Source organism: Diospyros lotus, chromosome 12 (assembly GCF_014633365.1).
Source record: "Diospyros lotus cultivar Yz01 chromosome 12, ASM1463336v1, whole genome shotgun sequence".
NCBI lineage: Eukaryota > Viridiplantae > Streptophyta > Magnoliopsida > Ericales > Ebenaceae > Diospyros > Diospyros lotus.
In genome coordinates, this window is record NC_068349.1 from 11,904,543 (window position 1) to 11,976,631 (window position 72,089).

Below are 72,089 nucleotides of genomic sequence, written 5' to 3' on the forward strand. Positions count from 1 at the left end.
TAAGTATATTACATATATTATGTATAATAATATTTAATATAAATTATCACTTAGATGTTAGTAATTTATTAATCAAATATATTGTTTTATTTTAATAGTAAAATTTTATTAAAAAGAGTTAATTTTATCATTTAATAATCAAATTCATTGAATAAAATATTATAAAATATTTTTTCTCAAAATTCTAAAGTAAAGGAGTTTTCTAATTTTTTGTTTTAAGAAATAATTTTTAAAATGATAAAAAGAACACGTTTTTAATTTTCTAAAAATAGATTATTAAAATAAAAAATTTAAAATAAATTTAAAACTCAAAACTAAAAATTAAAAATACGTAAAGAGAACACAAGCTTGTATATTAGAGGAAATAACTATTCTAGCCTGCTAGAAAAGCATCAGTGACCTTACTTTCGGCATCTCCATTTGGTTTGTTGTGAAAGACTCCAATCACTCCCAAAACTTTTAGGTAGTCGAAGTTCCAACAGTGCCATTATAGTTTACATTTGCCCATCATTAAAAAGCATATCACTTGAATCAATCATGAACTATGAGTTGTTATCTTGTTACCGTTGTCCTAAATTAGGGAGGTATTCTACCCATAAAATTGGAATAAGTTTTATCAACTACAAGATACTAGTGGCCTTTCTTTTATATCTATGATTAAAAATAATCGAAATGGATCAAAATGGTTCATTTTTCTTTTTTGTTATTAAACAATGGTTATAATACTAATTTATAACCTTAGCAGTGTGGAATCAAAATTTGGAATGTACTGACACATAACATGATTTATGCTTAGATGCATGGTGCAATTTCATTTAGAATTTGTCATCCCGGGGCATGTTTCCTGATTGGTTGCAGCATGAGGCCACAAGCTCATATTATGCTCTTAAGGTGCCACCTCTTGGAGTCGGAAATAAGCATTTTATTCGATAGATTTTTTATGTGTCCACAAGATTAAAGACCCGAACCATCATTTTTGATACATTGACTTCAAATTCCACAACAAAACCAAAGTCGACGTTCATATTTGTTAAGTAAGGTGATTCAAAATGTATTAAAATAATTTTTATCATTTATGTTTTTCCATGTGCATTATGTTAGCAATTTTCTTATATGGAGTTGGGTTTTCATTTTATTTACATTTAAATGTAATTTATTGTGTATATATAATTTGATGATGATAATTGTGCTGATTAATATTGTGGACCAAGATCCATTCTTAATGTGGGCCGAGATCTATTATCGAGCCAAGCCCGAGTGTGGCTATGCGTGTTTTTTTATGGCTCAACTCGATTTCTCACTTCTATATAAGGGCTCTGTGATGCCCTAATCAATAGATTGGCTCATTTTCTCTCTCTGAAAACCCTACTTTTGGCACATGAAAAGAGATACACTCTCGTGAATCTCTTTATTCGATCGATTGACTTCTTGTTGGTAAGATCTACTTATATTGTGTAATCTCTATTGTAAATACACCTGAGGCGTGATGGATTGTGGTGAAGATACTGTTTCTACAGGTAGTTCTTGGTGTTTGAATATTTTGTACTTGCTTCTAGTTCTTCGATTTTCTTTGCAATACTGTATTTCTTGAGTTCTTGTTATAAGTTGATGTAATCTATTATAATCGACAAAGTCTTTAGTGGATTGACTAGAGGCGGAGCCTCTGCCGTGAGTAGGATCCTCTTTATAGATCCGAACACGTAAATCTTATGTTCTTATATTCTTTATGTTTCTAATTTATCTTTTGCAATTTTATTCTTGTTCTTGTGGTTTGGTCGCAGATTCAGATTCTGTAAGAAACCAACAATATTTATTGCCACTATTTAGTTGCCCAGGCTAAGACTGGCACATTAGTTGGAGATCAAACCATTTTCGATTATTATTCTTTTATGTGGAGGAGTTGGACTTGGAAGAAGGTGATGAAATAAAAATTTCTTGTAATTATGAAAACGTGGTTTTGAAGAAACGGAGAATTCATATTAGTTATTACATACTCGATGATTATTATTAGTAGCAAGTCCCTCTCTAACACAAGATTAAAGATTGATTAAATCAAGAAATTGATGGAATCTGTTGTTTGTAGCAGTATAACCATTTAGTCATGTTTTTTAATTTTTTCCCCCCATTTTTTAGTTGTTGGCATGTAATAAAATACATAAAAAACGATTTAAATAGCGTAAGAAGGAAAATGCTATTTGTATATTATGGACTATATAATGTAGCTAAAATGTTTAAAATACCCCTCACCTAAGGCAATGAAGTGAGACGGTGAGGCATGTGACTAAAATATCCCTTATCTAAGATGATGAGCCGCGAAGGGTATTTTTATCATTTGTGATGCATTGTATAGCTCAAGGTGTAATCCAAGGGGTACCAATAGCATGGTCTGCGTAGAAAAGGGTGAAGCACTGAGAAAAAGATGGAGGAGATGTACAGCGAAGGCGGCGTCGAGTTAGTGGTGAGTCCACAGGTCTCTGGCACGTTTGTGTGGCCCCGGCGAGGTCTCGGTCCCGTAGCCATCCGCTTCTTAGCCTAACCACGGGGACTCTTCAAGTAGTAACAACAGCAGTAGCAACGGTGGCAGTGATATTTAATTTCACTAATACCTTATCAACTCAAGGTTATGAGTCTAAATTTTAATTTTACTAATATTTAGATGGTTTTAAGTCATAAAATTTATAAGTTTAGCTAATTACTATAAATTTTAAGTAAGAGATAAAAATACTTACAAAATATTTTTTAAAAAATAATTTTCTTTAACTTGACATGAGTTATTTCATTTGATCCAATAACTTAGCCTACTAAAACCAAGGTCGGCGTGACCCACAACCTAACTTGGCATAAGAAACCTAACTTGGCCTAAGTTACTTCAAAAATGGGTTAAATTCTGTTCAACTCACTAGAAATGAACGCTAAGCAACAGACAACCCACTCATTTGACACACACTTTGTAGAGTAAAGTAGTGAAAAAAGTTTGGTGTATTGTTTTTATTGACGATAGATATTTTAAAATTTAAATTTGTTAAAAAATTTTGTTGTACTTCTATGAAGCTTCAAAACGCTGCGTTTGGCGGAGGGGCTGGAGGGTCTTTTCGACAACCCTCAAAGCCACCCAAAACGACAACATTTTTGGGGCCTCTGAGTGGATGGTTGAAACAGTAACCAGCTGTGCCGTTTTGCTTGGCGTACTTCCTTATCGTATTACCTGCTGCTTGCCCGATCGTTGATGTGCTGCTGTGCCTTTATTCATCCCGATCGCCACCGTTGGAGCCTCCTTTATATCCTCTACAGCCTCGAGATCAGCAGCACGTACAGCCTCCGATTACCTTCCTCTTGCTTGGTTTGATCTGATTATTCTCTGTAATTCCTTTCTCTCTCTGTATAGTTTATGTATGTTTTCTCTCTAGGGTTTGACCTCTGACCTTTAGTTATGTGGTTATGGGGTCGATTTAAAGGTGAGAATCATTTTGTACAGTGAGGGTTGAGAGTGAATCTGTGTATACTGAGGTTGTAATCGTCTTTGTTCAGATAGTGGAGTGAGCTCTCTTTATCGGAGCTCAACGTGGATATAGCCCTCATTAATGGGTGAACCACGGTAAATTTTTTGGTGTTTTGTGTTTGATTTATTTTTGATTATTGCATGCTTACAGTATTGAATATTCTGTATTTGCTACTTTGAGTGTTTGGTCGAGGCTTATCTTTGCATAACAGTGGTATCAGAGCCATTTCTCTGGTATTCGTCGTTAGGGTTTTCGGAGCCTGTGCTATTTCATCTGCCGAGTCATATTTTTCTTTTACTTGTGTTGGTCTAAGGCTCTAGGGTTTGCTGTGAGTCTCTGTTAGTCAAGGGTTTGCTGTGTGAGTCTCTGTCGGCGTCTAGGGTTTTAGGGTTCCTTTGTGCAAAGTGAAGATGACATCAACTCGATATGATATTGGTACATTTGACGGGAAAAATGACTTCGATAGTTGGAAAAAGAAGATGAGAGTCCTGTTCTCTCATCACAAAGTGCTTATTGTACTTGAGCCTGACGACAAAAAGTGGTCAGCAGATCAGTTGACTAGAACTGATGAGGTAAGAGAAGAAGCTTTTAATCTTATTTTCTTACACCTTGGTGATAGTGTTATTCTTAAAGTTGATAGCATAAATTCTCCTATTGAACTGTGGAACAAATTGGAATTATTATATTCTGTGTTATCTGCTCCTAATTTAGTTTATTTAAAAGGAATGTTATTCAACTTTAAAATGAATGTTTTTAAATCTATGGATGAAAACATAGATGAATTCACCAAACTTGCTTTATTATTAAGAGGAACAGATCAAGCCCTGGGTGATACCAGTGAGGCTATGATTCTTTTAAACTCATTGCCAGAAGAATATAATGTAGTCAAGCATGCTCTTCAATATACTGGAATTGTACCTAGTTTAGATTTAGTCATATTTGGAATTAAAGCTAGAGAACTTGAATTGAATACATCCAAGAAGCCTGCTAATAACTTGTTTGTGAAAGGAAAATTGGAAAAGAAAAACAACTCGGGTAATGGAGATCAATCTGGGGGTTTTGGGAATAGGGGTAAAAACAAAGAAAAGAAGGGCAAACAAAAACCTAAATGGAAATGCTATCATTGTGGGAAAGAGGGACATATTAAAAAATATTGTTATAACCTTTTACGAAAACAGAAACAAGGAGGTAATGCAACCATAGCTGCAAGTAATTCAAACACTTTAGCTGAAGTTCTGACTGTGTTTGATGAAACTGTAACTAATGAATGGATTATGGACTTTGGGTGTTCTTTCGACATGTGTCCTAATATTGCATGGTTTCAAAACTTTAGTGACAAAGAATCTGACACTGTTTATATGGGCAATGATCAATCATGCAGTATAAAAGGAATAGGAGACATAACCCTTAAAATGCATGATAACAAAGTCAGAATGCTCACTAAGGTTAGATATGTGCCTGGTTTAAAACGAAATTTAATTTCTCTTGGTACTTTTATATTGCTGAAAATGGTTCCATGCATGTGTTTAAAAATAATAACCTAATCCTAACTGGTACCAAAAGGCATGGCTTATATGTGTTAGATGGTTGTTCTTTTTACCCTATTTCTTCTGCATGTACTATTAAAATTAATAAGACAGATCTCTGGCATTTGAGACTTGGTCACATGAGCCAGAAAGGTCTGCAGGTACTGTCTTCTCAAGGTTATCTTGATTCAGTGTTTGCAGAGTCCCTAAACTTTTGTGAGCCTTGTACTCTTGGCAAGTAACACAGACTGAGTTTCCATAGAGGAACTCATCTGGCGAAGGTATGCCTAGAGTACTTGCATGCAGACCTATGGGATCCTTCTCAAACACTAACTCTTGGTGGCAACATGTATTTCTTATCCATTGTTGATGACTTTACTAGAAAAGTGTGGGTATTCCCTCTTAGGACTAAAAACCAAACATTAGAAAAATTTAAGGTATGGAAGGCCTTAGCCGAAAATCAGACAGATAAGAAGGTTAAATTTTTAAGAATAGACAATGGGTTAAAATTCTGTAATAGAGATTTTGGTGAATTATGTAATTCACAAGGTATCACTAGACATAAGACTGTTAGGAACACACCCCAACAAAATGGGGTAGCTGAAAGGATGAATAAGACTCTCATAGAAAAGGTTAGGTGTCTAATGTTTACAGCTAGCATACCTAAAACCCTTTGGGGAGAAGCCCTGTCCACTGCTGCCTACCTGATTAACAAGAGCCTTTCAACTGTTTTAAATTTCATATGCCCTGAAGAAAAATGGCTAGGTAGAAAATTGAATTTGAATCATTTAAAGGTCTTTGGGTGTCAAGCCTATGTTCATCAATCAATAGGAAAGCTAGACCCTTGGTTCTCAAAGTGTGTCTTTGTAGGATATCAAGAAGGAACTAAAGGCTATAGGTTATAGGACAAGAGTTCTGGAGGAGTTAAAATAATCATAAGCAGGGATGTTATATTTAATGAAAATGTTTTCCCTTGCAAACTAGAGAATATAGAAACAGAACCTAACCTAGCATCACAGAAGACTTTGTGATAGGATCTAATACCCATTTCAGGTGGAGCAGCCATCAGGAATGCCTGATGTGCTAGCTGCCTCAACCCCTGTTATTCCCAACCCTAGTAGTGACTCATCCTTTGATCATAAAAGTGATCAGGAGGAACCAACTGAAGTCCCTGAGGTTGAGGTGGAGCATCATAACTCCCCTCAGCAAAACTTGAGAGACTATCAGTTGACTCGAGATAGGAGTAGGAGGTCTGTCAGACCTCTTGCTAGGTATGCCTATTCATACCTTGTTTATTGTGCCTTGGTGGTAGGCATGGAATTGAGAGGCAGTGAGCCTACCTCTTATGAGGAGGCTGTCAGCTCTCAAGATAGCTCTAAGTGGCAGTGTGCTATGGATGAAGAAATGACATTCTTGATAACCAACAACACTTGGGAATTGGTCCCAAGACCTTAGAAACAAAAGCTGGTGAAGTGTAAATGGCTGTTCAAAATCAAAGAAGGTATGTTACCCTCTAATCCTCTTAGATTTAAAGCTAGATTAGTTGCTAAAGGTTTTACACAGAGGGAATGCATTAATTATATTGAAATATTTTCACCTGTTGTTAAGTTTAAAACCATTCGTTTGATGCTTGCAATAGTAGTTCAATATGACCTAGAATTAGAACAGCTTGATGTTAAAACTACTTTCTTACATGGAGACTTATAAGAGATCATCTATATGGAACAACCAATTGGTTATGTTAACAAAAAATATCCAGATTTTGTTTGTTTGTTGAAAAAAGTCTCTGTATGGTCTAAAACAATCCCCACGTCAATAGTATAAGAAATTCGATAATTTTGTAATTGGGATTGGTTTTGTGAGGAATGAATATGATAATTGTCTTTACTACATTCTCTCTGATATCCCTGTATATTTGCCGCTGTATGTTGATGACATTTTATTGATTAGCAAATCTAAGTCTAAGATTAATGAACTAAAATCAATGTTGAACACAAACTTTGATATGAAAGATTTAGGATCTGCTAGGAAAGTTTTAGGGAAGGTAATTGAGAGAAACAAAAGTAAAAATTGTCTAAAGATTCACCAACATGATTATTTATTAAAGGCTATACAGAAATTTGGAATGTCAATTTGCAAACCAGTAAATACACCTTTAGGAGGTCACTTTATTTTGTCTAAAGCCCAATGTCCAACATCAGATTCTGAAAGGTTAAAAATGAAATCCATTCCTTATGCCAATGTAATTGGAACCATCATGTATTCCATGATCAGTACCAGGCTAGACCTTGCCTTTTCAATCTCTTTACTTAGTAGATATATGTCTAACCCTAGGAAGCATCATTGGGAAGCCCTAAAGTTTTCACTGAGGTATATTAATGGCTGTTTAAATGTTGGTTTGAATTACATGAAAAGAACTGATACTCTTGATTTGGTAGGGTTTGTAGACTCTGATTTTGCAGGTGATCGAGACTCAAGGAAGTCCACTACAGCTTATTACTGTTAGAAAACATGATCTGATCATATGTAGCGGAAAATAAAATCTGATTTTATTGGTATCACGTTTTTCAAATTTTACGGTTAAATCGAAGACACAAAAGCGAAAAGTTACCTCGAAACGAAATCTGATTTTGTAGCTGATAACCCGCCTGATATCTCCCATGTGTGAGATGCCGAGTTGGTTCACCCGAAACCGTCAAGATTTTAATAGACTTGAGAGAAAAAAGGGACACGTAAATTTTCTCTGAAATTTTCATTTTTGATCCAACAGATTGATTAAATTGGATTTTGGGTTTAATGTTATATTTATAGACAATAAACTCTAAAACTCTAAATGCTATTGGGCCGGGCTTTAGGTGCTAGCAAAAAGCCCAATCTAAATTAATAATTAAATAAATAATCATATTACTTATTTAATTATTCTTATTTCTTAAATAATTGTATTTATAATTTAGTAATTCCATAATTACTAAATTTGTCCATTTTTCTTTTAAAATAATTTCTATTGGGTGGGACTTTCTGGGTTCACAATTAAATTAGCAACGAGAATTAATCAATTATTAATTCTCGTAAAACATGAGTGACATCTAGTAATATGTCACGATTACCCAATTTAATGTGAAGCGGGAATGTGAACCTTACACTACGGTGCTCTGCAATACAGTCCCTCTATCATACTATATCCTGACGAGATATGAGATCACGGTTAGTAGGTCAAATCTCTCGATCTCGTCGTATGACCAAATCCAATAATCACACTTGACTAATATGACACAACCTCTACGGAATCCAAATTCCGTCGTCATATTACCTTGGCCAAGGATTTATAGTCAAATGACTACTGGATAGCATAGGATATCCTCCTCGTATATCTCGAGGTGATAGATTCCATGTCTGATGCACATATATCTCGTGTGTCACTAAACTAGGCATATAGATACGTACGACTATCCCTGATTAGGACAGCCATATAATATCGCTGATATCCTAATCCACTAACACACAGATATCCATGTCATCTCAAGTCTAAGGACTAATGCAAATCTGTAGTTAATATTGAATCATTGACCCGTGAGATAAAACCCATGTGATTCAATATTAATAGTCTCGTTTAGTGAACTCGTTTCTATAACGAGCACCCACTCGTCTTCCTTCTGTATCTTATACAGAGTGGTATGAGACCCACCAATTTTGTCTTTCGGTATCTTATACCGAACAAGGAGGAAGACGATGTGCCGGCCTTTGCGAGTTACTAATTATCCAAGTTAGGAACTCTATGGCCAGGAACATATTTATAGTATAACGTATTGTGGATTATCCGTCTCAATTATTCTTAACAATTAAGAATGGTATCCATTCCTTATTATACTAAAGGATATTTATATGTTCAATTCAAATCATATTGCAAATTAAATTAAACATAAAATTTGTCATTAAATAAGGTTTAAAGAATTACAAGATTAAGCCCTATTGTGTCACTAGAACTGGTCTTAAGGGCTTATATCTAACAATTACTTTACCCTAAGTGGTAATTGTATAAGTTGGAAGTCTCAATTACAGCCCCTGGTGGCTCTGTCCTCTACTGAGGCTGAGTATGTTGTCGTAACTGACGCTTTCAAGGAAGCCATCCGGCTTCAAGGTATCCTTACAGAAATCCAGATGTTATAAGGTAAGGTGATAGTCTTTTTTGATAGCCAAAGTGCTATACATTTATGTAAGAATCCCGTTTACCATGAAAGGACAAAACATGTAGATATAAAATACCATTATGTAAAGGACCAAGTGACCAAGAGAAAGGTAATTATCCAAAAGGTCCCTACAGAAAATAACCCAGTTGATATGGGTACAAAAATTGTGACTGCAGCTAAGTTTAGACACTGTCAGAGCTTGCTGCACGTCACGGTTGGTTGAAGGAACAACTAACAAGAGCTATGAAGGCAAAGGTTGTAGCATGCTCCATTCTTGTGGACTTTTCCCTAAAATGTTGAAGCTTTAAGGTGGAGATTGTTGTACTTCTATGAAGCTTCAAAACGCTGCGTTTGGCGGAGGGGCTGGAGGGTCTTTTCAGCAACCCTCAGAGCCACCCAAAACGACAGTGTTTTTGGGGCCTCTGAGTGGATGGCCGAAACGACAACCAGCTGTGACGTTTTGCTTGGCGTACTTCCTTATTGTCTTGCCTGCTGCTTGCCCGATCGTTGATGTGCTGCTGTGCCTTTATTCATCCTGATCGCCACCGTTGGAGCCTCTTTTATATCCTCTACAGTGGCCTCGAGATCAGTAGTGTGCACAGCCTTTGATTACCTTCCTCTTGCTTGGTTTGATCTGATTATTCTTTGTAATTCCTTTCTCTCTCTGTATAGTTTATGTATATTTTCTCTCTAGGGTTTGACCTCTGACCTTTAGTTATGTGGTTATGAGGTTGATTTAAAGGTGAGAATCGTTTTGTACAGTGAGGGTTGAGAGTGAATCTGTGTATACTGAGATTGTAATCGTCTTTGTTCCGATAGTGGAGTGAGCTCTCTTTATCGGAGCTCAATATGGATGTAGCCCTCATTAACGGGTGAATTACGGTAAATCTTTTGGTGTTTTGTGTTTGATTTATTTTTAATTATTACATGCTTATAGTATTAAATATTCTGTATTTGCTGCTTTGAGTGTTTGGTCGATGCTTATCTTTGCATAACAATTTTAATACATAATAACTTATATTATTAAATTACAATATCACGACTGAAATCATGGCTGAATTGAATTGAAGTTTCGTTCTCCACGGTTGAAATGAAATGGACCGCTATCTTTTTTTTCTTTTTCTTTTTTTAATTTTTCAAAATCTTTAATCACTTCACTGTCAAATGGTCAAAACTCCACACGGCGAAGATGTTCATTTCACTTTTATCAAATAAAAATGGCCGAGGAAGTCCCTTCCCTCACGGCGTTCAAAGCCTCTGGGCCTTCGCAATGGATGACTGATTAGGTTTTGCTCAACCCCGATAGGCATCGACGGCTCTCCTCTCTCCTTCCCTCCTCCGTACCGGCGAAGTTGGCCGGCGGCATCATTACATATTTTTATTTATACATATTTTTAGTTCATATATAAATATAATTTCTGTATACATAATTTTTTAATTTAAGTTTTTATTTAAAATATAAAGGGAGAAGGCAGTGAGAAATAAAAAATATTTTAAAATTTTGATTATCTCAATATAAAAATATAAATTAAGGGGATTTTTGTTATCTTTAATAAAATTTTATATTATTTTTGTTTTCGCATTAATATATGAACATATATATTTTTTAGACAGTTTAATTATGTAGTGTCTTGTGCATCAAGTCACTGGGTACACTTTGAAAAAATATTTAATTAAATTGAGTGTATGGATGAATTCATACATATAATCGTTAATCGATTTGATTTTGTTATTTCAAATTTTTTAATTTAGTTAGACAATTTATTAAATAAAAAAAATCTGAAATGATGTTATATTTTTTCACAAATAAAAAAGAATTATTATTTTTTTCCTCTATACATAGACGATCAAGTCTTCAAATAAATATAAATTTATTTAAGTAATATGTATTGGTTTTAATTAATGATATTATTTAAAATCCTCCTACCCAAATTATTCCTATAAATTTTGTAATTTGAAATAAAAATATTTTTTTTGAAAAAATTGTATGAATATTATTTTATGATACTAAATTATATCATATGAGCTTGGCCGTCATACAAACTATAATTAAAAGTTAATAATTACTGCAATGATCAATTCAAAATATTGACTTAATAGAAGAAGAAGACAAAATTTAGAAATTGAACTTGTCTTTTTAAGGTCAAAGTCAAGGTCTTTCAAGGTCAAAGTCAAAGTCAATCACTTGGTCTTTGTCTCTGTTAAGGAATGCAATTATGGTCCAAAAGGAGTGAAATTGCTCACCCTGAGCGCCCCCACATTCGACCCAACAGAACGTGGGAGGAGATTAATCATGGTGACCCAGCCTGACGCAGTGGCTAGACCCGATCTCACGGCACACAAGGAGCCCCTTCTCACTTTGGAGAGAGGTACCCCACACTGCCGCTTGTGAGACTCGATCCTTAGTCTTGGTTCAAGATTCACCACAAAAGATATTTTGTGCCTCTCTTCTTGACCAACTGGACTGCCCATGTGGGCAAGAAATGCAATTATATACATATGCCATGCAGCACTCGGCACAGGTAAGAAGGAATATCTTTTCTCAAGGTCAATTTTTTTGTTTTTTTTAAAAAAAAAAAAATTTTTGAAGCCAAGGTCAATCGAGCGTTCTCTAATGGGAAATGTAAATCAATCGGGTGCCACTGCCATGGAGCGCTCACGTCCTTTCTTTCATTTAATTTTTTTTTTTTGACCGTTCACTTATTGAATAAAAAATGAGAAGGACGAAGAACACCAACAAAATTAGATTCTAAAAGACTCAAATAAAAAAACAACTTAAACTACCTTAAATCATACTAAAAACAAGCACCAATAGCTTTTACAGGCATAGCCTAGCAATAAAGCACTAGGAGAATAACAGGAGTATCAAAGATTTGAATCCTTATGAAAGTAGGGTCATGGTGCGCTCTGTTGTCTCTCTGATGGTCCCATTTGCATGACATAAAGGGAGATTTAGGGAGGACAGTCATTTCTTGAAAGTTCAGTCTGAATGTGTATAAATTGTAAGTACATTTAAATTAATAATTAAATACAAAAAAATTAACAAATACACACATACATAAAATTAATAATTAAATACACAAATCAATAATTAACTATACAAATTAATAACTAAACACACAATATCAATCATTTAATACAAAAATAATTAGATATATAATTTTACATAATTAATAATCAAATACATAAAATAATTAAATGAACACATATACAAAATTAATAATTAAATACATAAATTAATAGCAAAATATACACAATATCAATCACACAAAGTATCAATCACACGAAGAAGACGACGATGATGCTGAAGGTCTTCGTTACTGCTGTGCGCCAAATCTAGTTTTGGGGAAGAGAGCGAGCTGGTGGGTTGGGTGGGGGAGAGAGAAAGAGAAAGGGTTGGGTGAGAAAGATAGCAAGATTGTCAAAGATCGAGGGATGAGCAAAACTATTCCTACGACTATCCAAAAGCAAGATAGGCATGGTCCAAAGGGAGATTGAAAGGAGGGTAGGACGGGTCAGGATGATTCCAGTGCATCTGAAACAAAGGAAAGAAAAACAAGGGTCCCGAGATCGAGTGAGGAACTGGCCATCCCATTACCTGATGCTTATGTTTCTTCGACTTCTTAGGCTAGAAAAGAGTTGTTTTCGGGTCCTCAAAACTTGGAAACTCCATCTTGCACAAGGAAATCAGCGTTCACGAGGGAGCTAGGCGATGGACAAGGCTTTGCTTTTTGAATAGGGCAGAGACACATTCAAGGCCTTCTCCAGCAATGACAAGGCTACCTCTGTTGTTGTCGGCCTATCCGAGCATAACCTCCCCTTAGGAAGAGTTAGAGGGTGATTGATTCTAAGGAGAAGCTAGTCAAATTTGGTCTTAACGGTCGTTTACTTGATTTGATGAGAAGAATGGCAGGAAGTGGCTGATAGCTGCTTCATGAAGCCCACAAGATTGGTAAAAGATGGAGAAAGAAGAGAAGTTGCACAAACATCGATGGCGATGGTTGTTTTAATCGTAATCGATGAGTGAGGGGTATATGGGGTGGATCACGAATGTGGGGATGGGTGAATAAATTCGATCTTTTTTTTTTGTTTTTTGTTTTTTTTTTAAATTAGGGAAAGAAGCTGACGGAGATATTTTTGATGAGATAGTAGTGCTGATAAGACAAAGTTAATGTCTCTTTTAATGGCAGTTAAGTCAGGAATGAAAAATTCACAAAAAATATTTGATCCAGAGATGAATAGTGAGTATAAAATACTTGAGGTCCTTAAAATTATTTTTTTGATTAATTTAGGGACAAAATAATGCATTAAGCCTAAATTATATCAGTTGACCATTATACAAACTGTAATTAAAGTTAATAATTACTACAATAATTAATTCAAAATATGACTTAGTTGAAGAAGAGGAATTTTTTTTGAAAGAATGTCTTTTCAAGGTCAAAGTCAAGGTCTTTTAAGGTCAAAGTCAAGGTCAATCACCTGGTCTCTGTCTCTTAAGGAATGCAATTATATTCATATGCCATGCAACACACGGCACAAGTAAGAAATAATTTCTTTTCTCAAGGCCAACTTTTTGTTTTTTAAAAATTTTGAAGCCAAGGTCAATCGACTGTTCTCTAATGGGAAATGTAAATCAATCGGGTGCCATTTCCATGGAGCGCTCACGTCCTTTTTTTCCTTTTAATTTTTTTTTGACCGTTCACTTATTGAATAAAAAATGAGAAGAATGAAAAACACCAACAAAAATAGATTCTAAAAGATTCAAATAAAAAAACAACTTAAACTACCTTAAATCATACTAAAAACAAGCACTAATAGCTTTTACGGACATGGCCTAGCAATAAAGCATTAGCAGAATAACAAAAGTATTAAAGATTTGAATCCTTATGGAAGTAGGGTCATGGTGCATTCTGTTGTCTCTCTTATAGTCCTGTTCGCATGACATAAAGGGAGATCTATAGGGAAGACAGTCACTTCTATTGAAAGTTCATTCTGAATATGTATAGACTATGAGTACATTTCAATTGATTTGAAAAATGAATCAGGAGATAAGGCTGCTCTCTTGCTTTTTTCTAAAATTAATCGGGTGAAACTTGAAATCATCTTTTTATTCGATAAATTTTTTATGTTATACACACGATTAAAGACTTGAGCCGTCCTTTTTGATGGACTGCAAATTCCACACCACGTTCACATTGATTGCCACTATTTAGTTGCCCAAGTTAAGACCGGCAAATTAGTTGGAGATCAGACCATTTTCAATTATTGTTCTTTTATGTGGAGGAGTTGGACTTGGAAGAAGGCCATGAAATAGAAATTTCTTGTATTTATGAAAACGTGATTTTGAAGAAATGGAGAATTCATGTTAGTTATTACACACTCTTATGATTATTTTTAGTAGTAAATCCCTCTCTAACACAAGATTAAAGATTAATTAAATCAATAAAGATAACTTATTGTTAAATTACAATATCACAGACTGAAATCATGGTTGAATTAAAGTTCCATTCTCCATGGTTGAAAATGAAACGGACTGCAATAATTGTTTTTTTTTTTTTTTTAATTTTTCAAAATCTTTATTCACTTGACTGTGTCAAATGGTCAAAACTCCACACGGCGACGATGTTTATTTCACTTTTAACAAATAAAAATGGCCGAGGAAGTCCCTTCCCTCACGGCCTTCGCGATGGATGACTGATTAGGTTTTGTTCAATCACGATAGGCATCGACCGCTCTCCTCTCTCCTTCCCTCCTCCGTATCGGCTAAGTTGGCCGGCGGCACCATTACATATTTTTATTTATACATATTTTCAGTTTATATATAAATATAATTTCTGTATACATATTTTTTTTTTAATTTAAGTTTTTATTTAAGATATAAAGGGAGAAGGCAGTGAGAAATAAAAGATATTTTAAAATTTTGATGATCTCAATATAAAAATATAAATTAAGGAGAGTTTTTCTATTTTTAATGAAATTTTATATTATTTTTGTTTTTGCATTACTATATGAACATATATATTTTTTAGATAGTTTAATTATGTAGTGTCTAATGTCTTGTGCATCAAGTCACGGGGTACACTTTGAAAAAATATTTAATTAAATTGAGTGCATGGGTGAATTCATACATATAATCATTAATCGATTTGATTTTCTTATTTCAAAATTTTTAATTTTGTTAGATAATTTATTAAATAAAAAATTAAAAAAATCTGAAATGATGTTATATTTTTTCACAAATAAAAGAGAATTATTTTTTTTCCCTCTATACATAGACGGTCAGGTCTTCAAAGCGCATTAAATCAAGCTTCAGACGTGCTTATGAATGTGATCAATTTTCTGGACTTTTATGGCCTCTAAGTGACAATTAGAGAGCAACTTGAACGGGCAAAACAAATGTTTGAAATGACTTGATTTGACATTTACTTTGTTTGCAGCCAGTGGCCAAATATAAAAAGGCAACTTTATGTAACGGTTTGCTCAATCATCCACAACATTCCGACCATCTAATAAGAAGACTGGGGTGAGGTTTTAGTCTTCATCTTTAAATTTGTCCATGGCTGCTAAATGCACAATACAAGCGTGCTCATTGCCATACCCCTCCCCACCACACCACAAATATGATGTCTTCTTGAGTTTTAGTGGAGTCGATACTCGTAGAAAATTTACTAGTCATTTGTTAGCAGCTTTGGAACGAAATGGTTTTCGAACATTTAGAGACGATAAATGGCTAGACAGAGGAGAAGATATCGAGTCAGGATTACTTAAAGCAATTGAGGATTCAAAGATCTCACTTGTTGTGTTCTCAAAAAATTATCTTACATCAAGTTGGTGTCTTATTGAACTCGAGAAAATTATGGAATGCAAGAAGAAATTGCAACATATTGTTCTACCTATTTTCTATGAGGTTGAGCCATTAGACCTACGGGTGCAGAAGGGCAGCATTATAGGAGCATTGGTCAGCCACAAAGGAATAGATTCCAAGATGCAAAATTGGACAGCTGCTCTAACTGAGGCTTCCTACTTGTCTGGTTGGGTCAAAACAAATATGGGGGAAAGGTAATTTTTCTTTTTTTAGTTCTATTGTCTCCTTGCTAGTATTAATTGAACTGTTTACAGATTTTTTGAATTTATTTTAATTCATTTTTGACAAATTGGCAGGGACGAGGCAGATTTAATTGAGAATATTGTCATAGAGGTAACAAACAAATTAAGTCTAGTGCATCCAAATGTTGTAGACTATCCAGTCGGAATAATGTCCCGTCTACGGAAGCTTACTACACTATTGCACCTTGAGTCATCAGATAATATTCATATTGTTGTTATATGGGGAATTGGCGGCATAGGAAAGACAACAATTGCCAGAGCTGCTTATAATAGTTTTCATTGTCAATTTGAAGGCAGTAGTTTTGTTGCAGAGGTAAGAGAAAATTCCAAGCAGACAAATGGTTTGTTTCTTTTGCAAAAACAAATATTATCTGATATCTTGAATAATGGAAATTGTAATATAGGAAACTCTCATGAAGGGATTGAACTTATAAAAAATAGGGCATTTTGTGGAAGAAAAGTTCTACTTGTTTTAGACGATGTGGATCATATTCAACAGTTAAAAACACTAGCTATCGATCCAAAGTTCTTTCATCGTGGGAGTAGAATCATTATAACTACAAGAAATATTTCTTCCCTAAACTCACTTAGATCAGTAGCTGAGCTATATACTCTTGAGCAATTGGATAAGTATGAATCACTTCATCTCTTCAGTTGGCATGCTTTCAAGGATCATCGTCCCATTGAAAAATATATGGACCTCTCAAATGAAGTAGTGGAGTATGCGAAAGGCATTCCATTAACTCTAGAAGTTTTGGGTTGCTTCTTGTTTGGAAAAACAAAATCTGAATGGAGAAGTGCTATGGAAAAAGTAAAGAAGATTCCTCATGAGGATGTTATAGGAAAACTCAAGATAAGTTTTGATTCACTTAATAAAGAGGAGAAGGATTTGTTCCTAGACATAGCATGTTTCTTTGCAGGGATGAGTGAAAACTTTGCTATACAAGTATTGCAAGCTTGTAACTTTTTTCCAGAAATTGGGATTCGATGCCTAGCTGATCGTTGTCTCTTAAAATTTGAGTTGGGATTTGAGCTTGGATATGAGTCTCAATTCAGACATCTAATAGTAATGCATGATCCATTTAGAGACATGGGCAGAGAGATAGTTCGACAAGAGTCTTTTAATTATCCAGGTAAACGTAGTAGATTGTGGGATCATGAAGATGCTCTTCAAGTATTAAGATATGATGAGGTTAGATCCATATCCATTAACTTCTCATTTGCATTTGATGTCCTTTTTAATTGGTGTTATCGTTGATAAAAGCTAGAGGAAACAAGGGGAGCAAATGCTAAAAAGCAAGATTGAAAACTGCATAAATTTTTTCCAAGTGTGTGTCTTTTGTCATTAACAATTGAACATTTGATGTTTAAGAATGTCAATTGCATGTGCTAGTTTTTAATTTTTTTTTCCCACCACTGTAATGTTTTCTCCCATGTTATCTATGCATTGGATTTTATTGTTAGGGAACGGAAGCAGTGGAGGGCCTCATTCTATTTTCTCCTGATAGAAATGGCATCAAAGTGAATGCAAAAGCCTTTCAAAAAATGAACAGACTCAGAGTACTCCATCTTAGTTATATTCACCTTAATGGAGGTTATGAACTTATATCTAGAAGGCTAGTATGGCTACGTTGGCACGGTTTCAACCTCAATTTTTTACCTTCACAACTATACGTGGAAAATCTAGTTGCTCTTGACTTGAGTCATAGCTTGATAAAACAAGTTTGGAAGGGAACCAAGGTAAAATCATTATTTCTTATTTCTCTATTTCAAATACTCACTCTCCATCATGTGATTATAAATTATTCCTGCTTCTTTATTTTCAACAGATTTTGGTCAAGTTAAAATTTCTTTATCTCAGTCATTGTTATTACCTAACCACAACACCTGACTTCTCTGGACTCTCTAATCTAGAAGAATTGTTTCTTGACAATTGCATACGATTGGTAAAGGTGGATGGCTCTATTAGATACCTCCAAAAACTTCTTGTTCTAGACCTCACAAGCTGTATAAGGCTTAGAAAGCTCCCCTCAGGGCCTTGGATGTTGAATACCAAAATACTTAATCTGTCTGGATGCTCTAAACTAGAAGCTTTTGCTAAATTTCAAGGAGCAACATCGAAATCTGGATACTCATTGTTGTCATCTTGGGCATTGCGGACAAAGAGTGAGGATTCTATTCTTTTATCACTGAACTCCGTACAAGGCTTAAGGTTCTTAAAGGTATTGCGCATGGCAAACTGCGGCTTGTCAAATATACCCACTGAAATTGGGACACTGATCCAATTGGAATGTTTGGATCTGGTAGGAAACAAGTTCTCTAGCCTACCAGACAACATCAGTAACCTTACTAACCTAGTGCACCTTAATTTGAATTACTGTGCAAGACTCCAATCCCTCCCAAAACTTTCGGCAAGTTTGCAGTTTGTGGAAGTGCAGAATTGCCCATCTTTAGAAAGTGTATCACTTGAATCAGACTGGCAACACACGGACATGTTGTTTTACAATTGTCCTCAATTAGATGAGAACTATTTTGCTAACGAGCTTGGAAGAAATTGCCTCCAGGGCTCGGTACTCTCTCTCTCTCTCTCAATACTTTGAGTGATTAATTTAGAATGTACTAATAATACCCTAATTTATGTGTAATTGTTATAGGGATCAGGTACACTTAGTATTTCTATTTCAGGGGACAAGTTTATAGATTGGTTGCAGTTTCAGAGTACAGGATCAAGCATGTCGTTTGTAGTGCCACGTCATGTAAATAAAAGTTTAGTAGGGTGGATATTTTGTGGAGTCTACAAAACTGAAGCAGATTTTTTGAACATTCATACCGAAATCCACAACAAAACCAAAGGCATCCGGATCAATCACGGACGAGAAGATTACTTACCTGCCAAATCATTTGGAGGCGGCCTCTTTAGAGATGGCACGGCGATTGGCTATGATATGTCATTTTATCGGGAACATGCAGATCAGATGCAAGGAGGCGATGAAGTAGAGATTTCCCATGTATCGAATGTAGTGCTCAAGAAGTGGGGGATTCATCCCATTTACCGGAATATTGAATATTAATTGCATGAATATTTGTACATGATGACAAGAGGCAAGAGCATGGATTGGTGACCAGTCTCCCACTAGTAAAGCTGTTCAGCCATTGATCCTACATAACAGAATCAGAGTAAAAATGGGCTGTTTTTCATCAAGGTTTTGATGGTTGGACAATAAACAACACGAATGGATGTTGTTTTTGTTAGACCATGTGTGTCCAAGAGTATATCTTATGTGTTTTGTCGACATTTAAAATAAATGTTAATGTTTGAACATTTGTTCGATGATTCTAAAGATGTTATAAATCAAGTACTTTAGTTTTTAAGTATAGAAAGATTCTATTTATAATGCGATCTAAATTTATTGTCCACGATTAATGAATAAATTACAAACACTTTATTTTGATAAGATCATTTTAATTTTACTGAAAATTTATCTTTGACTTTCGTAGTAAAATTAAGAGTATATTTTAGATATATTGGGCTGGACAAAGTTGGATTTAATTTGCGACAATGACCATGCGAAATTAAATTTTATTTAACATATTGTACACGAGACCTTAATCCTGAGTAAATATGGACTTTTATTATTAACTTAAACTTCTTTGAAGTATCAATGAGTGAGATTAAAATTATTAGTCAATATCTCGATACTTTAGAAATTAAAATGAAGTAACAAGAGACATATATTTACAATATGGAATCCGTCACCTGTATAAGGTACAATCATTAACTCAAGGGATTTTTCAATTAATAGTTAAATCTGAGCTTAGTAACTTGATCGGTCTAGTCAAATTATTATTGTGATGTGATCACAATCAATTGTCAGATTGAAAATGAGACTTGAGGAATTATAAATATTTTTAAAGAGCTCTCTGGTCATTTTAGCTTAGTTTCAAATATTCCAAATGATCGACGGGGATCATGTGTAGGATCAGGGTAAATTATTGATTTTATTACTTTAGTAATTTCAATTGACTTGAGTGTGCAATTTTGTTCTTTTAGTGGAATAGAACAAAATTAATAAATTAATTTTGACTAATCAAGAGTTGACTAAGTCAAAATTAAATTATTGAAGTTTAAGTCAATTGAGCCTCGATGGCTTCAAAATAAAAATTGGATTTAAATTATAAGAGTTATAATTTAAAAGGGACTACACTATAATTATTAGATATTTATTGGACAAATTGTTTGATTATTGACAATACCATAAATTACTACAATGTATTTAGCTAGATATATATTGTGACCAAATACGTTCCAATTTGCTAAGATTGGAAGATACGTATTATGTAGTTGATACGAGTGATTTTGGGTAGAAAATTGAAGTTCATTTTGCTTCCAAAACTCATATATTTAATTTGTTCAATTTATTTAAAAAATATATTTTTCCAAAAATTAGAATTTACTACATTCTTATATCTTATGCCACACACAAAACATAAATAGTAGTGAAAACAAGAAAGTGTAGAGATTCTCTTGAAATTCTTGAAGAACACCGGAGAAGATTTGAAGGTCTGAAAGAGTTCTCAAAAAAAGGAGTTTTGATTGTAAAATCGCAAATGAGAATTAAAACACGTTGCAAGGGTAACCGCCTAACCTCTTTCGTGTTTTATTTCTTGTAAATAATTATTTTAATTTCTAGTTAATATAGAAAAGTGAACAAATTCTAATCATTTTTTTATTGTACAAAAAATTATTTTTATTACGAGGAATTACTATTTCTACAATTTTGCCAAGGATATATATATATATATATATAGTTTGGATATTGGATTGGGAGGCTATTGATATGTTTTTGATATTCCTATCTATGTCTTAGTGGCTAAGAATACCACGTCTTCTCTTGGTTGTTTTCCTAGATCTTAAGCTCTATTATAATGGGGTACTTTTCTGCATTACAAATCATCACTTGTAGAATAGATACAAATACTGAATCAGAAATAGAATAGTATTCAAAGTTTCAATTAATACTTACTGAAAGAGATAATAAAGGGTGAGAAGTAGAGATAAATATAAATTTATTTAAATAATATGTATTGGTTTTAATGATATTATTTAAAATCCTCCTACCCAAATACATTCCTCTAAATTTTGTAATTTGAAATAACGATATTTTTTTTTGAAAACATTGTATGAATATTATTTTATGATACTAAATTATATGAGCTTGACGTCATACAAACTATAATTAAAAGATAATAATTACTACAATAATCAATTCAAAATATTGACTTAATAGAAGAAGAGGACAAAATTTAGAAAGAATTTGTCTTTTCAAGGTCAAAGTCAAGGTCTTTCAAGGTCAAAGTCAAGGTCAACCAGCTGGTCTCTTTCTCTGTTAATGATTCATATGCCATCACTACAAAAAAACGATTTTTTTGCGGTGATTTTTTAACCGCTGCAAAACATAGTATTTTGTGGCAGTTTTTTAACAGCCGTAAAATATGTTTTTTAAGACAGTTTGTCCAATATTTTGCGGCGATTTTGAAAAATCGTCGCAAAATTAATTAATTAAAATTATAAAATTAAATTTAGTGACAATTTTATTGAAATTGCCGCAAAATTCAATAATAAAAAATCAAAAATTGAATTTAGCGGCGATTTTCTCGAAACCGCCGCAAAATTCAATAATAAAATAAATCAAAAATTAAATTTTGCTATGGTTTTAAAAAATTGCCACAAAATTCAATAATAAAAAAAATCAAAAACAAAATTTCGCGGCGATTTTTTAAAAAACCACAGCCAAATTCAGTAATAAAAAAATTAATTTAAAAATAAAATTAAATTAAATTTTAAAAAAAATCTAATTTTTTTATTTTTAATCAATTAATTTATTTAATTTCATTCAATTAAATTAAATAATTTATTTATTTTAAATTTATCAATTAATTAATTTATTTTAAATTAATTAATCAATTAATTAATTTAATTTAATTAATTGGTTTAAAACATTTTATGTTCAATTAATTAAGTTAATATGTTAACTCTTTTTTAGGTGTTTTGAGAGTTTAATTAATTAATTTAATTTAATTCAATTTAATTAAAAATAAAATTATTATTTTATTTATTTAATTTGGGGCTAAGTGTAATTTCAAAAACTTGAGTTTGTGGGTGCAAAGTGAATTTTGAAAAATAGTGGTTCGATTACTTTATAATTAATATGCGCGAATGTAATACAAGGTGGCTTTGCAGATCAACTGGTTTCGCACGTGTACGTGCGTAAGGGTGGTCACGGGATCGAAACTTGGGAATCACATTGCTGGAATAAATTCCAGCAGGTGCGTGGGCGCGCGCGCGGGGGGGGGGGGGGGGCCTGGGGCGCGCTTGATTTTGGCATCCACATAGGTATGACTATGAAGATGACTATGGGGATGACCTAGATGATGATGATCGTGCCTCTAATGTTAGTATAAGCCGATTTAGGCGTGGGAATAGAGATAGAGGAGTTAGACATGGAGAAAGGATTGATAACAACTTGGACAACATTAAGATGCAGACTCCATCTTTCCAAGGCAAAAACGATCCAGAAGTTTATTAAAGGTAAAATTGGCCACCGTAGAATTTACTGATTATGCTATTATTTGGTGGGATCAACTTATTTTGAGTAGGAGACGAAATCGTGAAGGGCCCATTGAGACATGGGAAGAAATGAAGGCTATTATGAGGAGACGATTCATTCCAAGTCACTACTATAGGGACTTATTTCAGAAGTTGCAACGCCTTACTCAAGGTTCCAAAAGTGTTGAGGACTACCACAAGGAGATGGAAATAGCCATGATTCGAGCCAATGTGGAGGAGGACCAAGAAACTACCATGGCCAGGTTCCTAGTTGGATTGAACCGTGATATTGCAGATGTGGTAGAATTACAACATTACATTGAGTTAGATGACATGGTGCACATGGCCATTAAAGTGGAGCGACAATTGAAGAGAAAGGGGTCCACACGAATTGGGAAAAATTCGGGCTCTTTAACATGGAAATCAAATTGGAGCAAAAAGGATGAAAGGCCTAATTTCAAGCCTAAATTCGAAACCTCTAATACCAACAAAGATGGAGGAGCACCACATAAGGTAAAATCTGATACTCTACCTCCTAGAACTAGAGATATCAAATGCTTTAAGTGTTTGGGGATAGGCCATATTGCATCTCAATGCCCAAACAAAAGGGTAATGATTCTGAAAGATGATGGTGATATTGAAATCGAAGATGAGTTTGATAATAAGTCTGATAATGAGTCCATGCCACCTTTAGAGGATGCAAGTGGCATTGAGTACCCAGTTGATGCTCTTGGTGGCAATGAGAGCTCTTAGTGTGCAAGTCAAAACTGATGCGAAAGAGCAACGTGAGAACATTTTTCATACTATATGCCATGTCAACGATAAGGTATGTAGCATGATTATTGATGGGGGCAGTTGTACTAATGTGCCTAGTACTAGCTTGGTTGAAAAATTGAATTTGATGACTTTGAAGCATCATAGGCCGTATAAGCTACAATGGCTGAATGATTGTGGAGAATTTAAAGTAACTAAACAAGTGTTTGTTTCATTCTCAATTGGGAAGCATACAGATGAAGTTTTGTGTGATGTGGTGCCAATGCATGCCCGGCCATATTCTTTTGGGGTGACTATGGCAATTTGATAGGTGTGCAATTCATGATGGTTATACCAATAGATTCTCCTTTGTACTTAATGAAAAACCAATTACTCTTGTACCCCTATCCCCAAGACAAATGTATGAAGATCAAGTGAGGTTAAAAAAAGAGAGTGATAAGAAAAATGAGAGTGAGAGTTCAAAAGTAAGAGAAACAGAGATGATGAAAAAAGAGAGTAAGAGTTCAAAAGTAAGAGAAACTTAGATCAAACAGAGAGAAAAGGAGACCAAAAAAGGAAAAGGAGTTTCAGGCAGTGAGGAAAGAAAAGAGAGAAAACAAGTGAACTTCTATGTAAGAGAGAGTGAGATCAAAAAGTCTTTGTTTCTAAATCAGCCTATGATTGTACTTTTGTACAAAGAGGCTTGTTTTAGTTCTAATGAACTTAACCTCCCTCTACCTAGTGTTGTTTCTCTTTTGTAGGAATTCAATGATGTATTCCCTGAAGAGCTACCTATTGGCTTACCACTAATAAGGGGAATCGAGCATCACATTGATTTCATACCCGGAGCATTGATTCCAAATAGACCAGCCTATAGAAGCAATCCCGATGAGACCAAGGAACTTCAAAGGCAGGTTAGTGAGCTCATGGAAAAGGGGAATGTGCGTGAGAGCATGAGTCCTTGTGCAGTTCCAGTATTGCTTGTGCCCAAGAAAGATGGTTTATGGAGGATGTGTGTAGATTATCGTGCCATCAACAATATCACTGTAAAGTATCAACATCCCATCCCTAGATTAGATGATATACTTAATGAATTGCATGGTTCTTGTGTCTTTACCAAAATTGATCTTAAGAGTGGATATCATCAAATTAGGATGAGAGAAGGTGATGAATGGAAAACTGCATTTAAAACAAAATATGGATTATATGAGTGGTTAGTTATGCCATTTGGATTAACTAATGCACCTAGTACTTTCATGAGGCTAATGAACCATGTTTTGCGTGCTTTTATTGGAAAATTTGTGGTTGTCTACTTTGATGATATTCTGATTTATAGAAAAACCTTAGATGAGCATGTTGAACATTTAAAACTTGTTTTAGATGTTTTAAGGAAAGAAAAGTTGTTTGCTAACCTTTAAAACAAAATATGGCAGTTTTAAAACCGTCGCTAAATTTAAAAAACCATCGCTAAAAAATCACTTAGCAGCGATTATACTAGCGGTTGATAAAAACCATCGCTAAATGCTGCGCGACGGCTATATCAATGGCGGTTTTCAAAACCGCAAATCGCTGCTAAATCACTTTGCAGCGGTTAAAAACTGCCGCTAAATGCCAAAAAAATTGCCACTAAAAATCAATTTTTTTGTAGTGATGCATGCAGCACCCGGCACAAGTAAGAAAGAATTTCTTTTCTCAAGGTCAATTTTTTTTTTTTTAATTTTGAAGCCAAGGTCAATCGAGTGTTCTATAATGGCAAATGTAAATCAATCGGGTGCCATTGCCATGGAGCACACGTCCTATTTTTCATTAAATTTTTTTTTTATCGTTCATTTATCCAATAAAAAATGAAAAGGACGAAAAACACTAACAAAAATAAATCCTACAAAACTCAAACAAAAAAGTAAACCTAAACTACTTTAAATCATACTAAAAACAAGCACCAATAGCCCTCACAGACAGTATTAGGAGGATAACATGAGTATCAAAAGTTCAAATCTTTGTGGAGATACGATCATGGTGCGCTTCATTGTCCCTTCGAGAGTCCTATTTGCACGACATAAAAGGGAATTCATAGAGAGGGCAATCACTTCCTGAAAATTTATTTCGAGTGTGTATAGACTATAACTATATCTAAATTTACTCGGAGAGCAAATCAATGGAAAAAACTGCTCTTCTAGTCTTCTCTAAGATTAGTCGGATGAAACTTAAAACTTGAGTCATAAAAAAGAAAAAAAAAAAAAGGCACCAATTGCACAATACATCCCATAGCAATTAAAATCAAATCAACTTGTGAGAAAGCAAAGCAAAATGATAGCAACACAACCATCCCAAAACCATAGGCGCACTTAATGACTACATTTAGGGAATAGCAGAAGTTACAAGAGATCTCTTAAGTCTTTAATGAGTCAACATGGCAGGTCTTTTGTTGGAGTTGACTAAAAAATTGGTTTTCTTAGTCTCTTCCTTCACAATAAGATACACTTTACGATATAACTAATTGATAATATTACATCAACAAAAACAATTTAACAAGGCTTTTAATCACTCTTTTCTTCCAGTGATATTGCAATCAACATGTTTTGTGATTTGAGCATTTGTGAAATTTCCATTTTGTTTCCTTTTAGTAAGGATTTGTGCATGTACCCAAAAAAACATAACTAAGATTTATGTCAAATTAGATATGGATCAATTAAATTTTGGATTTAATAACAAAATTGTAAGAACCTATATTTTCGTGAGGTTGCCACGTAATTTAAGCAAGTTTAAAATGCCGAAAAATTGGTTTGATAGCAATTATCAGTACCGAATCGACTATAGGGAATGTTTCGGAGTAAAATTGTCTAAGAAAAATGATACGGCATTGATGAGCATCCCAAGATAGGATTTATGGTATCGAAAGAAATCGGATTGGGAATGATTTTCAGTATAGCTAAAATGTAGTTGCCATTTAGACTGTAAAATCGAATTATCATATGGGACTTTCAGAAAATCAACAGAAGTCTAAGGAGGCTCTAGTTTTTCGTAATGAGCAATCCTTCAGTAGTTTCGGGATGAAACGATAGCCCGGTGATGATACTAGGACGGAATCGTCATTCTCGAGTAGTCTTGGATTATTAATTTTGCATTTTCGATATTGAAATGTAAATTAATTTGATGATTGAGGATATACTTGCAATTAGGGAATTGCATAGATGAAATAGAAATGAAATTGAAGTTGAAATGTGTAATTTTCTTATCATCATAATGTAATATATAATTATATATAGATATATATATATATATGTGCACGTAGCAGTGCACGTGTGGTGGCCATTCTGTGAAGCTTCATGGCCAACGATTTCCTGTAAGATTCAGCCATGCCATGCAAGATTTGGAGAAATTTATACGCAATAAAGGATGGGTCGAGGGATGGCCAAGGTAATGGAGTTTGTGGTGTGTTGCCTATAAATAAGACTAAGAAGTAGAAGCAAAAGGGAGATGAAGAAAAGAGCAAGCCGAGGGCCGAGAGATGCGAGAGAGAGAGAGTTCGAGCTTGGGCTAGGCAATCCAAGAGAAGCAAGGGAGAGAGAGAGAGAGAGTTGGAAGGGAGGTGGGGTCGCCGCCATGGCAGCCACTGGTAGCAAGCTGTGACCAGTGGCAGTGGGTGGCTACGAGCGGTGACGGAGCAGGCCGCGATGACGATGGTTCGTGGGAGGCTGGGGACAGCCAAAGGCGGTGTAGCAGGCTGTCAAAATAGCTGGCGAAAGCCCAGTTGGAGGCGACAACAATGGCTGTTCGCGCAGGAGGCAGGGGAGAGAAGAAGAAGAAGAAGAAGAAGTGAGGAGGAGGAAGAAGAAGGAAGGAAGGAAAAAGAAAAAGAAAGAAGAAAAAAAAAGAAAGAGAAAAATAAATAAAGGAGAAAGAAAATAAGAAATGGTGGCATGGTTGCTGGAGGAAGAAACATAGGCGCGAAAAAGATGAAATGGGGAAGAAGAGGAAAATACAAGAAAAAAAATAAAAGAAAAGAAAAGAAATGGAGGAAAAATAGAAAAAAATGGAGAAAATTCTTGAAAAAAATCTCAAAAAATAGAAAATAGGGATTTATTAATATTTTAGAGATTTTAGCGAGAAAAATGGTTCAGGCACGCGTTTCAAGGATATGACACGTATACCGAGAAAGCCTAAGAGGCTAAGTTAAGGATGCTTTAAGGCTTAAAGTTGAATTTTGAGGTTGGCACGGAAATCAAAATGATGCACATATTTTGAGGCAATGTACGAATATCGAGGTAGCCCGATAAGCTTGAGAAGGTAAGTGGTACTTCCCAATTGGATTTAGTTTTATGAAAAATACTTAGTTTGTAAGTGGTTCCACCAAAAATCTGATTTTAAATAAATGATTTTATCATATCATCATATCTTAATGTGAATATGTCATGTAGATTGTATTTACATGCTATAAAATGCATATGTACACGTTGATATCATTGATCATGCGCATTGTATCCGTTAGGAGTACGAACTATCACCGTTGCTTTACCAAGGGTGCCCCCATACACCCCGGCTTCGAAAGAGGTGGCCGTAAAAATGGTGAGTAGTATGAAGGGTGTAGTTGACCCTTACGAAGAAGTAAGACATTGCATACATGCATGATAAAACGTTTTGTTCCCTTACTTAGATGATTCATCATCTAACTTGGGCTTTGTCCTTGGAATATTCAAACGTTCTTGATAGAGATTAATATAGCAGATACGAGGATGAATGAGGCATGAAATGGCACTTAGCAGAGTGCATGATGAATGGAATGTATGTTATGTAACCCATGTATTTAAGTTCTACTACTTTGAAATCTAAATGTGTTAAGGAATGATTATGTATAATCTTATGATTAATGAGGAAGTAAGACCTAATTTATAATTAATGTTAAGATGTCAGGTTCGATCATTGCTTCCGCATTTGATGTATATAATAATTCTCTTTCGAGAAAAATGATTGAAAATTCTAGGACAAATACGAGGAATGATATGGTTTAGCATTAGATTTTAAAGAAAAAAATTTATTATCCCAGAACTGTCCTAAGTTATAACGCACTCGAAAAATGAGGCGTTACAAAAATGATACCTTCTAAATTCACATATTTAAATGTCATGAACTCTAATCTCATAATAAATCCATGATCCAATCCAAATTCATACTATAATTAATGTGTACTTGACTTGGTCATTTATTAGTTGCTTTGGAACAAATGGGTTTTGTTATAATTGTGGTACGAAATTCAAATATGATTGAGATTGGAACTTATAATTTGGCTGTGATTTTGATTTCGAATTTAACTATGATTAGAATGTTGTCAAATTCGATTTTGACTGAAATTTATCTCATCTAGAGAAATATTCTCATAAATCATCTTCTCATCAGTATATGATTTCTTGTGTATATTTATAGATGATTTTAGATCTACAAATAAATACCCAATGCCTTGGAATTTGCTGCAGCAATATCATATTAGTGATATTTTAGTGTGGCAATATCACTTTTATTATAGCAATATTTGCTTTGTAATATCTTTTTTTTTGCCCATGATTTTTCTTAACTTGGGTTTTTCATGTAAAATTCTATGTTCGTGTGTGTGATTAATGGTTTGATCGTAGTTTGTATTCGATTAAAAAACGTAATAAACTGGTATCAGGGTCATTGGATCAAACCATCAATATTTGGCAAATTTCAATTGTTGGATCTGTATCATCTTCATCATCTTTCAATCAAAACATAGGTTGCACAGCTAACGCCGTTGCCACCACTGTTGCCACTGGCCACCGCCACCATCGCCTACTCCACCACATGCTATCACTACCTTGGCCATTACAGTTATTTTGCCTCCACTGTCATTAGCTTTGGTTTCTTTATCGTCGGCTACCATTGCGGCCCTTGTTTCACTTTGTAGTTGCCATTGAGAGTTAAGCCTCTAGTTCTTACATGGCTATCATCGACCACTACTATTGTTCGTGATTGTTGGCTTTCCTTTTGCCATCGATTGCCGCGACGTCATTGATCGCCTTCGTAACAGCCATCGATTAACAAGCCATGCTTCTCTGCCTTCACTGACCATGCAACCGTTTGCCTTCACTATCGTCGACTTCGTTATCGTCGGCCTTTTATGTAAGCTCGATCAACCGACTATTCTTTCTATTCGTTTGTCGACCGTCTTTGCTCCCTCTTCAGATATTTTACCCCTTGCCATTGGTTACCTGAAGATCCTGTCCTTGGTCAGCCATTATCGAAGTAACCAAGCTTCCTAGCCAAGACCCAAATCTCATCTAGATCTAGTTTAAACCAGGATTTGACCTGACCCCTTTGGCTCACTCTAAATCCAACAAATCCAGATCTGTTTGTTTGCCCAGATTTGCTATCTAGATCCAATATTCTGATTTATTTTCTATTGGAGTTTATTTATCGATCGTTTGATATTATGTGGGGTTATTTGATGGCTATTTTGAAGTACGATATTCCTTTTGTGGAAGAACATGTTACTTGAGTTTATTTGCAATTATGTTGTTGTTAGTTAGTTGTTGTAATGTTATATATATGTTGTTGATTGTATTGATATAAAAGTTAGTGGTGTGTGTTAGGCAGTTTGACAATCTTACATTTAGGCTTGTTGAGTATATAAACTTAGCAGTGCCTTTTCCCTCTTCTATCTTTTATTTCTTCAGCATTTTAAGATTAGTGAATTACACGAGAGTTCTTTTTTTTCTATTTCGCTGTGATCTTTTGTGCCCTAGTTTTCTTTTCATTTCCCTAACTCTTTTGTTACATGATATAAGAGCCTTCAAATTATGTCCATGGCATCTAATCCAAATCTCAGCTCCTCTTCCTCTCTTCCACCTCATTCTTCCTTCTCATTGTCATCTACCTAGCAGTTTGATTTTGTGATGGTGGCAAAGGCTTTTAATTTCATACTAATTAAATTAGATTCGATCAATTACATCTTCTGGAAGGCTCATATCTTAGCAATGATCAAAGCCTTTGATCTCCTACCGTTCCTCAAACATCAAATCAACCATTTGATCCTCCAATTTTTTTTTTTTTTTGAATTAATCCCCGAGTGGTAACATTTCATATCAATTGGCTCTAAATATGCTCGATTCTTTTTAGAGCTACTCACTCAGGTTACCGATCTTTGCTCGGACTAACTTTTTCCAAAACCTTTAATTTGTCTCCTAAAATCTATTAGGACATCCTACTTTTCGGAACTTCATAAGTTTACGGTGCTTACGACAACCAACTTGATCTCACGTTCCTAACATGGAGCCTCATGCTCTCATCATTTCTTTCTTGATTCGCTCACGACCTAGCAAGCCAATCTCAACATCTATCGTGATGTTCCCTGACATAATCCTCAATGTTCCTCATGCGTCTCCCTATTCGAGGAGTACACCAATATCCTTAATAGACACAATTACTACGTGACTTCAATTCAGATGGTACTTTGGTCAAATCCTCAAATCATGATTCCATTGCCAATTTTTGGAATGTCTCATCCCTCGATCGCACATCAATCACAATTACCCCAGCCTCTTGCAACTGTTTATAATTCATCAAATTTGAGGTAAAGATATCGACTCTTAATTATCACCTCTTTCAAAACTCGATAATTTATGTCCTCAATCAAGCTACTTATAACTAAGCATCTAATAAGCTCAAGTTATTTATTGGCAATTTTATCATTAAGAAATAATCCTATTAAATATTCCGAGAATACCTCATGGTATTTTCCATTTTTCTTATGGCTTTTCACTGACAGCAAGTGTTTGTACAATAGATCAGTAGGCTCCTTGTAATCATAACTTGCTAACATCACTTTAATGATTATCTAGCTATACATCTCCCAATTTGCCTACTAGGCTACCTAGACTAACCGTCTAGCCATACGAGTTCCATTCTCCAAAATCGAAAATCTAGGATTTCTAATTGATCTAGGCCTGCAGCTTTTCCTACTGTGACTTGTTATCCTGGCACATCTGCTATTACTTGATTCTCTCAATCACGTCCAAGACTTTCACAATCTTCAAGATAACAATCTGTAACTATATTGCTAGCAGTAAGCAGGTACTTTTGTCACCTACGGTACTCCAATTCTTGTCAGATTTCTTCCTGACAACTCTAAAGTTTCCTCATGAATCCTTAGTTCCTCAATCATTTCTTTTTTTCCAAAAAATTCCTCAAGAATCATAAACCGATTTATCTCCCAAAAATCTCAAATCATATCACGATATCTAGTTCTAATCATCTTCCAAGAACTCTATTTCCTTGGAACGATTGCCCTCAATCCACCATTCATTATGGTGCTTCCGAATTCTTCTTGTCGGGTTGACCACTAACAACTTTACCTGATTTCGCAGGTCTATTTGGCCTATTGAACCATAGTCACAGCCTCCGTTGACTAGGTCTCTTTATCATTCCTTTAGGGTCGATATGACCTATCTAGTACTCGAACTCTACTTTGAACCGAGGTTACCATCTCATGATCCCATTACCCTACTTAATATCGTGGTACCCTATTCCTCGAGCTTCGCATTGTTCATCGTGTCACCCTCTCCCAAGACGATCGCAAACTTCGATGCAATTCTTTAAATATGACACTTAGTCCATATTCAATTCATCTCATTTCGGGTTGATTCCCTAGGCTTCCGACCTTGATCAATCATAGCTAGTGGTACACCTCGCTCCTAGACCATTGGGACTTAGACCCATACAAGGTATAAACCATACTAGGTTGTCCCAGATCTTCATCATCTGATCGTCTCCCAGGCAGTCTGCTATGATGCTTCGATCGACGGTGCTTTTCGTACCTTATCGCAAGCCATCTATCAACTATCTACACGTGGGTCCCTAAATCCAGATCTGTCACTACGAACACCAAACCAGTAGTGCTGTCATGCTGTTAGGGTTCCTTATCCTGTCTCTACAACGGTTGTACCACCGCCAGCTTATCAATCGATGTAACTCATACGCCATCACTTAGCCATTTTCGGCCTCTTGTTTGACCCAATTCGTTGGATCCCTGATCTACTCATCTTATTTTCGAGACACTAAATGATCCTCGAATTTTTTTTTTTATCATTTGATCCTAACTCTTTACCTAGGCCATGTCACATCAGACTAATCATCCATGATTCGATCATCCCCGATAACCACAATTATCCTATCATTTTTTTCACAATGATTTCGACTAATAACCTCAAATCAACAGTCTCTAAATCTCTGGGATCCTTAATCACGGTTACCGATTCAACCTTATACCTGAATCATATCATCGGTTTCTAACTTCAATAGCTAGATCATTGCATTAGCTTCCATCAGGCTTTTACTATTCACTGAGAATAGTAATCGTATACTGGAATAGTGTCTGTACGTGAATAGTACACCAGGTAAGTTCCCAGGAAAGAGAAGCGGGTCACAAATGGACACACTTAAATACCAAGTCTTTTCTTAGCCAGAACTTGCCTAGACATGCACTTCCACTACTCAACACTGAAATCCAGTAACCTCTATGCCTTCAACCGACAATCCCTAAATCTCCTAAATAGGGATTTCTTCTTACGAACCCTTATATCTTTTCCCTAAGCCTCCACTTAGGGTTCCTACTAACTGGTTCCATCAATACCGGATACCCTTAAGTCTCCAAATTATTATTCCCTAATCTTTAAATAGGATTTAACTCTGATATCAACTACATCCGAGTCACTTGGGGCTTCTAATAATCTTAAGCTCTGATACCAACTGTAACGCCTCGCTTTCTCGGGCGCGTTATAAATTGGGACAATTCCGGGATAATAATTTTTTTCTTTCAAACACAAAAGCTAAACCACATCATTCCTCGAATCCGTCCTAGAATTTTCATGCATTAATCTCGATAAAGAATCATTATACACATCAAATGCGGAAGCAAAGATCGAAACCTTATATCTTAACATTAATCATAAATTCTTACATCTTCAACATTCCTCAAAACGTTCAGAATCTAAAGTAGCAGCACTTAATTATAGGGGCTACGTAACATACATTTCATTCCTCATGCACCATGCTAAGTGCCATTTCGTGCCTCATTTATCCTCGAATCTGCTACAATCTCCACCTAGAACATTTGAATATTCCAGGGGCAAAAATCCAAATTAGATGATGAACCATCTAAGTAAGGGTACATAATGTTATATCATGTGTGTATGTAATGTCTTTTATCGTAAGTGTCAACTGCACCCCTTATGCTACCTACCATTTTTGCGGCCACCTCTTTCGAAACCGGGGTGTATGGGTGCACCCTTGGTAAAGTAGCGGTGCCAGTTCGTACTCCCTACGACCTTAATGCGAGTGATCAATGATATCAACATGTATTTATGCATTTTATAATCATGTTATGTATGCAGTCTACGTGATGGATATATATCAGAGTATGTCAATATGATGAAAACATTTTCGAGGAACATAAACCACTTGCAAACCAAGCATTTTCCATAAAACTAACTTTAATTGGGGAGTACCACTTACCTTCTCAAGCTTATCGGGCCACCTCGATATCTGTGCCTTGCCTCGATTTGCGTGCCAATCTCAAAATTTGCATAAGTCTCTTCAACTTTAGTCTCAAAGTATCATAATCACCATATTTATTTAAATAAACATTAAAACCTATTTTTCCATAATTTCTGGCATTTTCCTTAGTTTTCTCTCTATTTCTTCCTATTTTTCCTTAATAAATCCATACTAAATATTTCTAAAATATTTTCTCAAATATTTCACTACGAAAATAATATTCCTAAATTTCTAAAATTTTCTAGGAAATTTTATTTACCTTGACTTAGCCTCTCCGGCTTTCTCGGTATGCGTGCCATCTCCTCGAAACGCGTGTCCGAACTATTTTCTCGCCCAAAATGTCCGAAAATATTACCGAAACATAATTTCCTATTTTTCTAGGATTTTTCGATATTTTTTCCCATTTCATTTTTCCTTTTTCCCTTTTCTTTTCTTTTCTCTCATTCTTCTTCTTCCTCCTCCTTCTTCTTCTTCCTCCCGCCTCCCCTGCTCCTGCAACTCCCTTCTTTTTTTTTTTTTTTTTCTTTCTTTCTTCTTCTTCTTCTTCTTCTTCCTCTTTCTTCTTGCGCGAACAGCCTTGCGCGCTGTCATAGCTGAAACCAGCCAACCCAGGCCGCCTTCGTCCGCCCCTGTTGCCACCGTTTGAGCCTCCGGTCATCTTCGCGCCGCCCGCCATTGCCGCATTGTGCTGCTCGGGCCTCCCTACTCGACGCGGAACTGCCATGGCCGCGGCCATGGCTGCTGCAACAACAGCTTCGCGGCTACCATGGCCGCACTTCCACCTCCCTTCCAGCTCTCTCTCCCTTGCATCTCTCGGCCCTCGCTCTCTCTCTTGGTCGCGGCTTCTATTTCCATTTCTTGCCTTCCTCTTTTATCTTCTCCCTCTATTTATAGGCGATCCTCTGCCTTTCCTCATTGGCTGGCCATCCCTCATTGCGTCTGAGACACTCCATTTTCCATAACTATTGCAGGTCATGGAGATTGTGTGCAATAGCTTCCAAAATTTGAAGAGGCAGCCATTGCGTGTAAATCCTTCTAACATTTGTAGGAAATGGCATGAAGTATGGAGATAGCTGGCTGCCATCACCCACGTGCACACACAGCACGTTTGCATACATATATATATAGTTATATATTGTTTTATATAAATTAAAAAATTATATATTTAAATCTCTTTTTTAATCCTAAATTTATTAGAATAATTATCTAATTGTAATAATATCCACAAACACTGAATTAATTGGTATTACGATACCGAAAATACAAAATTAATAACTTTAAAGTTACTCGATTTGGACAATTTTGCCCCAGTGTCCTTACTGGGCAGTTGTTTCATCTTGAAATCATTGAAGGGTTGTTCATTACACAAAACCGGAGCCCTCTTAGGGTTCCATTGATTTTTCGGGAGTCTCCTACAACGATTCGGTTTTACAGCCTAATTAGCAGCTGTATTTTAACTGTATCGAAAACTGTTCCTGATTCGATTTCTTTTGATACCATAAATCCTATCTCGAAACGCTCATCGAGGCCATATAATTTTCTTTAGACAATTTCACTCCGAGGCATTCCCTGCAGTCGATTTGGTACTTATAACTGCTATTAAGCCAATTTTTTGGTATTCTAAACTTATTAAAATTACGTGACAACCTTATCTAAACACGGGGTATTACATTCAGTACCCCATTTGAATTACTCTATCATAAACAACCTAATTACCTATTAATTGCTATAACCTTTTGGATGTGCTTGTTTTATTTACCTAAGACTTACCAAGCATAAATTTGATTTTCACTCAACCAAGTGTGTATTTCTTGGATATAGCCATACTCAAGCTGGTTATAAGTGTTTGCATCCATCAAGAAGGATTTATGTCTCTAGACATGTGCAGTTTAATCTAGATGATTTTCCATTTCCCACTCTGTTCTCATCCTCTCCTACTTTTTCTTCCACACCTCAGTCCATCCCTAGTAGTTCTTCTACTCTGTTATTTTAGTCTCTTCCTTTACCCTTCTCCACTTCCACTTCCATTTCATCTTCCTCCCAGGTAGCGCAACCCTCAATTCCTACCTTGTCAACACCTATTTCAGCTAATTCCTCTATCTCATCCGTTGATCCCTTGCCTACTGTTCCTGATACATAGCTTGTGTAGCCTTTCCCACCTAAACCTATAGTTCGTTTACTTGAACACAAAGTTGTTGATAGAATTGAACTGATATGGCACACACCAAGAAGGGGGGTGAATTGGTATAATTAAAAAATTCTTTTGAGAAGCAGAGACACTCTCGTATTGTGAAGAATAAAATTGAAATTTTATCAATGAATAAACAAAGTCAATAGAAGCAGAAATGCAAACGTAAGCAAGAAAAAGATAGAAAGCAGTGAAGACACGGATGTATAGTGGTTCAGCTTTCCAAACTTAGTCCAATACCTTAGCTATCCACTAAGGATTTTAAAAACAACTTCACTATCAAACCCCCTACTCAATACGAGCAGGTCCTCTAGTTCTTGACTATGTAATGTACTGTTAGACCGGGAAGTGCTGTGGCACACACACTAAAAGGGGGGTGAATTGGATGTTTTAAAAACTTAATTTAACTTGAAAAACATTTTACTACAAATTGAGGTTTAATGATTTAAAACGTGAAGCATACAAAATGACAGATGTAAGTTTACAAAAATAAATATGTGAACCAAGTGAGGAAAAACAAGATGCTTGGAAAGATAAATAGATCAAAGGGCACAAGCACAAGAAACACAAGGATTTATAGTGGTTCGGCTTAATCCAAGCCTAATCCACTACCTTAACTCTTCACTAAGGATATTGCAAACAATCCACTAAAACCCCATACTTAAACCAAGTAGGTCCTCTAGTTCAAGACTAGGAATTACAACCTCTTGCTTATACAAGCAAGCCCTCTAGCACCTAGCTAGGAATTACAGCCCCTTGCTTTAACGAGCAAGTCCTCTAGCACAAAGTTAGGAAAAAAAGAGTGATACAAATGTAAACGAGATTCTAAGAGTTGGCACTCTTAGTTACAAGTTCTCTCACAATGAAAACAAGGCTTAATAATAAATTTACAATGATAGAATAACGAAGCCTTGGAGAGAAAATACAACAGTGAAAGCGCAAATATTATAAGCTCGAGTAAAAATGATTCAAACTCTTTAGATCAACTCATTCCCATCCATTTTCCTTTTCTTGATCATCCATGAGTTGTATATATAGGCATCCATAAAGATTGAAGAGGAAACTAGCCATTTGTGACCGTTAGAGATTGAAAAACTAGCCGTTGGAAGCTTTCTACAAAAGATATAGTCGATAGAAGAAAATGCATAGTTGACTATTTTTATAAGTAAAACAAGACATAGTCGACAAACAAGAAGGCATAGTCGACTATCTTATAACACAAATTTTTCATAGTCGACAGATACATAGACATAGTCGACAGATGTAAAAATATGAAGAGGATTTTGAATTTTATGAACAAAAATAGTCAACAAATGAAAAGCCATAGTCGACTATCCTTACATGATAGTCGACAAATCCAAAAATAGTCGACAGAACCCTTAAATAGTCGACAGATCAAATCAGCATAGTCGACTATTTTCAGACATAATTGACAGCACTAAACCACATAGTCGACTATCCACAGACATAATCAACAGAACATAAACACATAGTCGACTATTCTTTTTATATAAACTGAAACGATAAATGATACATGAAAAAGAATATTTTGAATCACAAAATTCTTTAACATTGAAATCTCATAACTTTATTTCATCATCAAAATACAATTATTTTTTATCATCAAAATTATATCAAATGCAAAACATCAATCTCCCCTTTTTGATGATGCTAAAACATTTTATGAAATACCCAAAAGTCTCCCCCTTTTTGTCATAAATCAAAAAGGATATTTTTGAAAGAATTTTAACATAAGATTAGGAGGGGATTGGGCAAAACATCAATGGGGTAAGAGTACATTTGAGAAAAGATAAATTTTTACAAACTCCCCTTTAATAACACATATCAAAAAGATTTATTCTCCCCCTTGATCAAGGCATAAAATTTGAGAATCATTTTAACAAAGCACTTGAAATTGATTTTTGTTGAAAACCATTGACTTGACTCATGACTTAGGGATAAAATAAGGTATTGTTTTTCATCATCAAAACTAAACACAAGGGTAGAACATCATGTACAACCTCCCAATTTAATGGGCCCTCTAGCCACTGCTAGGAAAAATATAGAAATTGAAATAGAGATTCTAAGAGTACAACTCTTAGTTACAAGCTCTCTCTTTAAATGAATGATCGGGGCTTAAAAGGAATAGAACAGTAAGATATTAAAGCCTTTTAAATGAGAATACTGAGAGAAAAAGTTAAAAACTCAATGTAACAGTAAAGGCACGGTAGTTCAAGATATTCAATATTTTTCAGCAGCCTTCTATGCATCTTCAACCACTTATTTATAGTTGATGGTGGGTAAGTTTGAATTTTGAACCGTTGTGGGTGGTTGGGCGAGCATTAAATACTCCAAAAACTAGCCGTTATAAGTTTTTGTGAAACACATAGTCGACAGAGAAAATAGGTTAGTTGACTATTTCATCAAATAAAACTGAGCATAGTCGACAGACAGAAAATCGTAGTCGACTATTTCTTACACAAATTTCCCATAGTTGACAGATACATAGACATAGTCGACAGATGTAAAAATATGAAGAGGATTTTGAATTTTATGAACAAAAATAGTCAACAGATGAAAAGCCATAGTCGACTATCCTTACATGATAGTCGACAGATCCAAAAATAGTCGACAAATACAAGATATAGTCGACAGACTGAATAAGCATAGTCGACTATCCTTATAACATGGAAAACTTAACAAATCCTTATTTTGATTCTTTTGAAAGCAAGTTGAGATTATCAAAATTATATTTTGAAACAAACTATACTCAACCATACTCAATATTTCTTCTATAGGTTTTCATACATTGCTTCAAAACTCATATATTAAAATTTTATTTTCTCATTCATATAATCCATATAGTAGAGATTGATTTTCATATAGTCATTATCAAAACCATTTTATTACTAAGAGTAAAATATCAATCTCCCCTTTTTTGATGATGACAAAACAACTATGAAAATTTTGAAAATCAATTCACTCATTTTATCTCCCCCTTTTTGTTAAGATAAAAAAAAAAAATGAATACTCCCCCTTTTTGAAACACACTGAGGCTCCCCCTTAAACCAAGCTGCACATAGAGATAATTCAGCTTAAACCATGCATTCAGATTGAAACATACATAAATAAGAGTAAACTGTCAATACTGAAATATTCATCCATAGAGTGAGAGTTTAGTTCAACAAACCATATAATAAAAGCAACAGATAAAATTGCCAAAATAAGCATACATAAAGTAACAGTAAAATAGAATGTATGATGAGGGCATCATCTAAACATCTGGAGAGATGGATGAAGGAGAAGACTGAGCTGATGAAGGAGTGGCAACGGATGGAATAGATGGAGATGTAGCAGGTGGAGGGAATTGGGAAGATAGCATTTGAATAAGGTACCCCATCTGAGAAGATAGATCTTCTTGCTACTGATGGAGACTCTGTAGATCTAACCTGATTTCTTCTCTGAATTCTTGTAAACTGGCTTCAACTCTTGATATGTCTAATTTTAGATCTGCCATACCTTGAACCACTAAATCTTCATGAGATGAGGATGGTCCTTCTGATCTTCTCTTCTTTCTAGGATTTTCAGGTTTGTCTGCTTTAACCCATTCCCTATCCTTATTTGCATAGCCAATTCTAATGACTGTCTTGTCATTTATGTGTTGAGAGGGGCTGAGATATACTTTTCTAGCACTTTCCATATTCCCAACCAGACTATCCAATAAAACACTGACTGCCATACCATAGGGAAGTGACCTAGTTTTTGTTGAAAAAGAGTTTATCATCAAGTTGATCATCAATAGACATAGATTTGGCCTTCTCTTAGCCTTAATACATTAAAGTAGCCACAAATCTAGTCTAGTAATAAGAGAGAAACTGCCATTCCTAGGGTAAATCATCTGACAGCAAATGAGATGAAGAATTCTAGTGTTTAAGTCCATGCTTGATGTGTCAGTGATTTTAGTTGTAAGAGAGTCATCTCCTATGACTTCTTTACTGGCCTGAACAAAATCTTGAGTCCAAGAGGTATAATCCTCTCCATCTAATGGAATTCTAAACTGATCGTGGATGCTAATCAAAGTGATTTCCATATGAGAATCCCCAATGTTGGTCTTAAACTTTTTATCCGACTTTCTCTTATGATAGGTATTGTTAGCATTGGAATAAAAGGCCCTAACCGCATCTTCATATATGCATCTATGAATTGTTAAAAATTTCCACCAACCAAAGTCCTTAAACGTTTGAATATATGGAAAACCAATGGTTTCTAGAAACTTTAAATCCAAATAACGACCTTTAAGAACTTCTCGAGACTCAAAATGAATGGAGTACCTTTCTTGTTGTCCCTCAGAATTGAAAAGTTGAAGTTGAGGCCTCGGTTGAGATGGTGGACGGCTTGAAGAAGCTGGTTCCTTTCCTTTTCCTTTGCCCTTGTCCGAGTTCTTGGTATGAGCCATTGAAAAAAAATCAACTCGAGAAAGAAAGAGCAAGAGAGGTCTTGGAATATGGCCGAGAAGACGATTATCGGATATAGCCGAGTGAAAGTGGGCAATTTTGAGAGTGATGGCACTTAGAGAGAGAGATAGACGATCGTGAATGTAAATGAGAGAAGGAGGTCAACACTTACAAAGAGAGAAGGAGAAGGCAAATCGGCCACAAGGGAGAAGTTAGGGTTTTAAGAAAATCGATAGTTGCCTATACTTTAAATAGGCGGGATATGATAGTTGACAGATGATACGGTTTTATCAACTATTGTATTAAATTTCTAGGGTATAGTCGACAGATACAATATAGATGTCGACTGATTTTAGCTTTACATTTAACGCATAGTCGACTAGGCTGAGCCTTCTATCGACTATCTTAGCAATCTCACAACACCTTAGTTGACAACAGCACAAATGTTGTCGACTATATTTAAGGATTAAACAATTTAATTTGCAGAGATGTGCCCTAAACATCACATATAAATTTTGGCCCGAATGCATTCTGTCAATATATTATTTTATGTATTTAACAGATTGAGAGCTTGGCCTTATCAAATATAAGAATCAAAAATTCAAATACCACATACTTACTCATGTTACAATTAATCCTAGTTCACTTCTAAAATATTTAAATTTTTCTCTATTAAGGGGCTTTGTAAGGATATCTGCTACTTGATGATTTGTATCTTTGAATTCAAGACTTATGTCTCCTTTTTGAACATGGTCTCTAATGAAATGATGTTTTATTTCTATATGTTTAGTTCTTGCATGAAACACTAGATTTCTTGTTAAAGCTATAGCACTAGTATTGTCATATTTTATTGGGATGTTTTGAAGTCTTATGCCATAGTCTTCTACTTGGTATTTCATCCATAATATTTGAGCACAACAATTTCCAACTGGTACATATTTAGCCTCAGTAGATGATAGAGCCATTGTGTTTTGCTTCTTACTTGACCAAGATACCAAACAATTTCCTAAGAATTGACATGAACCACTTGTACTTTTTCTATCTATTTCACATCCATCATAATCTGCATCAGTGTATGCTATTAGATCAAAGTTATTTGATTTTGCATAAAATAGTTCTAGATTTGCAGTTCCTTTTAGGTATCTCAGGATTCTTTTAACTGCTTTTAAGTGGGATTCTTTGGGATTAGATTGGAACCTAGCGCACAAGCACACACTAAACATAATATCAGGTCTACTGGTTCTTAGATATAGTAAAGAGTCAATCATGCTTCTATAAAGCTTGTTGTCTACGGCCTTGCCTAACTCATCTTTATCTAGGCTTTAAGAACTACTCATAGGTGTAGCCATAGGCTTACAATCTTGAACATCAAACCTTTTGAGAAGATCTCTTATGTATTTTTGTTGAGAAATATATATACCTTCTTCTTCTTGTTTTATTTGCAATCCTAGAAAGTACTTAAGTTCACCCATCATACTCATCTCAAATTCTCCTTGCATAAGATTTGCAAATTGATCACATAGAGATTTATTTGTAGATCCAAATATGATATCATCTACATATATTTGAACTAATAAGATGTTCTTATCATGGCTTTTTATAAATAAGGTTGTATCTATTTGGCCTCTTTTAAATCCTTTATCTAAGAGAAACTTACGAAGTCTCTCATACCATACTCTAGGGGCTTGTTTTAGACCATATAAAGCTTTAGACAACTTGAACACATGATCTTCATACTTGTGATTTTCAAAACCAAAGGGTTGTTCTACATAGACTTCTTCATTAATATACCCATTTAAGAAAGCACTCTTAACATCCATTTGATATAACTTGAAGTTTTTGAAATAAGCAAATGCTAACAACATTCTTATGGCTTTTAACCTAGCAATAGGGGCACATGTCTCATCATAGTCAATACCTTCTTCTTGGCTATAACCTTGAGCCACTAGCCTTGCTTTATTTCTTGTTACAATACCATTTTCATCCATCTTATTTCTAAATACTCATTTTGTGCCTAAAAAAGGATAATCTTTTGGTCTTGGCACTAGTTTCCAAACTCCATTTCTTTCAAATTGATTTAATTCTTCTTGCATGGCAATAATCCAATTTTCATCTTCTAAAGCTTCTTTGATATTTTTGGGTTCAACTTGAGATAGGAAGGCAGCATATTGGCATTCATTTCTAATGGATGATTTAGTTCTAATGCCTTTAGATGAATCTCCTATGATTTCATTCCTTTTGACATATTTCCTTTCTCTTGGAAATGTTGGTTCTTTTTCTACTTGCTGCTCTTGTTCTTCTTCAAACGGATCATTTTCTTGAGTATTAAATTCATTTTGTCTTATTGAAAGTCTTTCAAAATTTTGGGTTACATCATTTTCACCATCTTCTCTAAGTTTTGAAACTTCAATGCTTATATCATCAACTATTATTTGGATTGTTTCTTCTACCACTAGGGTTCTTTTGTTGAATACCCTATAACCTTTACTTTGAGATGAATAACCTAAAAATATACCTTCATCACTTTTAGCATCAAATTTACCTAGAGATTCTTTTCCATTGTTGAGAATATAACAGGTACTACCAAACACATGAAAATGACTTATGTTGGGTTTTCTTCCTTTAAATAATTCATATGGAGTCTTTTTTAATAATGGTCTCATTGAAACTCTATTTAGAATATGGCAGGCAGTGTGAACAGCCTCCGCCCAAAAATATTTAGGAAGGTTTTTATCACAAAGCATTGTTCTAGCCATTTCTTGTAAGGATCTATTTTTTCTTTCTACTACACCATTTTGTTAGGGAGTCCTAGCACAAGAAAAGTTATGATCTATTCCATTTTCTTCACAAAATAGTTTGAAAGATTCATTTTCAAATTCTCCTCCATGATCACTTCTTATTTTTTAAATGCAAAAGCCTTTTTCTCTTTGAATTCTTTTACTAAATATTTCAAATGACTTAAAGGTTTCATTTTTGGATGCAAGAAAGATAACCCATGTGAATCTAGAATAATCATTTACTATTACCAAAACATATTGTTTACCTCCTAAGCTTAGAGTTCTCATTGGACCAAACAAGTCTAAGTGAAGTAGTGTTAGAGGTCTAGATGTTGATATTTCATTTATTGGTTTGAATGAAATACTGATTTGCTTGCCTTTCTGCATGTGCCACAAATGTGATTTCTTTCAAATTTAAGCTTAGGTAATCCAATAACAAGATCATGTTTTACTAACTTGTTTATTAGGTTCATACTAGCATGCCCTAACCTACTATGCCACAACCAGGAATTTTGAGATGAATTTGCAACTAAACAGTTATCCATTTTTGGTGATTCTAGAAATGTGAGATAGATGTTTCCTATTCTATTTCCTTTTAATTTTATTTCTTTTGTCTTAGAGCATACAACTTTACAAGAGTTGGCATCAAAACAAACTTCATAGCTTAAATCACACAGTTGACTAATACTAATCAAATTATGTTTAACACCATCAACAAGAAATACATTTTCTAATGTAATGTTTTCAAAAGAAATAGAGCCCATACCTATGATCTTACCTTGAGAGTTGTCACCATAGAAAACCTTACCTCCTTCCTTGAAAATGATGTTACTGAGAAGATCTTGATCTCTTGTCATGTGCCTTGAGCTCCCACTATCAAGGAACTACTTGCTCCTTGAATCATTTGAAACCAATGCAGCCTACACAAGAAATCATTCATGTTGTTCCCTTTGGTACCCACATCATCTTGGGTCCATTCTTGTTAGAAGACACTATATCTTTAGGAACCCAAATTTGTTTGAATTTTTGAGGAAAATTCCGTATATAACATTTGTTGACTGAATGTCCATTATTTCCACAGTAATGACATGAAATACTTCTTTTTGAAAATTTTGGTTTAAAGAGTGGTTTTCTTTGAATAAACTTTTGGTTTGAGGCTTTAACAAAAACTGTTTTACTAGAGCTTGCTTGAAATGGATCAAATCCAATTCCTTGTTTATCTCCAAAATTTCTTTGAGCTCCAAGGATCATTTCTAGTTTATTTTTACCTTCAACTAATTTTTCTAAAGATTCCTTCATGTCTTTGTTTTCTTTCAAGAGATTTTCCTTTTCAGTACTTAGACTGTCTCTTTCATTTTCCAACATTCCTATTTTATTTTTCAGATCATTTACCTTATTTTTTAAAGAATTTAAATCCCTTTTTAAATCAATGTTTTTCTCATTCATATGCTCACATTCACATAGTAGATCATTGAATGCATCATGAAGTTCTTCAAATGTAAATTTAGAAATTGACTTAGGATGCTGAGAGTTTACCTCGTCTTCAATATTGGCCATAAAATAGATGTTGGCAACTTCTTCATCTTGTGATTCATCACTTGATAAGAGCTCTTCTTCACCCCATGCAGCTAGAGCCTTCTTCTTCATTTTTCTTTCCTTGCGATCCATCTTTTTCAGTTGAGGGCAGTCACTTCTACTGTGACCTAGCTTCTTACATTCAAAACATCGAAGCTCATTAGATGGATTATACTCCTTTTGATCTTTTTCTTTCCGAAATGTTCTTCTGTGATTAAACCTACCTTTCTTCATAAATTTCCTAAATTTCCTAGCTAACAGTGCAAAATCATCATCTTCACTTTGAGAGCTTTTATCTTCATCCTCAATTTTAAATGCTACATTTTTGTTTTTCTTGGAATCATCAACTTCATTTCTTTTCATCATTATTTCATGTGTCATTAAAGAACCTAGCAAGTTGTCAAATGGAAGTGTATCTAGGTCTTTAGCTTCTATTATGGCAGTGACTTTGGATTCTCACGATCTAGGTAAACTTTTGAGAATTTTTCTAACTCTTTCTCCATTTGTGAATGTCTTACCTAAGGCCTCTAAAGTAGTAACAATATCATTGAATCTAGTATACATATCCTTTATAGACTCATCTTCCTTCATTGAAAATAGCTCATAATCATGGACAAGAAGATTGATTTTCGTTTCCTTTACCTGATTGGTTCCTTCATGAGTTACCTTTAATTTGTCCCAAATTTCCTTAGCTGTTTTGCACGTTGACACTCTATTGAATTCCTCTAAGCTCAGTGCACAGATAAGAGTATTCATGGCTTTAGCATTTATCTCCATATTTCTTCTTTCTTTTGGTGTCCAGGTCTCAATTTTCTCCATGTCAGCTAACTTGATGTCCTTATAAATAGCTTGCATTAAGCTTGAGTCCTGCATCAAATAAATCTGTATTCTTGTTTTCCAGTAGTTATAGTTTGTTCCATCAAAGAATGGGGGATGAGTGGTGCTTAGACCCTCGAATTGAGATGATGAGGCAAAATGAGCCATATAAAAAGATCTTTTTCCCTAGGTTGTTAAACTGATAAAATAAGGGAACCTCACTTTGATACCAATTGATAGAATTGAACTGATATGGCACACACCAAGAGGGGGGTGAATTGGTATAATTCAAAAATTCTTTTGAGAAGCAAAGACACTCTTGTATGGTGAAGAATAAAATTAAAATTTTATCAATGAATATACAAATTCAATAGAAGCAGAAATGCAAACGTAAGCAAGAAAAAGATGAAAAGCAGTGAAGACATGGATTTATAGTGGTTTAGCTTTCCAAGCTTAGTCCACTACCTTAGCTATCCACTAAGGATTTTAAAAACAACTTCACTATCAAACCCCCTACTCAATACGAGCAGGTCCTCTAGTCCTTGACTAGGTAATGTACAACCTCCCAATTTAATGGGCCCTCTAGCCACTGCTAGGAAAAATACAGAAATTGAAATAGAGATTCTAAGAGTACAACTCTTAGTTACAATCTCTCTCTTTAAATGAATTATTGAGGCTTAAAAGGAATAGAATAGTAAGATATCAAAGCCTCTTAAATGAGAATACTGAGAGAAAAAGTTAAAAGCTCAATGTAACAGTGAAGGCATGGTAGTTCAAGATATTCAATATTTTCCACCAGCCTTCAATGCGTCTTCAACCACCTATTTATAGTTGATGGTGGGCAAGTTTGAATTTTGAACCGTTGTGGGTGGTTGGGCGAGCATTAAATGCGCCAAAAACTAACCGTTATAAGTTTATGTGAAACACATAGTGGACAGAGAAAATAAGTTAGTTGACTATTTCATCAAATAAAACTGAGCATAATCGACAGACAAAAAATCATAGTCGACTATTTCTAATACAAATTTTCCATAGTCGACAAATACATAGACATAGTCGACAGATGTAAAAATATGAAGAGGATTTTGAATTTTTTGAATAAAAATAATCGACAAATGAAAAGCCATAGTCGACTATCCTTACATGATAGTCGACGGATAAAAAAATAGTCGACAAATACAAGATATAGTCGACAGATTGAACAAGCATAGTCGACTATCCTTATGCATAGTCGACTATCCTTATAACATAGAGAACTTAACAAATCCTCATTTTAATTCTTTTAAAAACAAGTTGAGATTATCAAAATTATATTTTGAAACAAACTACACTCAACCATACTCAATATTTCTTCTATAGGTTTTCATACCTTGCTTCAAAACTCATATATTAAAAATTTATTTTCTCATTCATATAATCCAATAGTAGAGATTGATTTTCATATAGTCATTATCAAAACCATTTTATTACTAAGAGTAAAATATCAGTTGTCCCAACTTCTTCCACTCATCCTATGCTCACAAGGTCCAAGGCCAAGCAACTTTTAACCATATCTCCTCATGCCTTAGTGAGTTCCTTGGAACCTAGCTCAATTCATGAGGCATTTTTAGTCTCACGATGGGTTAAGGCTATGGAGGAAGAGTTTTCAGTTTTCTAGTGCAATAATACATGGAATTTGGTTTCATTTTCTAAATATATGAATCTCATTGGCTATAAATGGGTGTTTAGAATCAAGTACAATTATGATGGGACAGTTCTTAAGCACAAGGCTCAGCTAGTGGCCAAGGGTTTTCTTTAAACCCTAGGGATTGATTATGCTAAGACTTTCAACCATATTGTTAAGGCTCCTACTATTAGAGTGTTATTCTCATTGGTCGTTACTTTTGGTTGGGATATACAGCAGGTAGATGTGAATAATGATTTTTTTAAATGGTGATCTCAAGGAAGAGATTTTTATGTCACATTCGAAAGGGTTTGTAAGTTTATGATTTCCTTCTCATGTTTATAGGTTGAAAAAGTCCCTCTATAGACTTAAACAAGCTCCTCGAGCTTGGTACACCAAACTGAGGGTTACTTTTCAATCTTAGGGGTTTTCTAGAGATTTATCTTATGCCTCTTTGTTTATCAAATGGATTCCTAAGTATGTGTTATTCTTCTTGGTTTATGTAGATGATATTCTTATTACGGGCTCCGATTTTATAGCTTTTCACGCATGTATTCAAGACTTGGATACCTATTTTGCTCTTAAAACCCTAGGTTCTGTCAATTATTTTCTAGGGTTTGAAACATATAGGGATCACAGTGGTATTTACCTTACTCAGTCTAAGTACATTTTGGATTTATTAAAGAAGGCATATTCAAGATCATAAGTCTTGTGCCACTCTTGTGAATTTTGCTATTTCCTTAACTAATGAGGGTGAATCTGCAATCCATTGTTATATTGGACTATTATTAGGTCTTTACAGTGCTTGACATATATAAGACTTGATATAGCTTTTGGGGTAAACAAACCAAGTCAATTCTTATCTGCTCCTAAGTAATAGTATTGGTTAGCTTATAAGAGGTTGCTTTGGTATTTTAAGGGTACTTTCAGATTGGGTCTATTGTTTTCCCTATCACCTATAGATTTACCCTTAGTTGTGTACACAGATGCTGATTATGCTTGTTGTAAGGTTACCAGACAGTTTACTAATGGGATATGTGTGTTTCTTGGCAATAATATGATAGTTTGGAGTTCTCAAAAACAATTAATGGTAGCAAGATTAGTTGGGGAAGATAAATATAGGGCTATTGCCCAATGTGTTACAGAAGTCTTGTGACTGAAGTCATTATTTACTAAATTGGGGTATCCATGTGTTCATACTCTAATTATATGGAGTGATAATCTAGCAACCAAAAGTATTGTTAAAAATTCAGTTTTTCATTCACGTTCTTAACTAATGAAATTTATGCTTTTTCATTGGAATTTGAATTAGATTCAAATTCTTATTCATTTGAATTTTTAAAGAGATACGCCTATACATATCTATATATGTGTGATACCTATAAATAGGCATAAAACCCAATGAAAAATATATAACAATCAAAATCAGTTTCTGATTGCTCATATACTATCTTCGGCATCACCATTAAAGCCTTGGACAAACAAAAGGTGGATGAGTAAGAAAGATTTTATAGTTTTCTTCCACAGATGTCATTAGACAAATCAGTTTCGATTATTTTGTTGCGATCCAGGTACACTACAAAAAAATCGACATTTAGCAGCGGTTTTTAATCGCCACTAAGTAATTTAGCAGCAATTTTCAAAACCGTCGTAAAATAAGTGATTTAACGGCGGTTTCTATAATATTTAGCGGCGGTTTTGAAATTGCGCGGGCCAGCCCAGCTCGCGCCCGCCCACCCTACCCCGCCACGTGGTCGTCCGTGCGCGCGCCATGTGGCGATGCTGGAAATTAAATCCCAGCACCTTCCCCCTCCCTAAGTTTCGAACCCAGGACCCTTAGTGCACACGCGCGCACGCGAATCGCTTGATTTGCAAAACACCCCTTGACATATATATATTATATACTAATCTAACAACTAATTTTCAGAATTATATTTTATATTTTTTAATATATATTAAAAACATTTATTAATTGATTATTTTTTAAAAGAATAATAGAATAAATTAATTGAGTTAAATTAAATAAATTAATTGATTAAAAATAAAAAAGAAGATTTTATATATTTTTTAAAAATTATTAAAATTTTATATATTCAAATTTTGTTAAATTTATTTTTATTTTTTTAAATTAGATTTTTAATGAATTTTGTTATTAATTTAAATGCAATTTTAAATTTATTTTTAAGATTTTATATTATTTTTATTAATTTAATTTTTAATTATTTTCTTAATCAAAATTTAATTTTTTTAATGAAAATAATGAATTTTAATTTTAAGATTTTTACTTAATTTTATTTTTGAATTATTTAATTTTTTGAATTTAGCGACGATTTTTCAAAAATCGATGTTAAATTTAATTTTTTTTTTGAATTTTGCGGCGATTTTTGTAAACCGCCACAAATTTTAATTTAATTTTAATTTTGAAATATTTATTTTTTTGAATTTAGCAGCGGTTTTTGAAAACCGCAGCTAAATTTAATTTTTTAATGAATTTTGCGGCAGTTTTTGAAAATCGTCGCAAATATTATTTTATTTTTAATTTTGAATTTTTTAATTTTTTGAATTTAGCGACGGTTTCTCAAAAATTGCCACGAAATTGAATTTAATTTTTTAATTATTTAATTATTTTTTAAATTTAGCGACAATTTTTTTGAAACCGTCGCAAAATTAAATGTTTTACTAAATTTTGCGGCGATTTTATGAAACCGCTGCAAAATTTTAAAAAACATTGCCACAAAAATCATATTTTACTGTGGTTTCAAAACTGCCGCAAAATACCATGTTTTGCGATGGTTTTTAAAACTGCCGCAAAAAAATCGTCGCAAAAAATCAATTTTTTTGTAGTGGTACCATTTGCAATTTTATTGATAAGTTCTACACTGAGTCTTAAGTTCTCACCTATTTATTCTGATTTTTATGGCTCTTCAGGCAAACAATTGTCCAAGAGGGAGTCTGTTTTGAGGGGGAATGTGGAAGAACATGTTACTTGAGTTTATTTGCAATTATGTTGTTGTTAGTTAGTTGTTGTGATGTTATATATACGTTGTTGATTGTATTGATATAAAAGGTAGTGGTGTTAGTTAGGTGGTTTGACAATCTTACATTTAGACTCGCTGAGTATATAAACTAGACAGTGTCTTCTGCCTCTTGTATCTTTTATGTCTTTAGCATTTTAAGATTAGTGAATTACACGAGAGTTCTTTCTTTTCTCTCTTGCTATGATCTTTTGTGCCCTAGTTTTCTTTTTGTTGGCCTAGCTTTTCTATTACACCTTTGATGGACTTGAATATTTGATTTTCATTATGGCATGTTAAGATACGTGTAATTTTGGACAGATGGATTTAGATGAAAATGGAGTCATCAAGGGGAATTTACATTTGTGAATATGGAGTCATCAAGATCAATAAAGATATGTTAAGATTGATCTAGTTGCTTATGCTTTAAACACTAAAAGAAAAATATATTTTTGCGACGGAATTTAGTGATGGAATTATTCCGTCGCTAATTTTTTAAATATTTTTTTTAATTTAGCGACGAAAATCTCATCACTAAAAATAAAAAATATTAAATAAAAAATTAAAATTTAGCGACGAGGTCAACCCCATCGCTAAAAAATAAAAAATATTAAATAAAAAACTAAAATTATGCAACGGGGTCAACCCTGTCACTAAAAAATAAAAAAATTAAAATTTAGTGATGGGGTCAACCATGTCGCTAAAAAATAAAAAAATTAAAATTTAGCTACGAGTTCACCCGTCACTAAAAAATAAAAAAAAATAAATAAAAAAAATTAAAACTTTAGCGACGGGGACAATCTCGTCACTAAAACATAAAAAAAATTAAATAAAAATTAAAATTTAGATAAAAAGAATTTAAATAAAATTAAATAAAAAATTAAAATTTAGCGACAGGACAATCCCGTCGCTAAAAAATAAAAAAATTATATAAAAATTAAAATTTAGATAAAAAATTAAATAAATTTAAATAAAAATAAAAAATAAAAAAATTTAAATTTAGCGACGGGATACACCCGTCGCTAAAAAATAAAAATAATAAAAAGCATAAAAAAAATTAAAATTTAGCGACGGGTAAGCCCGTCGCTAAAAAATTAAAAAAATTAAATAAAAAAATTAAAATTTAGCGATAGTTGATCCCGGTTGCTAAAAAATAAAAAATAATTAAATTACGAATAAAAATTTGACGAAGAGACAACCCCGTAGCTAAAAAATAAAAAAATTTAAATAAATGAAATTAAAATTAAGCGACGGCTGCACCCCGTCACTAAAAATAAAAAATAAAAAAATAGAAAAAATTAAAATTTAGCGACGGGTGCACCCATCGCTAAAAAATAAAAAATAAATAAATAAAATAATTCAAATTTAGCGACGAGTCAACCCGTTTTAAAAATTAAAAAAAAATAAAAACATAATTTTTTACTTCTAACATTAATATTAGTAAAAACTAAACTAATAATTTTTAAATATATTAAAAATTAAAATCAAAATAAAAACATAATTTTTCACTGTTAATATATTAAAATTAATATCATTAAATAAGTTTGAGAAATTTTGGTCTACAAATATAATTCTTAAATATTTGGAAGAGAATACTATAAATATATTTTATATACACCAATAAATAAAAAGGCTTCCTAATCGGTTGGCTTGCTCGTGAAACTTGGTAATGAGAGGTTGGGGGTTCGAATCCGGTAAAGAGCAAAGATAATAGCTGAGAATAATATTCCAGCGTTGTCACGTGGCGAGCAGAAGCATAACCACGTGGCGCATATGAGGGGAGGTCGGGGTTGACGTGCGTTGAATTTTGAATTTTGGGTTGAATTTAGCGATGGAATTAGCCACAGGATCAACCCCGTCACTAAAAAATAAAAAAAATTAAAATTTAGCGGGCTCAACTTCGTTGTTAAAAAATAAAAAAATTAAAATTTAGCAACGGGCACAAACCTATCGCTAAAAATAAAAATAAATAAATAAATAAATTAAAATTTAATGACTGGCTCAACATCGTCGCTAAAAAATAAAAAAAATTAATAGAATTTAATAAAAAAATTAAAATTCAGCGATCGGGTCATCCCGTCGCTAATTCCATCGCTAATTAGCGACGGGTACAACCCCCATCGCTGATTCTGTCACTAAAAAATACCCGTCGCTAAATTTCAACAACACCCCTTTTAGCGATGGATTTTGATGTTTTAGCGATGAAATTTTTCGTTGCTAAAACGCTAATTTTTTGTAGTGAAATGTGACTAAAGATATCCATTACAGTAAACTTTTTGTGGATTTAGGTGATATTTCCCCAGTTTTGGTTGGTATTTATCAAGAGATTAATTGTCCATGATTTTGTTGAAAGAAAGAATTTTGGATAATTTCATATTTGAATTTCATGTCAAGGTGGAGCTTATTATAATTGTAACTTAGAATTCAAATTTGATTGAGATTAAGACTCTTAATTTGACCGTGATTATAACTTCGAATTTGACTGTGATTATGATATTGTCAAATTTAATTTTGAGTGAGATTCATCTCTTCTAGAGGAATATACTCATAAATCATCTTCTGATCAAAATATGATTTTTTATGTACATCTATAGATGATTTTAGATCTATAAATAGGTGTACAATGTAGCATCCCATTAATTTGGGGAAATAACAGCATGTAATTTTGAGTATAGAGAATAAACCATTGGTGATTTATGATTTTGAGGGATTTGATGGAGAGACTCTTGGTAGCTTGCCAAAGTGTTTAAGGTCAGTAGATTTATACAGGAAAATGACGACATGGGCTGTCAATATCTAATTTTGTGAAATTGAGTGCCAAGTAATGAATTGGGCTATTAATATAATTAAATTATTTTATTTGGGGATGGTTATGGAATTGTAAATATGTGGTATTTTATTTATGAAATTAATGTATGTATGGAAAGGGGTGTACTCGAGAATCTATAGAAGTTCAAGGTGTAAGGGATATTAATATGGTGGTGGGTATGCAATTAACAAAAACTATGAGCGTTAAATGCAATTTTCAGAAGCGGTCGTGGGATCACCTTAAATTTAACTGGAAGCATATATAGGTTGAAGGCAGCGTGCGGTGCAGGCAGTCGCGGGAGATGAGGGCTAGCCAGGGGATGCAGGTTTAATTCAACGGAGGCGGTGCAAGGTTGGGAAAAATTGTTGAATTTTCCAACAAGTCGTCCCCGAAGTGACGTCGTTTCAGAGAGGCGATGGTTGCCCGGTGGTGGCCCTAGCAGCCGCCCCATGGGTGCGATCTATCCATTCTTTTTACCCCTTTTTAAAGCCCATTTCAGGCAGTTTGTGAGCAGCAGAATCAATGGAGCAAGTTGGGGGTTCAAGCAGCAACAAGAGAAGGAGAAATTGAGAGAAAAATCCAAGAAAAACAAGGGAAAGCTCGATATAATTTGTGTTTAAAGAGGCCAAGTAGGAAAATTTATTAGAAGTTATACACGATTAAATTACAAGTTTTTCATGGTTAAAATTAATTATTTGGGGCCAGAAACTCATTATTTGTTGTGAACATAATACTTCATAGTGGAAATCGGTTATTTAAAGGCAAGTTCTAGACTCCCCTAGTATGCTCTATATTTCTCATCTAAGACCCCGTCGTTTTGTGTAATTTAATCCCTTCCTTATCATGATTTGATTCCATCCATTAATTATAAAAATACACGTGGTAACTATTTTATGACTTGTGCATTATCGATGAGTCTATTAACGGTGGTCTTAAGCTAAATATGAGTCCCTTTGCGATATTTACTTCTAACCCTCACAAGGCTTTGTATCGCCCTAATTCTTTGGAAATGATGTCGAACTCACGTGGGGTTAGGTTCTTAGAGAATCGAGAAGGCTCGGTATGACTAAGGGAACACTGGTGTGTCCACTTAATTGTCGTATATGGTAGTGGGGGTCAACTGACCGGCTTCTGCTCAATCCTTAAAATTACTAAGTAGTTTGGACCAGCCAATGGTGTGCATAATGACGAGCATTGCCCCTAATCCTGGATGTTAAGTGGCATAAATACTTAAGCCACATACGGGTTCATAACCTGACCCCAAAGCCATGAGAAATAATAACATGTCGACCTATGAGTGTTGGGTTGGGGCCTCGAGCCTCAGGTGTGTCGAGGTAATACACACACGGACTTCATGATTTATAGCGTCAACTAGGATTTGTGACCTTTTCAAAGGTTAAGTCACTTCTCAAAGGGACAAGATCTTTCAAAATGTTGTCTTCTTTAGTTTCATGCCTATTAGTAGGCACATTGTCATAGTCTATAGATAGATTTGGACAAATGAGATGTAGAAAGGTGTGAAAACAACCCTTCTTTCTTCGTTTGATAACTGCCATCTTTTTTCTTTACTCTCTTATTGCTTTCAATTGGTGGGTTTGAGTTCTTGGTGGTAGAAGAGATCAAAAAGTGCAATTTTGATTTTTTTAGTTAGACATTGTATCCCAAGGTAGAATTTCTATGAACTTTTGCACCTAGTGGGAGACACTACTTTCATAAAAATAGTTTCCTGAAAACGTCTTGCCTAACACAATCCTTTTCCTACTTCGAATTTGTTTTGTTTTTCCTCAATTTTTTATTTTATATTTTTTCCTGTATTACTGCAACAAGTTTAGGATAATAATATTCCAATGGAGTGTTCATTCTGCAAGTCGCAAGTGTTGGATCGAGCTTCCCTCCTAGTTAGAGGGCCACCCAATAATGGTTGGGTATTCCTAAAAGGATTACCGAGTTTTTGTCATTAATATTTTTATCTCATGAGACTAAAATACCCCTTAATGAGATTAAGGTTATGTGCCTCGTAGGGTATAAAAAAATTCGTACATAAGAGAGAGAAGAAACAAGTAGAAAAATAGAAGAGTTCTTGGAGAATTCAAATTTTAGTTTTTGTTTGTACAATTGTGATCAAATAGGCGATCAGATGGCGTTTTGTGTTTCGATTGAGATAAAATTTGGAGGGTACGTTCTAGACTCATGGTTCCATGATCCTTGTCGTTTGTAGTGCCACGTCATGTAAATCAAAGTTTAGTAGGGTGGATATTTTGTGGAGTCTACAAAACTGAAGCAGATTTTTTTGAACATTCATACCGAAATCCACAACAAAACCAGAGGCATCCGGCTCAATCACGGACGAGAAGATTACATACCTACCAAATCATTTGGAGGCGGCCTCTTTAGAGATGGCACGGCGATTGGCTATGATATGTCATTTTATCGGGAACATGCAGATCAGATGCAAGGAGGCGATGAGGTAGAGATTTCCCATGTATCGAATGTAGTGCTCAAGAAGTGGGGGATTCATCCCATTTACCAGAATATTTAATAGTAATTGCATGAATATTTGTACATGATGACAAGAGACAAGAGGATCTATTGGTGACCAGTCTCCTACTAGTAAAGCTGTTCAGCCATTGATCCCGACTCAACAAAATCATAGAGTAAAAATGGGTTGTTTTTCATCAAGGTTTTGATGGCTGGACAATAAACAACACGAATGGATGTTGTTTTTGTTAGACTATATATGTGCCCAAGAGTATATCTTTATGTGTTTTGTGAATATTTGAAATAAATATTAATGTGTATTAATTATTTGAGCATTTGTTCGATGATCGTAAAGATGTTATAAATTGAGTATTTAAGTTGTTAAGTACAAAAAAATTCTATTTATAATACGATCTAAATTTATTGTCCATGACCAGTGAATAAATTACGAACACTTTATTCTGATAAGATCGTTTTAATTTTATTGAAGATTTATTTTTTACTTTCGCAATAAAATTAAGAGTATATTTTAGATATATTGGACTGGACTAAGTTAAATTTAAATTCTATTTAACATATTGTACACGAGATCTTAATCCTGAGTAAATAATGAATTTTGATTATTAACTTAAACTTTTTTGAAGTATCAATGAGTGAGATTAAAATTATTAGTCAATACCTCGATACTTTGGGAACTAAGGTGAAGTAACGAGGAACATATATTTATAATACGGAATTTGTCACCTGTATATGGTACAATCATTAACTCAAGGGATTTTTCAATAGATAGTTAAATTCGAGCTCAGTTATTTGGCCATTCTAGTCAAATTATTATTGTGATGTGATCATAATCAATTGTCGGATTGAAAATAAGACTTGAGGAATTATAAATATTTTGAAAGAGCTCTCTGATCATTTTAACTCAATTTCAAATATTTCAAATGATCAGGAATCATGTGTAGGATCATTTTGTTAGATGATAAAATTATTGATTTTATTACTTTAGTAATTTCAATTGACTTGATAGTGCAATTTCGTTCTTTTAGTGGAATAGAACAAAATTAATAAATTAACTTTGATCGGTCAAGAGTTGACAGGATCAAAATTGAATTATTCCAGTTTAAGTCAATTGAGTCAAGTCCTCTAGTGGCTTCAAAATAAGAATTAGGTTTAAATTATAAGAGTTATAATTTAAAAGGGACTATACTAAAATTATTAGATATTTATTAGACATATTGCTTGATCATTGATAGTACCATAAATTACTGCAATGTATTTAGACAGATATTGTGACTAAATACGTTCCAATTCGCTAAGATTGGAAGATACATATTAGGTGGTTGATATGAGTGATTTTGGAGTAGAAAAAGGAAATCTTCATTTTTCTTCCAAAACTCATATATTTAATTTGTCCAATTTATTTAGAAAATATAATTTTTCAAAAATTGGGATTTACTACATTTTTATATTTTGTGTCCACACACAAAACAGAAATAGTAGTGATAACAAGAAAGTGTAGAAATTCTCTTGAAATTCTTGAAGAACATCTGAAAAGGTTTTGGGTCTGAATGAGTTTTCAAAAAAAGGAGTAAAGCACGCTATAAGGGTACTCGCCTAATCTCTTTCGTGTTTTATTTCTCCTAAATAATTATTTTAGTTTCTAGTAAATATAAAAAAGTGAATGAATCCTAATCATCTTTTTTTATTTACAAAAAATAATTTTCGTTACAAGGAATTACGATTCCTACAGTTTTGCCAAGGATATATATATAGTTCGGATATTGGATTGGGAGGCTAGTGATCTGTTTCTGATATTCCTATCTATGTCTTAGTGGCTAAGAATGCCCCGTCTTCTCTTGGTTGTTTTCCTAGATCTTAAGCTCTATTATAATGGGGCATACTTTTCTGCATTACAAATCATCAATTGTAGAATAGATACAGATACTGAATCAAAAATAGAATACTATTCAAAGTTTCAATTAATACTTACTGAAAGAGATGATAAAGGGTGAGAAGTGGAGATAAATATAAATTTATTTAAATAATATGTATTGGTTTTAATGATATTATTTAAAATCCTCCTACCCAAATACATTCCTCTAAATTTTGTAATTTGAAATAACAATATTTTTCTTTTTGAAGAAATTGTATGAATATTATTTTATGATACTAAATTACATGAGCTTGACCGTCATACAAACTATAATTAAAAGTTAATAATTACTGCAACAATCAATTTAAAATATTAACTTAATAGAAGAAGAGGACAAAATTTAGAAAGAACTTGTCTTTTCAAGGTCAAAGTCAAGGTCTTTCAAGGTCAAAGTCAAGGTCAATCACCTGGTATCTGTCTCTGTTAAGGAATGCAATTATATGCATATGCCATGCAGCACACGGCACAAGCAAGAAAGAATTTATTTTCTCACGGTCAATTTTTTATTTTTTTAAAATTTTGAAGCCAAGGTTAATCGAGTGTTCTCTAATGGGAAATGTAAATCAATCGGGTGCCATTGCCATGGAGCGCACACGAGTTTTTTTCATTTTAATTTTTTTTTGACCATTCACTTTCTCGATAAAATATGAGGAGGAGGACGAAGAGCACAAACAAAAATAGATTCTACAAAACTCAAACAAAAAAGCAACCTAAACTACCTTAAATCATAGCACCAATAACTTCCACGGGCACAGCCCAACAATAAAGCACTAGGAGAATAATAAGAGTGTCAGCGATTCGAATTCTTATGAAAGTAGGGTCATGATGCATTCTGTTGTCCTTCCGGGAGTTCCGTTCACATGACATAAATCGGGGTTTACAAGGAGGGCAGTCGCTTCCTAGAAGTTCACTCTAAATGTATATAGATTGTGATCGTATTTGAATTTATCCAGAGAATGAATCAAGAAAGAAGATTACTCTCTTGCTTTCTTCTAAAATTAGTTGAGTGAAAATCAAAACCCAAGTCATTAAAATAAAAAAAAATAAAAAAAAAACAAGAACCAATTGCACAATACGTACGTCCCATAGCAATTAAAATCAAATCATCTTGTGAGAAAGCAAAGCAAAATGATAGCAACACAGCCATCCCAAAAACATAGACGCACTTAATGACTACACTTGGAGAATAGGAGCAAATGATGAGATTTCTTTAAGTCTTTAATGAGTCGACATGGCAGGTCTTTTGTGGAGTTGACTAAAAAATTGGTTTTCTTAGTCTCTTCCTTCACAAAATAACACACACTTTACTATATAACTAATTGATAATATTACATCAACAAAAACAATTTAACGAGGCTTTTAATCACTCTTTTCTTCAAGTGATATTGTAATCAACATGTTTTATGATTTGAGCATTTGTGAATTTCCATTTCGTTTCCTAGAGGGCTTTATGGAGCTTTCAAATACAATGGTGGATCAAGCTAGGGGTATTCCATTAGTTCTTGAAGTTTTGGATTCTTTTTTGAATGGAAGAAAAACCATCAATCTCAAAGAAGAAATGCAATTACAAAATTGAAAAAGATTCCTCATAATGACATTCAAACGAAACTAAGGATAAGTTTTGATTCACTAGATATAGATTAAGGATAAGTTTTGATTCATTAGATACAGAAAAAAAAAAAAAATTTGTTGCTAGATATAGCATGCTTCTTTGTTCTCAAGAGTACAAATTTAACCTTTCAAGTATTACAAGATTGTAAGATTTTTCCATAAATTGCATTTCAACAATTTTGTGTCCTAAAATATGATCGAAAAAATGAGTGTAAATATTATCCAAAATACAAGGATGTGATTGTAATGCATGATATTCTCATGCAGATGGGTAGAGATATAGTTCGACAAGAGAGTGTTGATTATCTAGAAAAACGTAGTAGATTATGGAATTTCAAAAATGCACTTGAAGTGTTGAAAAATTGCAAGGTGAGATCCTTATTGGCTATGTAACGCCCTGCTTTCCCGGGCGCGTTATAACTTGGGACAATTTTGGGATAAAAAATTTTTTCTTTCAAACACTAAACTAAACCGCATCATTCCTCGAATCCGTCCTAGAATTCTCATACATTTATCTCGAAAGAGAAACACGTTACACATCAAATGCGGAAGCAAGGATCGAAACCTGATATTTTAACATCAATCATAAATAAATTCTCACATCTTCAACATTCCTCAAAACGTTCAGAATCTAAAGTAGCAGAACTTAAATACAAGGGCTACGTAACATACATTTCATTCTTCATGCATCATTTATCTTTGAATCTGCTACATTCTCCATCTGGAACGTTTGAATATTTCAGGGGTAAAACCCAAGTTAGATGATGAATCATCTAAGTAAGGGTATATAATGCTATATCATGTGTATATGCAATGTCTTACCTCGTAGGTGTCAACTACACCCCTCATGCTACCTACCATTTTTGCGACCCCCTCTTTCGAAGTCGAGGTGTATGGGTGCACCCTTGATAAAGCAGGGGTGCCAGTTCGTACTCCTTATGGCCTCAAATGCAAGTGATCAATGATATCGACGTGTATTCATGCATTTCATAGTCATGTCATGTATGTAGTCTACGTGATGGATACATATTAGGGCATGTCAATATGATGAAAATATTTTCGAGGAACATAAACCACTTATAAACCAAGCATTCTCCATAAATTAACTTTAATTGGGGAGTACCATTTACCTTCTCAAGCTTATCGGGCTACCTCGATATCCGTGCCTTGCCTCGTGCATCGCCTCGATTTGCATGCCAACCTCAAAATTTGCAGCAGTCACTTCAACTTAAACCTCAAAATATCCTAATCACCATAGGTATTTAAATAAATATTAAAACCTATTTTCCATAATTTCTGACATTTTCTTTAATTTTCTTTCTATTTCTTCCTAATTTTCCTCAATAAATCCAAACTAAATATTTCTAAAATATTCTTCTACGAAAATTCATAAAATAATATTCTTGAATTTCTGAAATTTTCCAAGAAATTTTACTTACCTTAACTTAGCTTCCTCGGCTTTCTCAGTATGCCCTGATCTCGAAACGCATGCCCGAACTATTTTCTCGCACAAAATATCTGAAATATCACCGAAACATAATTTTCTATTTTTTCTTCTTTTTCTTTCTTTTCTTTTCTTCCTTTTTCTTTTCTTTCTTTTCTTTTCTTTTTTTCTTTTTCTTTTTCCTCCTCCTTATTCTTCCTTCTCCCGCCTCCCCTACTCCTGTAACTCCTTCTTTTTCCTTTCTTCTCATTTCCTTCTTTCTTCTTCTTCTTCTTCTTCTTCTTCTTCTCTTCCTTTTTCCCTTTGCGCCTGCAACTCCCCTGCCATGCGGTCACCGCCGCCCACGCGCTTTCCGACCTATCGCTGCCCTCACCACCTACTATTGGCCTCCCCAGCCACTACCATTGGTCGCGGCTGGTTGCTGGTTCAGCGCTACTGCCTGCGGCCATGGCTGTCATGGCCGCACCAGCTCCCTCCGGTTGTCTCCCGAGCCTTCGGAGCCTCCTCCGACCGCCGTGCCACCATCAGCAAGCCACCCCTCGCTGCCTTAGCCCTCCCCTACTCGCGTCGCCCAGCTGCTGGAGCTTGCGCTCGAGCTGCCATGGCTGGAGCTTCACGCAACCAGTTGGAACGCATGGCTACGTTGGCCACTTCCGCCACCGTTGCTTACCGCGAACTCACCACCTTCAGCCGCCACCCAGCTCCCTCTCAATCTCCTTGCTTCTCTTCCTCTCTCGGCCAAGATCTCTCTGTGCCTTGCTTCCATTTCTTCTCCAATTCTATCCCTATTTATAGGCGTTCGGTTGTTCCCTCACCTTACTAGCCATACCCCATTGCGTGTAGACCTTCTTGGCGTGTAAAATCTTCCATAAATCTCGGCAGACATGGAGTTTGCGTGCACAATCAATTTGCAGAGTAGCAGCCATCACTCACGCACACACAACCAGTGAATGCACACGCATTCTATATGTATATATATAACTATAAATTGCATTATTAATTAAGAGAAATTACACATTTAAATTTCAATTTTCACCTTAATTCCACTTAATTAATTCCCTTATTGCAACTATGTCCTTAATCATTGAATTAAATTGCATTGTAATCCCAAAAATCCAAATTTAATAACTCAAAACTTAGTCGAAAAGGACGATTCGTCCCAGTGTCCTCATCGGGCTATGGTTTCATCCCGTAACCACTAAAGGGTTGCTCGTTACACAAAATCGGAACCCCCCTAGGGTTCCGTTGATTTTTCGGGCGTCTCCTACAATGATTCGATTTTGCAACCTAATTAGCAGCTGTATTTTAGCTGTACCGAAAACTGTTCCTAATCCGATTTCTTTTGATACCATAAATCCTATCTCGAAATGCTCGTCGAGACCATATAATTTTTCTTAGACAATTTCACCTCGAGACATTCCCTACAGTCGATTCGGTACTTATAACTGTTATCAAGCCAATTTTTCAGTATTCTAAACTCATCGAAATAACGTGACAACCTCATACGAACATGAGATATTATAGGCTAACTTCTCATTAACATTTGATGTATTTTTCTTTATTTTCTGCTCAACAAGAAAATAGAGAAAATAAGAAGATGGAAAACAAAGGAAATTAGGACTAAAATGTACCAAAAATTTGTTGTTGGTAATATAGCAAGTCCAATTGCTACATGAATGACAAAATGCATATGCACATTCTCAATACTAGAGTATTGAGAATGTGCATATGCATTTTGTCATATGCACATTCTCAAGTGAATGCAAAAGCATTTCAAAAGATGAAAACATCAAGGGTGCTTCATCTAAATCATGTTCTACTTAGTGTTGGCACAAACATTCATTACAAAAAAATTAGTTTTTTTACGGCGGTTTTAAAAATCGCTGTAAAACATGGTATTTTGCGATGATTTTTTCAGAATTTTGCAGCATTTTCATAAAACTGCCGCAAAATTTAGTAAAACATTTAATTTTGCGACGGTTTCCAAAAAATTGTCGCTAAATTTAAAAAATTGAATTCAATTTCGCTACAATTTTTGAGAAACCGCCGTTAAATTCAAAAAATTAAATAATTCAAAATTAAAAATAAAATAATATTTGCAACGATTTTCAAAAACTACTGCAAAATTCATTAAAAAATTAAATTTAGTGGCGGTTTTAGAAAAACGCCTCAAAATTCAAAAAAAAATTAAAATTAAAATTAAATAAAAATATTAAATATTAAAATTCATTATTTTCATTAAAAAAATTAAATTAATAAAAATAAATATAAAATCTTAAGAATAAATTTAAAATTGCATTTAAATTAATAGCAAAATTCATTAAAAATCTAATTTAAAAAAATAAAAATAAATTTAACAAAATTTTAATATATAAAATTTTAATAATTTTTAAAAAATATATAAAATCTTCCTTTTTATTTTTAATCAATTAATTTATTTAATTTAACTCAATTAATTTATTTTTAATTTATTCTATTATTCTTTTAAAAAATAATCAATTAATAAATTTTGTAATTTATATTAAAAAATGTAAAATATAATTCTGAAAATTAGTTGTTAGATTAGTATATAATATATATATGTGCATATATGTCAAGGGGTGCTTCGCAGATCAAGCGTTTCGCGTGCGTGCACATGCACTAGGGGTCCTAGGTTCGAAACTTGGGGAGGGGAAGTGTAACGCCCGTATATGGCAAATTAAATTAATTTTGGGGTAATTTAAATTAAAAGAAATAGTAAAATAATTGGTTGCGATTAAATAAAATTAAATTATGTGATTTTAAGGAAATAAGAAATTAAGATAATTAATTTTGTAATTTTAGGAATTTCTGGAAAAAGAAAAAAATTAAAATAAATCAAGTTGTGGGATTTTTAGAAGTTCTGGGCATTTCTGTAATTATTATAGTGGGTGTTAGTGTAATTAATGGAAAGTTAGGGGTGCTAGCGTGAATCGCGGAAGAGGGAAAAAGTCATAATAAATATAATTTAAAACATATATAGGTTGAATGAGGCGTGTGGTGCGGGTGGTCGCGGGCGCGCGTGCGAGGCAGGCGATCGCGGGTTCGAATCCCGGGGGGGGGGGCTGCCCGCGAGGGCTGATTTTTAATCAGCCAATCACCCCAAAACGACGTCGTTTTGGGGTGAAGGCGGTGGCCACCCAGCGCAACCACGTGGCCGCATGCTAGCCACTCCTTTTGGCCAATTTAAGGCCGAATTTTTGCCCGATTTCAGGTGTGATTTTGGAGCAATTGAGCAGTGAAATTTTTCAAAAAAATAACAGTGAGCTCGCGAGGGAAATCTGAGAATTTTGGGGCTTCAAAAATCAGATTAAACTCCGTTTAATCCCTGATTTAATTATCCAGGTATGTAATTAAACTAGTAATTAATATTCTCTGCGGTTGAAATTTTATTTGGAGTCCAATTTTATTAATTTTGTCAATAATTGGAATATTGCAGTTTGTATAATTTTGACCATGTTTGGTCAAATTGAGCTTAAGGCTATCTTCGGAAAGACAAGTTCTTTATACCCTCATTGTCGATTCTTTCGATGCCAATTTATTTGACCTCCCTTCATTGGATTTGGCTGTTAATAAATTATGAAATTTAAACGGTGTGTTTAATAATTTAATTTATTAACCTAGTTTCGAGGGTATTATTCATTGGTTGTCGACGGGGGTTTGTACCACCCCCAAGCCTATGGGAATGATGTTGTACTCACCCGGGTCTAGGTTCTTAACTGTCGGGTATTATTATTAGATTTTCGGTTATTTATTGGCTAAAGTGGTTGGGCAGTGGGGGCAAGGGTTAGCTGTACAGTGACGGTGTGACTATTGTACGGTCTATTTTAGGCCGTTAGATGGTCTTTCCTGGTCACTGACCACTGACCGGTGTCAGACACTGCTGACTAGCTCTGCCGTTATGTGATTATAGCATGCCTGATTTTATTTTATTTTATTTTTGTTGCATGGTTTGGTATGCACATGGGTACGAGCTGCATGATGGGATTATCATGATTTGGTTATGCTTGATCAAGGACATTTTAGATTGGTCAAGTTGCATCCAGCACGGTCATATGCATCGCGTGTGATTTACTACGTGGGCGGAGCATGGCCTGATGCCTGGATGTATGGGCACCTTGTATCATGTTGATGCTCATTACGCCTTGCATTTTATATGCATTGCATGGTTACAGGTAGTTATTAGTTCTCGGTCGGGAGTACCGCTCCAAGAGAGCCTATGGCTCGGCTGTCGGGAGTACCGGTAGGGATACAGGTGACAAGAGTACCGCCCCGGGATAGTGCGCACAGGTTTGTTGGGGATCTTTGTTGCCTTTCAAGGCAGCGGCAGGTTGGTATGGGACTTGGGTGCCAGGTGTTTTATGTGGGCCCCAAGAACCGGTATATGTTTTTATTATGCGGCACTGTTGCATTGTTGCGTCACATGGCTTGTGTGTACATGTGGGTTTATATTTGGAGTGATCTCCTCTTCTGTTTCATTTACTGCCTTCCTTTTTATATAAACTTGCTGAGTCTTGCGACTCACCTTGCTTTCCATCATTCCAGGTAAGGGTAAAGCAAAAGTCAAGGGCGAGGACTACGCCACCTAGCAGTCAGCCGTGTCGGTAGGGTATATAGCTAGCTGCCCCCGTTTTCTCTGATGTTTTTTTAGGAGTTCTGACTCTCATTTTTGGCTGTGCCCGGTTGTTCCTTGTATCTTTTATTGTTGGCACAGGTGTCTGTATATTTTTATATACTCCTTGACTGCTGTTCCAGCAGGGTACTTGTGGGCATGCATGTATATTGTTGGGATACTCCTTGCGTTCGCTGTTGTATTTTTCGTATGTATGCATGCCAGGGTATTTTTGTCTTATGTCTATTTCTCTTTCCTCTATGTAAGCGCTTCCGTTCGGATAGACCGGGTGGATTGGGATATCCCGGCGGGGGTGCTTACAGGAAAGCGCTGTGATTTAATTTCCAGCATCACCATGTGGCACGCGCGCAAAGGCCGGGCTGGCCTACGCGGGCAATTAAAAATTTATTTTTTTTAAAATTTTTAGCGGCAGTTTCAAAACCGTCACTAAATATTGTAGAAACCACTACTAAATCACTTATTTAGCGGCAATTTTAAAAACCGTCGCAAAAAAAATAATTAGCAGCGGTTACTAAAAACCATCACTAAACGCTCTACAACGGCTGACTTAGCAGCTGTTAAAAATAGCCACTAAATGCAAAAAAAACCGCCGCAAAATACAAATTTTTTTGTAGTGATTTGTCCAATGATTTAGTATGGCTACACTGGCATCACTTTAGTCTTGGTGTTTTGCCATCACAATTATACCTAGATAATTTGGTTGTTCTCGACTTGAGTTGTAGCAACATAAAACAAGTTTGGAGGGTACCTAAGGTGAAAACTTTTATTTCTTATATATTTTTCTTTTTCAAACATTGATATAAATCACTTGGATACACATTTACCATGTGTATGTCATATCACATGAGAACTAATCTTTTATTGTTGTTTTCAATAGGTTTTAAGTAAACTAAAATTCCTTATCCTTAGTAATTGTCATAATTTAACCACAACTCTTAATTTCTCCAAACTCTCTAATCTTGAGGTACTACTTCTTAGCAACTACATAAGATTGAAGAGATGGATAAGTCTATTAGACATCTCCATAAATTACTTGTCTTAGACCTCCGTAATTGCGAGAGTGTTAGGAAAGCTTCCGTAGGAGATTGCCAACTTAAAATCTCTTGAACAATTAATAATCTCTCAATACCTAGACCTAGGGGCAGATCTATGTGTGAGCTACCTTGGGCTGAAGCCGAGGGCAGCCCACAACAAAAAATAAATTTGTAATGTAAAATTTTTGATTATTTAGTATTAACACGGTCCAAATTCAATCCAACCCACCCTATTTTTTCTTAGCCCAGCCTAGCCCACTTGCATGCAAACCCTTCTCTTCTCCTTCCTCTCTCAACCTTGCTCTCACTCTCGCTCACGAATCACCCTCGCTGCCTCATCTCTCTTGCTCTTCCGCTTGTGCTCCGCTCTCTCTCTACCTTTCTCTTGCTCTCACTCACCCTCGTTGGCTCTCTCTTTATTTTGCTCGGGCTCGACCCCTTTTGCTCTCGCTCACCCTCACTACCTCTCGCCCTCCCTCTCACTCACCTTCTGGCCCTCGCTGCCTTTCTCTTGCTCTCGCTCACCCTCACCCCCACATTTGCTTGGCCAGTCAGCCTCACCCCCCCTCTCGCTTGTTGCCTCTGATTCAGGTTTTTGTTTTACCCCCTAAACTACTAGATCTGCTTCATTTGAGCCCGAATCCATATAACTGGTATGTTTTCTCTTCTTTAAGTTCTTTGATTATCTCAATTGACAGCTAAATCTAGATAGTTTTTCTATTTTTTGGCTATATTTTCTTTACTTGTTTATGCTTGATTTGTTGTTAAAGTCACGGCCTTTTTTCAACAAGTTTTAATTAAGTGATTTTATGCTAACTTTGTGTTTGCTTGCTTGCCTATTTGACTATTGCATTTAGTTAGAAACTTAGAAATCGTCTTGGCTGGAAGCCCGGAACTTGTTATTGTGAATCTGTGATTGAATATTTGAATTGACCATACTTTTGCCTTCTCTTGTTTGAACTTTAGAAATATAATTGTTGTAATGGCCTTGCATTTACCTCAAATCTTGAGTTAAATATTTTAATTGTTCAATTATTTAATTGTGCTATTTTTTATTTGTGTATCTTAGAATTTAGAATAGAATAACCACTACAAAAAATCAATAATTTAGTGACGAATTTAGCGACGGACTTTTTCTGTAGCTAAATAGAGATGTCTCGTAATGGATATTCCGTCGCTAAATTTTAGTGATGGATCTGTGATAGAAAATTCCGTCGCCAAATTTTTTTATTTTTTTATTATTTAGAGACAGAATTAGCGATAAGAAATTCCGTCACTAAATAATTTATAATATTTTTTATTAAATTTTTAAATTTAGCAATGGAATATTCTTTAGCTAAATAATTAAAAAAATTAAATTAAAATTAAAAATATTTAGTGATGGAATATTCCATTGCAAAATGATTTAAAAATTTAAATTAAATTAAATTTAAAAATCTTAAATTAATTTTTTTAATTTATTTTTACTTTTTAGCAACGGGCGTTATCCCATTGCTAAATTTTCTATTTTTTATATAATTTATTTTTATTTTTTAGCAACAGGTGTGACCCCGTTGCTAAATTTTAATTTTCTATTTAATTTATTTTTATTTTTTAGTGACGGGGGCTATCACGTCACTAAATTTTATATTTTTTATTTAATTTATTTTTATTTTTAGTGATGGAGTTCTCCCGTCCCTAAATTTGGTATTTTTAATTTATTTTATTTTTATTTTTTAGAATCGGGGGCTATCCCGTGGCTAAATTTTGTATTTTTTATTTAATTTATTTTTATTTTTTAGTGATAGGTTTTCCCATAGCTAAATTTGGGATTTTTTATTTAATTTATTTTTATTTTTTAGCAATGGGGCTATCCCATGGCTAAATTTTTGTATTTTTTATTTAGTTTATTTTTATTTTTTTAGTGACGAGTTATCCCATCCCTAAATTTGGCATTTTTTATTTAATTTATTTATTTTTTTTAGTGATAGGCACGACCCGTCACTAAATTTTATCTTTTTTATTTAATTAAATTAAATATATTTAGTAACAGAATATTCTGTAGTAAATTAATACAAAAAAGTAAATAAATAATAATAAAAATTAAATTTAAATTAAATATATTTAGCGAAGGAATATTTCATCGCTAAATAATTAAAAAATAAATTATTAATTAAAAAAATTAGCCAATGGCTAAAAAAGAAAAAATAAATTAAAAATAAAATTTATTAATTATGTATTAAATAAATATTAAAATGTATTAAATGCATATTTTATGTATTTTATTTACAAACCAAAAATATGTAAATTGATATGATATTATAGAATTTATAATAACAAATATGGTATTAAACTAATTTTTAATCAAATAAAACTTAAATATTTAAGAAATTAATTAATTACAACATTTAAGTGGTACATTAGTTGAGTTAAAATTTATAACATTTATCTTTTTAAGTATTAATTTATGAATTTAAAAGATTTAAAATTTAAAATAAAATTAAAATGGTTAGTAGCTAAGTATAGTATATAATTAATATGTGTAGTGTATATATTAAGGAGGCTCGTAGCTCAGATGGTCGCGCGCGCATGCACGAGAGATCAGGGATCGAAACTGAGGAAGGCAAGAAAGGAGTGCATTTCTTAGTGCTACACATGGTGGCTCAAGGCGACGCCACCTGGTGCCCGCAAGGCAACGTGTGCACGCGCGTCCTTCTAGGGTGGGCTATTATTTTTTTTAAATTAAAGTCAACAACGGAAACATTTCTGTCGTTGATTAGCAACATAATTGTTTCCGTAGCTAATTCTAATTTATTTTAATTTTTTTAATATTCTAATTTTTATTGTGTATTAGCGACGGAACGTTTTCCATCGCTAAAATAATATTTAATTTTTTAAATATTTTTTATTTTTTAATCAGTGTCGAAAATTTTCGTCGCTGATTCCGTCACTAATTTATGCCGTCGCTAAAATTTAGCGATGCCATTTTTAGCAATGAATTTTTATGTTTTAGCAACAGATTTTTCCGTCACTAAATTCCGTTTTTCTTGTAGTGAACAATCTTCTGCGAAGAAAGGAAAAATATTATTTTCTTTTTTTAGAAAGAGAGATCATCATACTAGTGAAAATACTTCAATTCATAATGTGCAAAATCAATCCAGTGAATTTACATCAATTCCTTCAAGTTTATCTCCCGAAATTGAAGTTGCTCCATCTTGAAATCTTGAATGTCAATGGTTTTCTTGTATTGAACGGGATTCGGAAAAAAAAAATAAATTTGTGAATATCCCATTAATGCACGGGATGAGACTTTTGAAAACGACACTTTACAACAAAATGGAAGATGACTTCCTTATTGATTGTATGACACTCTATATTGAAAGAGAACTTGCTCTTACAATAGATGTAGATTATATATGTTGTAGATAAATTTTTTGTTTCAAAACCTCACTGAACATAAGTTTAATGAAAATTTGTTGTACTGACTTTTTGGTTACATAAGAATTTTATTACATTAACTTTTTAAAATTTCAACCCCCAACCTAAATTTTTGGATCTGCCCTTGCCTGGACTAATGTCAGACATTGACAAAAACGAGTATAGTTTCTTTTAGGCTGTCACTAAACTTTGTACAGGGCTCAAGGTGCTTAAAGATATTGCACATAGAAGACTACTCTTTGAGTCCATTACCCGAAGAAATTGGGAGACTGATCTCATTAACCCGTTTGAGTATTTTCAAATCTAAATTTTGTTGTCTGCCAAAAAGTATATGCAACCTTACATAATTAGAGATTTTAACAATTGCATCCCCTCATCTATCAAATTTTCCAAGTGAAGTTAGGAGATTGAACAAGTTGAAAACATTATATATTGCAGGAAATAACTTTTCTAGCCTGTTAGAAAGCATCGATGACCTTACTTGTGGCATCTCCATTTGGCTCATTTTGAAGACTCCAATCAATCCCAAAGCTTTTAGGTAGTCGAAGTCTCAACAGTGCCATCATAGTTTACAATTACCCATCATTAAAAAACATATTACTTGAATCAATCATGAACTATGAGTTGTCTTGTTACCGTCGCCCTAAATTAGAGAAGTATTCTACTCACAAAATTGGAACAAGTTTTCTCAACTATAAGGTACTACCAGTCTTTCTTTTATATCTATGACTGTATAAATAATTAATCAAAATGGTTCATTTTTTTTTTTTTTTGTTACTAAACAATGGTTATAATACTAATTTATAACCTTAGCAGTGTGGAATCAAAATTTGGAATGTACTGACACATAACATGATTTATGCTTAAATGCAGGGTGCAATTTCATTTAGAATTTGTCATCCCGGGGGCATGTTTCCTAATTGGTTGCAGCATGAGACCACAAAGTCATATTATGCTCTAAAGGTGCCACCTCTTGGAGTTGAAAATAAACATTTTATTCGATAGATTTTTTATGTTGTCCACATGATTAAAGACCTAAACCATCTTTTTTGATGGACTGCAAATTCCACTCCACATTCATATTGATTGCCACTATTTAGTTACCCAGGCTAAGACCGACAAATTAGTTGGAGATCAGACCTGTTGAAAGGGAAAAAAAATAAGATAAGAAACAAAAGATCCAATCACACTCAAATATAAGATATTTTACATGAAAAACCCTAAAAGTGATCGTCAAGATAATAGAGGAAAAATATCACTATGTAGTAAAGTTTACAACTATAAAATCTAATATTCTCTCTCTAAACCCAAATCCCAATTACAGCCAATTCCTAGATCTCACTGATCACTCACAAGTAATTTTCTCTCATTGACTAACAAGCTAACCATCCTATTTATAGACTAGTTTTCTTATTCAACAAGACTAAGGTTTCCTTACCTAACAATAATTTTCAACTAATTATAAATTAGGATTACAAACTAAATAAGAAACTAATTAGGAATAAGAAATAATCTTAAGACTAATTAGGATTTCTCGCTGAAAATCCTAACAAGCCACCACCTCAGCAAGAATTCCTAAAACAATGCATCCATTCTCCGAGACAACCATGACTATTTATTTCCGATAATCACCATGCTCTCTATCACCAAGATTACTGTACCCCACCATAAAAGGTATAACCACTTAGGCATATACCACCTAATATTTTCACGGCACAATGTCAAAAATACCTTGCTGAAAAACTATAGTGCAACCCCCATGCTTAGTTTCCTCAGGAGCTCTTCAGCCATCGACATCCTTTCCACCACACACCTTGCATCACCACCAACCCAATGCCTGTGTGCAAACTTTGTGGACCCCCTAGAAGTATCACATCCTCTTTCATGGCAACTTTAGTGGTCTAGCGGCATGCCATGAGGATGTATCCATCTCTTTACAGAACATCTTTATCTCTCACAAAATTGAGAGACGAACTTCC

General features: G+C 34.2%; 1 protein-coding gene across 1 annotated transcript; it reads left to right on the plus strand.

Moving 5' to 3' along the window:
* The first annotated feature begins 15,769 nt into the window (after nt 1–15,769).
* LOC127787494 (disease resistance protein RUN1-like) lies at nt 15,770–17,578 on the plus strand. The gene is made up of 2 exons (XM_052315555.1): nt 15,770–16,272; nt 16,375–17,578. The coding sequence occupies exons 1-2, from the start codon at nt 15,770–15,772 to the stop codon at nt 17,576–17,578; spliced, it is 1,707 nt and encodes a 568-aa protein (XP_052171515.1).
* Nucleotides 17,579–72,089: the final 54,511 nt, after the last annotated feature.

Coding starts and splice junctions, on each gene's coding strand:
- LOC127787494 (XM_052315555.1), top strand. CDS start 15,770: ATGGCTGCTAAATGCACAATACAAGCGTGCTCATTGCCATACCCCTCC. Junction 16,273..16,374: donor AAAACAAATATGGGGGAAAG/GTAATTTTTCTT, acceptor ACAAATTGGCAG/GGACGAGGCAGATTTAATTG.